General features: G+C 46.4%; 1 protein-coding gene across 1 annotated transcript; it reads left to right on the plus strand.

Moving 5' to 3' along the window:
• The first annotated feature begins 23,544 nt into the window (after positions 1-23,544).
• LOC141063319 (uncharacterized) lies at positions 23,545-55,054 on the plus strand. The gene is made up of 7 exons (XM_073557370.1): positions 23,545-24,213; positions 49,178-49,324; positions 49,454-49,633; positions 49,716-49,839; positions 49,923-50,020; positions 50,683-50,773; positions 53,497-55,054. The coding sequence occupies exons 1-7, from the start codon at positions 23,560-23,562 to the stop codon at positions 54,849-54,851; spliced, it is 2,649 nt and encodes an 882-aa protein (XP_073413471.1). The 5' UTR covers positions 23,545-23,559; the 3' UTR covers positions 54,852-55,054.
• The last annotated feature ends 17,035 nt before the right edge of the window (positions 55,055-72,089 follow it).

Here is a 72,089-nt window from a genome sequence, read left to right on the forward strand (position 1 = left end):
GGTCATTGATGTCCTCATGGAGCAGGTGATGAGGTGGAGGCCCCGTGATTGGGCTCAGGGGTCTTCCCCATCCCTCAGACACAGGGTCCTGACAGTGATCACTAGAGGTCTTCTTCACCACTGTGTAATCCTGGTTATGGAGAGACACATTAATAAATCTCACTACAGACATTTCCAGAGTCCTCACCTCTCCAGTTCTGTCCATCTGTTATTCCCATAGATAAGAATGATGTAATGTGACGTCATCAGAATCTCTCACCTCTCCAGTGAGACGGAAGAGGATCTCTAGGGTGAGGTGTAACATCCTCTCCGCCATCTTGTCTCTGTCCATATCCATCCTTGATGGGTAAATCAGGAAAATTCTCTTCTGTAGAAGATCTTCACTGAGAGGATCCGATATTGTAGAGACCTGAATGAGAAGATGATCCGATGTAACATCATAAGAATCCTGTGTAATAATACAATTACTGGAGATAATAAGGGAAACATATGAGGAGATTTATTATCTTACAGGGTTTAGTTTTCTTCCCTGACATCTACTAATAAAACCAATATATTTAGGCCACAGACAACAAGCAGTTTCCTCCTCGGAGTCGGCAGCTGAACACGTTCCTCATAGACTCATCTTCCATAACGCTAATTCTCGTCTCATTACCGACACTGGAATCGGCATTAGCAATACTGCAGGAGATATTCATTACACGCGACATGAGAAATAACTCCTTCATGATGAGGACGACATCTTCATCTTCTACTGCGGCTCTAGAGACAGATTTGGCCAGAGTCGGTCACTGCCTCCATCCCCACCGGCCGTCTATATGAAGGTTTCCCGTCTTCCCCGCACTGGAATCTTCTCTCACGTTAGATCTCAGCTCTGAGTCACACACAGAAGTTTGAGGCTTTTCTGGAAGAACAGGACAGGAGAGATCTGAGGCCGATGTCTCCATGTACAGGGTTTCCCCTCGGGATAAGAGGCTTTTCTATCCCTTTCCCCCAATTAGAGGGGACACCTGTGGATATCGGGGTCTTTACCGGCTGCAGTCCTGGGGGGATTTACTCGGTAACGTGGACGTTGGACAAACGTCACCATCAATTCCCATCAGAGTGAAGGAACATCGCTCCTCTATTCAGCTCTATGGATCCAGGATGAAATCCACTGCGGCCCCTGCAAGAAAAGAGCGAAGTCTGGTGAGACCCCCGAGGCCGGAGATTTCTACAGCTGCTCTGTGCACAGGACCTGTGATGAGGTCACAGGAGGGGAGGAGTCAGGGGTCACGTGATCAGGGGCCTCAGTGTGTGCAGGACTCTGCTGTGCTGGTTGTCATGGTGCTGGATGAGGGGAAGTTTCTGTGTGGGGTCAGGAGGGGTTTACAGGGTGGATGTAGCAGAGCCGTGTGTGTACAAGGTGTACGGAGCGGAGCCGTGTGTGTACGAGGTGTACGGAGCGGAGCTGTGTGTGTACGAGGTGTACGGAGCGGAGCCGTGTGTGTACGAGGTGTACAGAGCGGAGCCGCATGTGTACGAGGTGTACGGAGCGGAGCCGCGTGTGTAGGAGGTGTACGGAGCGGAGCCGCGTGTGTACGAGGTGTACGGAGCGGAGCCGTGTGTGTACGAGGTGTACGGAGCGGAGCCGCATGTGTATGAGAATCATAGAATCGTAGAGTTGGAAGGGACCTCCTGGGCCATCTGGTCCAACCCCCTGCTCAAAGCAGGATTCGCTAAATCATCCCAGTCAGATGTCTGTCCAGCCTCTGTTTGAAGACTTCCATTGAAGGAGAACTCACCACTTCTCGTGGCAGCCTGTTCCACTCATTGATCACTCTAACTGTCAAAAAGTTTTTTCTAATATCTAATCTGTGTCTCCTCCCATTCAGTTTCATCCCATTGCTTCTAGTCTTTCCTTGTGCAAATGAGAATAAAGTTGATCCTTCTACAATGTGACAGCCCTTTAGATATTTGTAGACAGCTATTAAGTCTCCTCTCAGTCTTCTCTTTTGCAAACTAAACATTCCCAAATCCTGCAACCTTTCCTCATAAGACAGGGTTTGCAGACCGGTCACCATTCTGGTCGCTCTTTTCTGAACTTGCTCCAGTTTGTTGATGTCTTTTTTAAAATGTGGTGCCCAAAACTGGACACAATATTCCAGATGAGGTCTGACCAAAGAGGAGTAGAGGGAAATAATGACTTCACGTGATCTAGACTGTATGCTTCTGTTAATACATCCTAGAATTGCATTTGCCTTTTTTGCTGCTGCATCACACTGTTGACTCATATTCAGTCTGTGATCTATTAGTATACCCAAGTCTTTTTCACATGTGCTGTCACTTAGCCCTATTCCTCCCATTCTATATATGCTTTTTCCATTTTTATTGCCCAGATGTAGTACTTTGCATTTCTCCCTGTTAAAAACCATTCTGTTAGTTGCTGCCCACTTCTCCAGTTTATTTAAATCTTTTTGAATCCTCTCTCTCTCTTCTCTAGTATTAGCTATCCCTCCTAGCTTTGTGTCATCAGCAAATTTAATCAGTTTACCCTCAATTCCTTCATCTAAATCGTTGATAAAGATGTTGAACAATACAGGGCCCAGGACAGAGCCCTGTGGTACCCCACTTGAGACATTCTTCCAACTGGATGTGCAGCCATTTACGACCACTCTTTGGGTCCGATCACTAAGCCAGTTATGAATCCACCTAACAGTTGCCTTGTCCATTCCATACTTAATCATTTTTTCAATAAGGATTGTATGAGAGACTTTGTCAAATGCTTTGCTGAAGTCAAGATATACTATATCTACAGCATTTCCTTGATCCACCCAATCAGTGATACCGTCATAGAAGGAAATTAAGTTAGTCTGACATGACTTATTAGTTACAAACCCATGCTGACTCTGTTTAATCACTTCATTCTTATCCAGGTATTGACATACATGTTGTTTAATAATTTGTTCAAAGATCTTTCCTGGTATAGAAGTCAGACTCACCGGCCTATAGTTACCTGGGTCCACCTTCTTCCCCTTTTTGAAGATAGGAACAACATTTGCTCTTCTCCAGTCTTCTGGCACTTCTCCTGTTCTCCAAGAATTTTCAAAGATTATAGAGAGGGGTTCAAAAATTTCTTCTGCTATCTCCTTCAGTACTCTGGGGTGTAATTCATCTGGACCTGGAGACTTGAATTCATTTAGGCTAGCTAAGTGTTTCCTCACTATCTTTCTGTTTATAGATATCCTGGATTCTTCTATTCCCTTAATAGGACAGTGAATAACAGTTGATGTTACATTTCCTTTCTGAGAGAAAACAGATGCAAAATAGGAATTTAAAAGTTCAGCCTTCTCAACATCCTGTCTTACCAATTCATCATTTTCATCCTGTAAAAATCCTATAGCATCTTTGACTTTTCTTTTACTTTTGACATATCCCCAAAATCCTTTATTATTGCTTTTGACATCTCTTGCAAGCCTCAATTCATTTTCAGCTTTAGTTAATCTGATTTGTGCCCTGCAGGTTCTGCAGACAGCATTATATTCTTCTTTAGATATGCCTCCCTCTTTCCATTTTATAAACATTTTTTTCTTCCTTTTTAGCATGTGCTTAAGTTCTGTGTTCATCCATCCTGGTTTCCTTAACTGCTTCCTATTCTTCCCTCTTTTCGGAATTGTTAACAACTGTGCTTTGAGAATTTCATTTTTCAAGATTTCCCATCCTTCCTGGACATTTTTGTCTTTAAGGATATCCAGCCATTGGATCCCTCCAATTCTCTTTCTGAATCCCTTAAAATCTGCCTTTCTGAAATCTAACCTTGACGTCTGAGTCTTCACAGGTCTTCCGCCTCTAGTTATCCAAAATTCTAAAATAGCATGGTCGCTACCTCCTAGGGTCCCAGCCACTTTTACCTCCTCAACCATTTCCTCCCTGTTTATAAGGATTAGATCCAAGGTAGCATTTCCCCTTGTTTTCTCCCTTACCTTTTGGAAGATAAAGTTGTCAGCAAGAGAGGATAAGAATTTCCTTGACCTGTTAGTTTTGCCTGAGAGAGATTCCCAACAAATGTCTGGATAGTTGAAATCTCCCATGACAACTATGTCATATTTTTTGGAGAACTTGGCCATTTGATGCATAAAGAGTTCATCCATAGCTTCAGCTTGCAGAGGCGGCCTGTAGTAAATGCCTACAATACGAGGTGTACGGAGCGGAGCCGTGTGTGTACGAGGTGTACGGAGCGGAGCCGTGTGTGTACGAGGTGTAAGGAGCGGAGCCGTGTGTACGAGGTGTACGGAGCGGAGCCGCGTGTGTACGAGGTGTACGGAGCGGAGCCGCATGTGTACGAGGTGTACGGAGCGGAGCCGCGTGTGTACGAGGTGTACGGAGGGGAGCCGCGTGTGTACGAAGTGTACGGAGCGAAGCCGCGTGTGTACGAGGTGTACGGAGCGGAGCCGTGTGTACGAGGTGTACGGAGCGGAGTCGTGTGTGTACGAGGTGTACGGAGCGGAGCCGTGTGTGTATGAGGTGTACGTAGCGGAGCCGTGTGTGTACGAGGTGTACGTAGCGGAGCCGTGTGTGTACGAGGTGTACGGAGCGGAGCCGTGTGTGTACGAGGTGTACGGAGCGGAGCCGTGTGTGTACGAGGTGTACGGAGCGAAGCCGCGTGTGTACGAGGTGTACGGAGCGGAGCCGCGTGTGTACGAGGTGTACGGAGCGGAGCCGCGTGTGTACGAGGTGTACGGAGCGGAGCCGCGTGTGTACGAGGTGTACGGAGCGGAGCCGTGTGTGTAAGAGGTGTACGGAGTGGAGCCGTGTGTGTAAGAGGTGTACGGAGCGGAGCTGTGTGTGTAAGAGGTGTACAGAGCGGAGCCGTGTTTGTGTGGACCCTCTGTGTACGCTGTATACCCCCAGCTTCGGTCTCAGACCCCACAGTGTACGCTGTATACACCCGTATACCCCCATCTTCGGGCACAGACCCCTGTGTACGCTGTATACACCCATATACCCCCAGCTTCGGTTGCAGATGCCTCTTTGTACGCTGTATACACCTGTATTCCCTCAGCTTCAGTTGCAGACCCCTGTGTATAATGTATACACCTGTATACCCCAAGCTTCACTCACAGACCCTGCGTCTCTCACACTATATACACCTGTATACCCCCAGCTTCAGTCGCAGACCCCTGTGTATGTTGTATACACCCGTATACCCCCAGCTTCGGTCACAGACGCCTGTGTACACTGTATACACCTGTTTATCCCCAGTTTTGGTCGCAGACCCCTGTGTACACTGTATACACCCATATACCCCCAGCTTCAGTTGTAGACCCCGTGTATACTTTATTCACCTGTATACCCCCAGCTTCAGTCACAGACCCTGCGTCTCTCACACTGTATACACCTGTATACCTCCAGCTTCAGTCTCAGAACCCTGTGTGTATGCTGTATACACCCGTATACCCCCAGCTTCGGTCACAGCCCCCTGTGTACACTGTATACACCCGTATACCCCCAGCTTCGGTCGCAGATCCCTGTGTACACTGTATACACCTGTATACCCCCAGCTTTGGTCGCAGACCCCTGTGTGTACTGTATACACACGTATACCCCCAGCTTCGGTCACAGACCCCTCTGTGTATGCTGTATACATCCGTATACCCCCAGCTTCGGTCACAGACCCCGCATCTCTCACACTGTAGAACTGTCGCCGGACACACACGGTAAAACTGCGGTCGTCGGTCTCTCATCTCTCGCACTTATACTGATAACATAAGATGGAGTCAGACGAACCCTCCTACAAAATGTGAGAACAAAGTCATTACTACAGGACTGTGTGAGAAAGGGATTTATTCTACAAGAAACGCTGGGGCCACAAATGAGAATAACATAATGTCATTCATCTTCTCTTTCACCATAGATATTGACAGTGAGGATGACTTTCACTTTGCCGCAATGTGGATTTTAGTGGCCATACATAAGTAGTTTACTAGCTTCTGAAAGCTTTCTGGAAGCCGGGAAGGCCTGGTTCCCAGTAAAAGAGTAGAAGGTTCCAGATCAACCGGTCCACCATACATCTGTGCTATCAGACGCTTCACCTTCTCCCAAAGCCCAGAAACTACCATACAAGACCACCAAATATGTTTCATGTCACCAGATATTCCACAGCCCCTAAAACAGTCTCCCGAGATTTTAGGAAAAATGCTGTGAATTTTTTCCAGTACATAATAGACTCTGTGTAATAGTTTTAAGGAGGTCTCCACAAGGGAAGTCTGGTGATTACCTCTTGATAGGGTGTCACAGCTACGATACCATTCATCAATTGACTGTTCAAACCCCAGATCCTCCTCCCACTGTAACATATACTTCAATTTTTTATCATCTTGTGGAGAATTTATAGCATAGTAGATCAATGAGATCGTTCCCCTGCCCAAAGGGTCATTTAGACATTTATTTTCAAAACTGGTTGCCCTGAGAGTAGTACCGCTCGGGAGGATCTGCTTTGCAAAGTGGAAGATCTGGTTCAAGCGCATTACCTCCCTAACTGGAGGGTCAAATTTTTGAACAAATTCCTGTCTGTCAAGTAAGATATTAAATGGGGAACACAAATGTTTAAGTATATGAGTACCTTTCAGCTTCCACCAAGAAAACATTTGAGGCTCAAGGCCTGGCGGGAACATGGGGTTTTGTAATATAGCTGTCAGGGGAGAAGGACTTGATTGTAAGTTATATTTAAACCGGACTTTCCTCCAAAGAAGCAACGAGTGGACTGTAAAAGGAGCCACATTCATTAACCCCTGTGGAAGTCGGTCTGTGGTGCACATTAGGCCTGATAAAGAGAATGGTTTGGAGAGAAATGATTCCAGAATAACCCATCTCGGACTATTGGGATATGAACACGCACTTATTAATGGAGCAATCTGTGCCGACTTGTAATAAAGTGTAAAATTAGGGAGGGATAAACCCCCTTCTTTTCTGTGACGGAACATAAGTTTTTGCACAATTCTGGGTTGTTTTCCGAGCCAAAGAAACTTAGACATCGTGGAGTGTAACTGAGTGATCGTTCTGGCTGGTACCATAATTGGGAGGGACCTAAATAGATATAAGAAGCGAGGCAGTGACACCATTTTTAATGCCTGTATTCTGCCGAGCCAGGATAACTTTGAGGAAGCCCATCTATCCAGACCCCAGACCTGAATATCATTGAACATCTGTGGGATGATTTGAAGCGGGCTGTCCATGCTCGGCGACCATCAAACTTAACTGAACTGGAATTGTTTTGTAAACAGGAATGATCACAAATACCTTCATCCAGGATCCAGGAACTAATTAATAGCTACAGGAAGCGACTAGAGGCTGTTATTTTTGCAAAAGGAGGATCTACGAAATATTAATGTCACTTTTATGTTGAGGTGCCCATACTTTTGCACCTGTCAAATTTTGTTTAAATGCAGATTGCACATTTTCTGTTAGTACAATAAACCTCATTTGAATCCAGAAATATAACTGAGTCCATCAGTTATTAGATATATGAAACTGAAATAGCTGTTGCAAAAACCAAAATTGTTATAAAGAAAAAAGGTTAACATTAATAGGGGTGCCCAAACTTTAACATATGACTGTACATACATACACACTTTGAGCTTTATATATTAGATATATATATATATATATATGTTTTATTATTCTTTTTGCCTAAAATAAAAAGGCCATGTGTCATCTTAGAGGTTCGGCCTTTTAGAGATCATTTCATCTTCATCTTACTACTGCTCACAATAACGGTCATTTTGACCCGGGGCGCCCACACTTTTACATGCCGCTGTCAATGCTTCATCCCACTGGTGCTCAATATTTAATAGGGTCTTACTATTAAACTTAATGAAAAGTTCGGTGAATTTCTTTGAGCTGTTATTACTAGAGATGAGCGAATATCGTCAGAGAAGTTGTTATTGGCTAATATCACTTACCGAATAGCTGCATCGGGACCCCGGATCCCTGGAGCGCTCCCGATAATCAGCTGCATGTGTCGCCCTCCATGCAGGTGCTGTGACTATCACACAGCGCGACACATGCAGCTGATTCTCGGGAGCGCTCCAGCACACTGAGTCCTGGACACACTGAGGCCCTGATCATGTGACCCCTGACTCCTCCCCTCCTGTGACCTCATCACAGGTCCTGTGCACACAGAGCGGTCATATATGTGGCGGACACTCCTGGATCTTCTGCTTTCTGGGCCGGTTCCTCCTGTGAGTCCTATTAACCCTTTCGCTCCCTGTATTCTCCTTTCTGACAGGACAATATCTGAATTCGGATAGTGTGACAGGAATTTAAGCAATGTGGAAGGAAAAAATGACAATTTTTCTTTTTTCCTCACAAAAATGTGACTTTAGCCCCAAAATTGGCAGCGTAACAAATCCTTATTTTCCCCACTGTAGTTTGTAGACTCCATATACAGATCCCTTAAGTGAGAAAAGAGCTGAATTCCCCACTTAAGTTATTGCATTTTGGAAATTGCCCCCACTGGGAATTTATCTCCAGGTAAAGGCACAATTGTGTCTCCATGGGGGTTGTGCTCTCAGCCCAACATCGTGTGGCCTCCAAAGAAATGCCACCCCGCACCATTACTGACCACTGCCAAACCGGTCATGCTGAAGGATGTTGCAGGCAGCAGATCGCTCTCCACGGCGTCTCCAGACTCTGTCACATCTGTCACATGTGCTCAGTGTGAACCTGCTTCCATCTGTGAAGAGCACAGGGCGCCAGGGGTGAATTTGCCAATCCTGGTGTTCTGTGGCAAATGCCAAGCGTCCTGTATAGTGTTGGGCTGTGAGCACAACCCCCATCTGTGGACCTCGGGCCCTCAGACCATCCTCATGGAGTCGGTTTCTAACTGTTTGTGTAGACACATGAACATTTGTGGCCTGCTGAAGATTATTTTGCAGGTCTCTGGCAGTGCTCCTCCTGTTCCTTCTTGCACAAAGGTGTAGGTAGCGGTCCTGCTGCTGGGTTGTTGCCCTCATACGGCTCCCTCCACATCTCCTGGTGTAGTGTCCTGTCTCCTGGTCATGCCTCCAGCCTCTGGACACTACGCTGATGGGTTGCCCTCCCAGGGCTGTGGGGTACTCGGTATCGGGCCGTTGTCATGGGGATGTGTCACAGCAGAGGTGACCCGGTCCGTGGCCCTGGGCGCCCAAGCAATGGGGAGATGTAGTTAATGGTGGAATAGTTCGTGACGCCACCCGTGGTGTTTGGTAAATATGGTGTTAGGCCAACGCTGCATACAGATCCGCTGGGACTGATGGTATGTGCAGCTTAGATGGTAAAGCTCCCCACAGGTGGAGCTGTAGTACCAGGGCAGTGTAGATGTAGCTGGCACGGGATGTAGCAGTGCCAAAAGCATAGGGAACAGACAAGACACAGCGGTTGCAGTTTCTGTACCTTTACTGAGTATATGCAGTCCAGAGTCCTGATTACAGATGGTATTTAGCAGGTTAGCCTGGAAGCAGATCATGATTCTCTCTCTGCAGAAGGGCTGTGCAGTCTCCTTCCTAGCGCTTTGTAGTGTGAAGCACTCCAGTACTTAGTTACTCTGAAATGCCTCTCTGCAGATGTTCCTAGAACTTTACTTGTATGACAGACAGCTGTAGCCTCTCTCGGGGACTACTCTCCTGAGTCCTGGCTCTCTATTCAGTTGCTGTTGTGTCCCTAGTCTTTGGTGAGAGCAGGGCATTTACAGCCTCCTACTCCTCTGGTATCTGTGGCAGGACTGTTAGTATCCGTACCACCGTGGAGACCAGGCTCCAGTTCTGTGCGCTCTCAAGCTGAGGGAGCTCGCCTTCTGCAGCTCAGCTTCGTTCCTCCCGTCTGCACACTTCACCCTCCGCAGGCTATCTGCCCCTTCTTCCTCCTGGCCCTCAGAGGACACTCCTCTACAGAATCCTGGTTCAGAGTTCCCCCTGCTGGCCCGGAGTGGAACTGTGTTGCATGCATTAGGTTAACTGCTGGAGAGACCCATCACTGCTTCCAAGCCTGGCATTACCCTCCCCTGGAGGAAGGCAAAGCCAGTGTGGCGACCATACTCTTGGGGGTGCCACACTGACAGACACAGCAAACCTTCTTGCCACAGCTCGCATTGATGTGCCATCCTGGATGAGCTGCACTACCTGAGCCACTTGTGTGGGTTGTAGAGTCCGTCTCATGCTACCACAAGTGTGAAAGCACAACCAGCATTCAAAAGTGACCAAAACATCAGCCAGAAAGCATTGGTACTGAGATGTGGTCTGTGGTCCCCACCTGCAGAACCTCTCCTTTATTGAGGGTGTGTTGATAATTGCCAATAATTTCCATCTGTTGTCTATTCCATTTGCACAACAGCATGTGAAATTGATTGTCAGTCAGTGTTGCTTCCTAAGTGGACAGTTTGATTTCACAGAAGTTTGATTTACTTGGAATTATATTCTGTTGTTTAAGTGTTCCCCTTATTTTTTTTGAACAGTGTATATAGATAGAGAGATTTTTTTTTCTTTACGTTGGAGGGTCCAATTCCAGCTATTGCTGTGTGATCTGTGATTTCTATCTAATCCACTGTGTACAGGATAATAGAGTATAATAAAGTAGTTATGGACGTGACGTAACTAACATTGTGCAGTGACTCTGCTTTCCATATAGTGATGGATATTTCTTGTTTCTGAAACTGTGATTTTTTTTCACTTTAAACCTTTTTTAAACCCCTCTGATCAGTGCGATCACACAACATACAAGCCTCTGATGGCTCCGGTGATGCCCTGTACTACTGTAGTGCCGTGTATCATCACTGCCTGTCAGTGTAATACTAACGGCCCCATACACATGAGATCAGAGTTGGCTGAGCGGTCATTTGGCAGACGGCGATCTCTCCCGACTCCCCCATACACACAAATATTCCAGCTTTCCTGTGGTCTGTATGAGAGAGTCGCCTCCAGACTCCTCTAGAGGAGGATTATCTACAGGAAGAACAGACGGATTATCCTCTGAAATTCAGGATGCCAGATCCTTCTCTGCCCTGACATCATCTGTCGGGAGGCCCCCAAATACATTATATGGTCGGCCAAACCCCCCGAAGTCAGTGCTTTCATGGAACTTTAGTGTAATGTGTATGGGGGCGTTATAAGGTAACTTATTGGACGCTGCCTCTGGCCCGGCCTAATAGACCTTCATACATTGCAGCCCATACCCCATTATTAGACATGTAAGGCCTGTTTCACACTTCAGTTTTTTTGTGTCAGTTAAAATCTGCCAAAATGGCGGAAAGCGGATCCGTTGCTAACTGATGTGAACGGATGCCACCGGACCGTTTTTTTGATGGATCCGATGATTGAAGAATTTTAAAGGAACTGCAGCCTGGGGGGGGGGGAGGAGGGGGGAGAGAAAGAAAGAGAGAGAGATTTTTTTTTTCCAGGCACCAGAACAGACTTTAGGGTTACATTTCAGGGTGAGTGAAGTTTTTCGGGCATGCGCAGTGTGAAGTGCGGATCCTTCCGCCCGAAAAAACGTTACATGCTCCGCTCGGGCATGTCGGCAGACGGCAAAATTTTGGCGGATCCGCAAAAAAACGGATTCAACGGTTGGCCGTCCGTCAAGATCCACTGGTAATGCAACTCAATGGGAAAAAAAACAGATCCGCCAAACAAAATAGCGGATCCGTTTTTTTTGCAAAACGGCGGATCTTGACTGATGGACAAAAACTGAAGTGTGAAACAGGCCTAAGTATCAGAGTATCTAGGCCGCCCCATAATATCGAGTACTTGGAGGCAGGGGGCATTCAGCCAAACTCTGTCACACCTTCTTAGATGTCATGTTTGCTTTTCAGGGTTTTTGTTGCAGCCTCATCTGTGCCGTCCCTGCGGTGTACATCTATGTTCTGGGGCCCAAAAAGATTAATTTCTTCTTAATAAATGTTTAACATGTTAAAAATTATAAAATGTGTCTTCTGCTTTTTACATATTTTTTTCTTCTTACAAGAATTGTTGGAGCCAATTTTCTTTAGAAACATTTTAATATCGGCTTTTTCTGGAGTTTTTCTTGTAATATAGGAAAGCCTAAGGCCAGAAATAATCCCCATAAATCACTGTACATGGAGACTTTGGGATCAGATCATTTCTGTCCGCTGTGTTTGTGGAAACAAAAAATCTTTTCTAAAAGCCTCAAACTTCTGTGCGTGACTCAGAGCTGAGATCTAACGTGATAGAAGATTCCAGTGCGGGGAAGACGGGAAACCTTCATATAGACGGCCGGTGGGGATGGAGGCAGTGACCGACTCTGGCCACATCTGTCTCTAGAGCCGCAGTAGAAGATGAAGATGTCGTCCTCATCATGAAGGAGTTATTTCTCATGTCGTGTGTAATGAATCTCTCCTGCAGTATTGCTAATGCCGATTCCAGTGTCGGTAATGAGAGGAGAATTAGCGTTATGGAAGATGAGTCTATGAGGAACGTGTTCAGCTGCCGACTCCGAGGAGGAAACTGCTTGTTGTCTGTGGCCTAAATATATAGGTTTTATTAGTAGATGTCAGGGAAGAAAACTAAACCCTGTAAGATAATAAATCTCCTCATATGTTTCCCTTATTATCTCCAGTAATTGTATTATTACACAGGATTCTTATGATGTTACATCGGCTCATCTTCTTCTCATTCAGGTCTCTACAATATCGGATCCTCTCAGTGAAGATCTACATAAGAGAGTTTTCCTGATTTACCCATCAAGGATGGATATTGACAGAGACAAGATGGCAGAGAGGATGTTACACCTCACCCTAGAGATCCTCTTCCTTCTCACTGGAGAGGTGAGAGATTCTGATGACGTCACATTACATCATTCTTATCTATGGGAATAACAGATGGACAGAACTGGAGAGGTGAGGACTCTGGAAATGTCTGGAGTGAGATTTATTAATGTGTCTCTCCATAACCAGGATTACACAGTGGTGAAGAAGACCTCTAGTGATCGCTGTCAGGACCCTGTGTCTGAGGGATGGGGAAGACCCCTGAGCCCAATCACGGAGCCTCCACCTCACCCCCTGATCCATGAGGACATCAATGACCAGAAGATCCTAGAACTCATCTACAAGATGATTGAGCTGCTGACTAGAGAGGTGACACTGCTGGGAATGCTGGGACATTATACAGTAACACTATGAAGGGATCAGGGGATGACGGTATCATTGTATGTGTCAGGTTCCTATAAAGTGTCAGGATGTCGCTGTCTATTTCTCCATGGAGGAGTGGGAGTATTTAGAAGGACACAGAGATCTGTACAAGAACGTCATAATGGAGGTTCCCCAGCCCCTCACATCTCCAGGTAATAGACAGGACTAAATACACACGGCCTATAATTATCTGTATGTAGAGAATGAATTCAGTCCCTGTATGTGTTTCCTCCAGATCTATCCAGTAAGAGGACAACACCAGAGAGATGTCCCCATCCTCTTCTTCCACAGGACTGTAACCAAGTAGATCCCAGTGCTCCTCAGGATCATCAGGTAGATGGAGAGAAGGTGTCAGGAGATCTCCCCTATGATGTGTAGATGGCCGTGAAGGTCTTGTGCTCAGTCTTGTTTTATCCACCAGTATTATATGTTTTATACTTGTGTAATGAGAACGGTGGAGATGGCAGGATTAGAGCTGATCATAGATGGGACTTCTCCATCTGTCTGTGACTTTTACAATATTTGTTTCAGGGTGAAGATCTGACCCATATTAATACTACAGAGACATATGTGAGGGGTGATGAGCGGTGTAAAGAGGAGATTCCCACATATGACTACCCAGGTGAGTAGGAACCACTGAATGCAGAGAAGTCACAGATTCCTCTCAGTCACCGGCTGTGGCTGCTTTATCGGTGGTGTAGTCCGGCCGTATTACCATGATCACCATTTTGCCTCTAGACCACAGCATTCTCCTCCACCCAAAACTGTTCAACGACTTTGGGCATTGAAAGCCCTTTTCTATAGAACTTACAACCCGGAGTATCCACCTACCCCCTGGTATTAGTGTGAAGGTGAACCTTTAAAGCGAGATCTATATAATTGCTTGTACCTGACCTAATATAGGCCGAGTGCGTGCTTAAGGAGTCACACGGAACACAGAGTTAGATGTCTACTCCTTTCTCAGTAAAGGCTTGCACAGAACTGAAGTTTATTCTCAAGACAAAGAGACAGGAAATGGGTGTCACACAATCTCCTGAGTAGCCAGTGTCAGTCTATGATAGGTCCATTTCAGCTTCACTTCCATATATGGTATCCAGTATCTCAGCTTCTGCATTCCAAGGATTCCTTACAGGGTGTTGTCTGAAGACACAGACGCCATCTTGGTACACCATATGTGAACTGACTTGTATAAGGGTTAATAATTGATTTCATCAGCCATTCTCTGCTTCACATTAGAAGACACTGACCGTTACCTAACCAGATCTGTAACTATAAAGCCAAATGACAGCGTACGTATAATGTGCTGACAAGATAGAAAATCACTTGGAGAAAAATCTTATGCTGGGCCTGTAAGAGAAAGCGGAGGGTAATGATGCTGTTGGCTTCCTAGATCCCTGAGATCTTATCGGATGAATCTTCTCTCCCTTCTGTGCTGCTCAATGTCTCATGGTCCCTACAAGACCAGGTCCAGTCTTTCTGGCCAAACTTCCCTTTTATGATCCACAACAGTAAATGTGCAGTGAGGCCAAGTGTGAATTTCTGTCCAATAACAGCAGAGTTTCCCTTTATCCTGACTTTTCAATTTGTATTAAAACCAACTAACTTCAGGGAGGATTGTGATAATCTACAGGACAAACATTCCACCTGTGCCATGATAGATCTCTAAGCTGTGCGCGGCTGATGGCTGTAATATACATTTATTCCCGCCTGCAGGAGATGTGTTGGCTCCAGCCCTGGTGTCATGGATTCACTCCACGTCATAAATTACATTGTTTTTGATCCTAAGGAATTCAGATTACTGCACAATCTCTCCTGAAATGGGGAGCAATATTATTTCCTCTAATCTTCTGCTCAGGATCCATAGTAGCTCCAATGGTCCACCATAAATGAGGGCAACTCTGGTTTACTGTTGTGTAATCTGTATTTGTAGTTTTCAGTTAATGAGATTCTCGTGCTCTGGGGCGGGGCTGTGGGTGGGGCTGTGGGCGGGGCTTTATGTGGTGCTCTGATTACATGTTCATCTGTATTGGCTTATGACAGGTCGCTGATTCCTCACTGACCTGCCCCCATTAATGCATATAATAGCATTGATATTATTGGTGATAATTCCTATAATATTGTGGCTATTGTGAGGCTTAGAAAAAAATTACATCCAGCAAAATGACACCAGCGGCGCCTGCGCAGTATCATCTATCTCTTACTTATAGATGCTACTGCGCAGGAGCCGCCATGACCGGTGACATTTTGCTGAATGTCATTTTTTTTCTAAGCCTCACAATAACATATTGTGCCCAGCTTGTGTCTCTGGAGACCTCCCCACCTACCCCCGGAAATTGTTAAGTCAGCTCTACTCAAATGTGTCTGTCACTAAATAAACCAAATGCTTGAATGTGAAAACAGTTCAAAAACGTGGTTCTGTGTGGAAGATTGTAAAGCAGTCATGGAGGCATAAGGCTGGCAGTGATGGGCATTGTGGGTAATAATAGCGGGGATCATGCCTCATTCCTCTCTAGGAACATACACGACATCTTCTCTGGGGTTCTTTCTTGTTTCAGTTACTGGGATGAGTGCAATAAAATGTCGCTCAGTGAGTCTTCTGACATCTTCACATTCTAAAGGATTGGTGGGGACAAAATTTTCAAAAACAAGATTTTCAGTGACCTTTTCCTGATAATCAAGGAAAGTATCTGCATTTCCGGCTTTTTTGTATAACACAAAAGAATTATATGTGGCCACCTGAAACCAATACATGACTAACTTTTTATACCAGATATATGATTTTCTTGATGCCTGGTATGGCTGTAGAACCTGATCTGCAAGGTCCACAACTAGAGTTGAGCGATACCGTCCGATACTTCAAAGTATCGGATCGGAATGGATCGGCCGATCTTAAAAAAAAGTATCGGTATCGCCGATTCCGATACCGGAAGTCCCATTCAAGTCTATGGGACTTCCGGTATCGGAATAAGAAAAATCCTGTTTTTCCCTTGTACAGCCTCTCTGGGGTCTGTATGGGCCTTTCGGGGGGCTGTGCCGGCCTGCCGGTGGTCTGTGCAGGCTCCGGTGGGCTGTGCCGGCCTGCCGGGGGGCTGTGCCGGCCTGCCAGGGGGGCTGTGCAGGCTCCGGTGGGCTGTGCCGGCCTGCCGGGGGCTGTGCCGGCCTGCCGGGGGGCTGTGCAGGCTCCGGGGGGCTGTGCCGGCCTGCCCGGGGGCTGTGCAGGCTTCGGGGGTCTGTGCAGGCATCGTCCGATGGGACTACAAGTCCCATCGGGCGATGCCTGCTACCATGACAGTGATTGACACATTAGCCAATGATGGGACAGTAGTAGTCCCATCATCCGGCTAATGTGTTGAATGTAAAAAAAAAAAAAAAAATTACATGCTACATACATACAACATGCATACTACATACATGCTACATTCATATTACATACTACATACATGCTACATTCATACTACATATATACTACATGCAACATACATACTACATACATACTACATGCAACATACATACTACATATATACTACATGCATGCAACATGCATACTACATATATACTACATGCAACATACATACTACATATATACTACATGCTACATACATACTACATATATGCTACATACATACTACATATATACTACATGCATGCTACATACATACTACATGCTACATACATACTACATATATACTACATACATACCACATACATACTACATACATACTACATACATACTACATGCTACATACATACTACATATATACTACATGCATGCTACATACATACTACATGCTACATACATACTACATATATACTACATGCATGCTACATACATACTGCATGCTACATGCATGCTACATACATACTACATACATACTACATGCTACATACATACCACATATATACTACATACATACTACATACAATACATTCATACAATACATACATAGACATACAGTACATATAACATAGAGTAACATACTTACCAATACTTGTCACATTGTTTCCCGAAGCCATTGTCTTTTCCGGAATAAATATTAACATAACAAACCACAAAAATACTCACCCACGATCCGAAGCAGTCCACGAGTGTGTCCCACGACGATCTTGGGTAGAGAACTGCAGCATCAGCTGTTGCTGCCGTTCTCTACGGGCTGCAGGAATCCAATGACGGAAGGTAGGTATCCTTCCGCACTGTATTCCTCCGCCACTTAAAAAAAAAAAAAGTCCCTAGTCTCACTTTATGCCATTGCTGTGTGGGAAATTCCAGCTATGGATGCGGGAGCAGAACTCACGGTGTCCCGGTCAGCGTCCATTGCTGGGGTCCCGTCATCGGGGTCCCTCGGGGGGCCCAGTCATCATCATTTGACACCTCCTGCGGGGAGTCCCAGAGGTCGACAGCAAGCTGGCGAAGGTACATCCGAGGACCCAGGTTTTCCGGCTGGAGGGCACACAGCCCCCTCGCAGCCCGGTGAATATGGCTCTCTGTCCCCTGTTTGTCATCCAGTTGCAACATCATCCTGGTTGGGTGGGGGGCCGTTGGCGGAATCCCTCGGGGTCAGCGGGGGGTTGGGATCTGGTGGCGTAGCCGCGGCCGGGGGGGTTAGCGATGTGCTTGCGGATATGCGGAATTTGGTGTCACGTCTGGAGCGGGGTCTCAATTCACCGTCACCAGTAGCAGCTTGGCCACAAGCTGGGAGTCCTGCGGGGCGGAGTGGGTCGGATTTGGCCGGGCGCGCAAGTGAACCGGTGTCGGTGTCGGTGCAGACTGAGAAAGAGAAAGAATGTCGCATACACTTGGACGATAGAGCGCATGGGGAGGTATGTTTGTTTTGAGGGTCAGTTGGGGGCTCATTTAAAGAAAGAAGTAAAGGAGTGCATTTGGAAGGACGAGTATGTGGAAATATTTTCCCTCTTGCCATTAGAGAAATTTAATTTGGATAAGGGCCTGAAGGAGGATAGCAAAAAGGAGGATGAAGAGAAGCGTAGATGGCGTCTGATCCCGCAAACGTTCGTTAATTGGCAACAGGCGTTCGCTATTTTGGCGAGCGTCATTGGAGAAAAGTCCCCTGATAATTGCTCGGCGTTATTTTGACGCCATAGGGGAGGCCTATAGGGTGTATGGGGGTCAGGCTTGTTTGCGCTATGATGAGCAATTTCGGCAGAGGAAGGCCGTCAGTCCGGCTATCCGTTGGGACCAGAAGGACATTGGGCTGTGGATGCGGGTCATAGCTCAAAATAAATTTGGTAGCTCCTTTCAAGGGGGGGCTGGGAGTACCAGCCAGAGTAGCGGCAGTTCTGGCATCTCAGGAGGGGGCGGGCAGGTTCAAACGGGAAATCATAAGTTGGGGGTGTGCTGGCAGTTCAACGACGGCCCATGTAAATTCGGGGCGAACTGCAAATTTAAACATCTTTGCTCCAACTGCAATAGCGCGTCCCATGGAGCCGCCAAGTGTTTCAAGAAAGGGAAGCCCCGAACCGGCGGTGGTAATTCCCAAGGGGGAGACTCCAGTGAGGCTGGAAAGGATGGTCCCTTATCTAAATAGATATGGAGACAGGGAGAAGTCGGCTTTGCTGTACGCGGGTTTCAAGGACGGTTTTGTTATCCCTCACCCCCCTTTTGCTATTCCGCGGGTTTTAAAAAATTTGCGTTCGGCCTTGTTACATGGTTCAGTGGTTTCAGAAAAGCTGGAAAAGGAGGTTTCGTTGGGCCGTATGGCTGGCCCCTTTGTTTCCCCCCTTTTTCGGATTTGGTTGTTTCTCCTCTAGGAGTGGTTCCGAAGAAAGAGCCGAATAAGTTTCGGCTTATCCAACATTTGTTGTACCCTCGCGGGGGTTCTGTTAACGATGGTATCGATCCGGAAAGCTGTTCGGTGGTTTACTCCTCCTTTGATGAAGCAGCGGGGTGGGTGCGAAAATGTGGTCGGGGTGCCCTTATGGCTAAAACGGACATGGAATCCGCTTTTCGTTTGCTCCCGGTTCATCCGGACAGCATGAAGTTGTTAGGTTGCTATTGGGAAGGCATGTTTTTTGTGGACAGGTGTCTACCCATGGGATGTTCGTTGTCTTGTGCGTATTTTGAAGCCTTCAGTTCTTTTTTGGAGTGGGTCATGCGCGATGTTTCCGGTTTTGATTCGGTCATTCATGACTTGGATGATTTTTTGTGCGTGGGCTCCGGGGATTCCGATTGTTGCGAGAGACTGTTACAGGCCATCGAGTGGGTGGCGGAGCGTTTTGGTGTTCCTCTCGCGCCTGAAAAAACCGAAGGCCCCTGTACGTGTTTGCGTTTTTTGGGAATTGTCATTGATACGGTGAATTGGGAGTTCAGGCTGCCTGAGGATAAGTTGGCTGATTTGCGGGCGGAGGTGGTCTGAGCGCGCAGGGTCGAGAAGTTCTCGCTGCGTGATCTCCAGTCGTTGCTGGGAAAGCTCAATTTTGCATGTCGAGTCATGCCAATGGGGCATGTTTTTTCACGTCGTCTGGCCAGTGCGACCGCGGGTGTTCGAGCCCCTCATCATTTCATCAGGTTGTCAGCGGAACTCAGGGCCGATTTGGCGATTTGGGAGTCATTCTTGGAGGGGTACAACGGCCGTTCGTTGGTGATGGAAGAGGTGGTCAGCAGTGACGCGTTGGAGTTGTTCACAGATGCGGCTGGCGGTGTTGGTTTTGGGGCTTACTTTCGGGGGCAGTGGTGTGCGTCCCGGTGGTCTAAGGGATGGATTGCGGATGGCTCGGTGCGCAATATCGCTTTGCTGGAGATCTTTCCGATTCTGGTAGCCGTCCATTTGTGGGGACGTGAGTTTCGGGATCGGCGGGTGCGTTTTAATTGCGATAACATGGGCGCTGTGTGCACGATTAATGGCCTTACTGCATCGTCTCCCCCAGTCGTTCGGGTGTTACAGCGGTTGGTTCTCCTCTGTTTGGACCTGAATGCACAAGTGACCGCGACGCATGTGCCAGGTGTTAAGAACGATATCACTGACTCTCTCTCTCGTTTACAGTGGGATCGGTTTCGCTCTTTGGCGCCAGAGGTGGAGGTCATGGGTTTAGCTTGTCCGGAGGAGCTGTGGATAGTGGCCTATGGGCCGCGGCATCGCTGATTGAGTCGTCTTTGGCTCCAAAGACCTGGGAGGCTTACTGGGCTGTATGGTGCAAGTGGGAGGAACAGTTAGCGGCCGACGTAGCAGTCGGGCCCGGCTTGGATCAGGAGGGAGTTTTGTTGTCTTGGTTGGGGTGGGGGGCCTCCGAGAGTTGGTCGGGTGCAAAAGCCATGCGTGTTTTAGCGGGTTTGTCCTTTGGATTTCGCTTGCGCGGCTGCCGCGATTGGACGAAAACATTTTTGGTGAAACAAGCGGCGAAAGGGTTTCGCCGGTTAAAAAGCAGGGGTGACTTGAGGCGTCCGATATCTTTTGAGGTGCTTGAACGGTTGGGCGGCATTTTGGAGAAGGTGTGTTCTTCACGCTATGAGGTTTTGTTATTTCGCCTAGCCTTTTCGTTGGCATTTTTTGGCACATTAAGGGTAGGGGAACTAGTGTCGGGGAACAAGCAGTCAGCCGGGGGTATATTGGCCAGGGATGTTGTGCTTACTGCGCGGGGCATTGAGTTTTGGTTGCGACGGTCTTAGACGGATCAGGCGGGTAAAGGTCGCCGAGTGGTGTTGGGCCATGTGCCCGGGTCTTTGATGTGTCCCGTTCAGTGTTTGCGGGGGTTTTGGGAGCTGGGTCCTAGTTTGAGCGGCCCCCTTTTGTGTCACGTGGATGGCTCTAGTTTGTCGAGATACCAATTTGGTGCTGTTCTCAAGAGGTCCATCCGATCGTTGGGTTTGGATGAATCCCGTTTCGCTTCTCATTCGTTCAGGATTGGGGTGGCATCAGAAGCAGCAGTTCGGGGTTTGGATGTGGCTTCGATTCGGCGCATTGGTGGTTGGGCGTCCAATCGTTACCGAAGTTATGTTAGGTCGGTGGGTGGTGATGGGTGAGGCGGAGGGCGGCATTCACGCTAATGGTGTTTGTGTTTGATATTGGCATCGCCTTTTTTATTCCAGGTGTCGAGCCGTTGCTGGTGTGGATTTTTGGTCATTCCTTCGTTTACTGGGGAGCGTTGCGGGTGGATGTCCGGAACGAAGGCAGACAGCTCGGTTTTTCCAGGAACACGGCCTTGGTGCGTTGGTGTGGTTTTAGGGGGATGGAGTGGAGACATGTCTTGCCGGAGATACACGAGTGCGTTCGGTTGGACTGCGCTCCGGACATCCTGGTGTTGCATGTTGGGGGGTAGTGACTTGGCGGTTCGACCTTTTCGGGAGTTGATACGGGACATCAAACAGGACTGTCTGCGCTTGTGGTTATTGTACCGAGGGGTCACTATCGTTTGGTCCGACATTGTTCCTCAGAGGTGATGGCGTTCCATGAGGTCTCTCGCTAAGGTTAATAAGGCCCGGATAAAAGTGAACAGGGCTGTGTCTTCTTTTGTTATCAGGAATGGAGGGGTGGCGGTGCGACACTTTGATTTGGAAAAAGGTGAGGGTGATTTCTGGCTGGCCGATGAGGTTCATTTGAATTCGGTTGGTTCTGACATTTGGGCTCTCGGATTCCAGGAGGGTATTGAGCGGCCCATGGCATGGCGGGTTCGGGGGGGTCTCGGGCCATTGAGGTGTTCAATGGGCCCTTGTTGTGGCGGTTTCAAGAGGGGGGGAGTCCTTGAAGTCGGTAAAAATTGGGTGTGGAAACTCAGTGTCTAGGGTCTCCTTGGTTAAACAGGTATCTTGGGGATGATCTGGTGAAAGGTGGGGGGGAGTTTCCGGCCGAAGTGGCGGATCCCCGAGTAGCTTAGTGGACAAGATATATCGGTGTTGGTGCTCCCGAGCCAGTGGGGTATCGGCTGGGAGCAATCATGAGGGGTTTTTGTCCACAGCAATTTTTGGGGTTATTCACCAAGATCTTGGGGCTTCAAGGACTCCTTCTCAGGTTCATGTTTTTGTTAAAGTGATTTATGATTCACTGTTTGTGTTTTTGGTGTTTATAATAAAGGCTGCTGTGGCCATAACATTCCAAAAGAAATTCCGAGTCTCCGTGTTCTGTGGTGGGGATTATTGGAGGTGATGCGGGGGGAGGTTTGGTGACAGGGTGAGATTTGTTCCCACGCCTGTCTGGTGGCAACTCGACACTACCAACGTCATGCTCGTTTCTTTAACAAGCCCCATAGCGAATGTAAGTCCTAAAAATGTTTTCATTTCTAGGACATTAGTTGGTGTCCATAAATTTGACCTAGCATAACCGGATCGTGGATTCTGGCTGATGAATTGGGGCACATATAAATTTGTAGGACAATATGCTCTAGCAAGCTATCTGTCATAAAAAAATAATTGGTCCAAAATTTTCCACCTCCACATATATACCAGGAATGGCATTAAAATTAGGGATGAATGGAGTAGCCGAATCCGAAGCCTCCCATCTGGGAAATGCTACATCAAGAGGCAAAGCCCCTTGGACATTGGTGTGCACCAATTCACGAGCACTAGGGACAGCACTAGTACTGGGCATTGTTCCCTGAGTTGGAGACATTTCTCCAGAAGCGCTATTTGTCCTTCTTGTTGTACTGGTCCTTGTGTGTGAGGATGGACCAGAATCACTGCTCATTTCTGAGCTATCACTCTCACTGCTACTAAAACCCTCGAAATCCACATCACCATCTGACACTGCGCTTTTTTCACTGTCAGAACGTAAAAAGTGCATAAGCCTCCTCTGCACTATAATACTGACGGGCCATTTTATTTGTTTTTATTTCTTTTTCCGGAAATAGAAATCTCTGACATGACTGACGTGACCAAATTATTGGGGAGACAATTGAGAAAAGCCTAATTCTTTAGCCTAACAGTAACTAACTTTAGCATAACACTAACCCTAACTTTAACCTAAAAGTAACCCTAACTTTACCCCAACACTAACCCTAACTATAGCGCTAACTGTAACCTGCCTTATCTGTTTTTCTATTGACAGATGATGGACCTGAGTGGGGACTTGTTTTTTGTGAGATGAGAATTGGTATTATTTTTGCCTACATAACATTGATTGGTTCCTTTTTATTCGATATTTGGGAGGCAGAATGAACAAACAGTTGGACACCGCACACTACTGGCTCATCCAACAAGGTTTCCTATTAGACTGTGAACAGTTATTGTCTTGGTAAATAATTAAAGTTTTTTACATAGCTTGCCATTTTTATGGACAGTTTAAGTAGAAATGTTTAAAAATATAAAACTCAAGGATATGTTATTAAAAAAATTGTTTTTTATCTTAGCAGATGACTGTACCAGGAGATCAGAAGGACAGCTGACATCTTCAATTTTTAAATCTGATGATCTTGAGATCCTACAAGATACAACTGAAGTGAATGCCATTACTCCAGATATGCCATCATCCATTCACAGCAAAGATCTGTCATCTGATCCTATGAAACAGGTCCCATCTTCTGATTCATTACTGACTACTAAGGAAAATCAAAGTCACAAAAGAGGCAGTAAAAAACAAACTGCTCCTAAAGCAAAGAAGTCATTTTCATGTTCAGAATGTGGGAAATGTTTTACATGGAAATCACATTTTGTTAGGCACCAAAGAACTCACACAGGGGAGAAGCCTTTTTCCTGTTCAGAATGTGGGAAATGTTTTAACAGTAAATCAGATTGTGTTAAGCACCAGAGAATTCACACAGGGGAGAAGCCTTTTTCCTGTTCAGAATGTGGGAAATGTTTTGTCAACAAATCAGAATTGGTTTGGCACCAAAGAACTCACAGAGCGGAGAAACCTTTTTCATGTTCAGAATGTAAGAAATGTTTTATCCGGAAATCACAATTGGTTAATCACCAGAGAATTCACACAGGGGAGAAACCTTTTTCATGTTCAGAATGTAGGAAATGTTTTAACCGGAAATCAAATTTGGCTAATCACCATAGAACTCACACGGGGAAGAAGCCTTTTTCCTGTTCAGATTGTGGGAAATATTTTAACCAGAAAGTGCTTCTTGATCGCCATCAGAGCAGTCACACAGAGGAGAAGCCTTTTTCATTTTCTTAATGTGGGAAATATTATACTTGGAAATCAAGTGTTAATAAACATCAGAGATGTCACATAGGGGAGAAGCCTTTTTATGTTCATAGTCTTGGAATAGTTTTAATCAAAATTGAATTTTCTTAATTGGGTTGTCTCTTGTCATTCCTCATGTTTGCTGGCAAAAGGATAAAACTAAACTTTATTAATTCCAAATCTAAAACTATACCCATAATTTGCCCCTGAAGGTTAGTCAATAGATGACTAATAGAAAAAACATATACGGTATACTACGAAATTGGTTTTGCATGTGAAGTAGTCCCTAATGGGGTAAGATTTGCCTGTACGTGAGTGAATGACTTCATTAACTTTAATGATGTTGGAACAACTCATGCAACTGAGGCAAGGGAAAGTACCCGTCCTTTTTTGACCTGACAGTGTTCGTGTGGAAGTCTGATTGCAATGTCCTAGGTCGGCCCTGACCAACTTGTCTTTGATGTTTTGAGGTCTTCTTAAACACATCAATGGTGGGTTCTTGAAAATGTCAATTTTGGGGCAGGCTTTGGTAAGTAGAAACCAATGTTTATGGATGAGATTATGGACTCTCTGCAGGATGGTGGCCATGAACAAAAGGGAGTCTAGGTGGTTTTGCTGCGATGGTGATACAACAGTCAGGGTTTTTTCTTCCCTTCAGACCCACTGAACAGGTGCCCCTATGAGTCTATATTGACACCTTCCCTGGCGGTAAGATAAATAATAATATATTTGTTTTCATTTTTTTTTTCATTTTTTTTTTTCCTTTTTCTTAAAAAAAAATTTCCCCCTTTTTATTTTAATTTTTTTCCCTTTTTTTCAACATTTTTTCATTTGGTTTATTCATCCATTTTTTTCATTCATCCATTCTTTTGTATAAATTTCATCCCAAAAATGATTTTGTTCCGTTATTTTCACATTCATTTATTCCCATTTCATTTGCTTTATTTACATTATTTTCCCATTATCCACTTACTTTCTCCAATATGGCGCTCCTTCCATTCCAAGCTCTCCCATGCGCCCAAACAGTGGTTCCCCCCACATATTAGGTATCAACCTGCTCAGGACAAATTGCACAACAACTTTTGTGGTCCAATTTCTCTTGTTACGCTTAGGAAAATAAAAAATAGCGGGCTGAAAAAAATCATTTTTGAGGAAAAAAAAGTGATTTTTATTTTCACTGCTGTTGGTGTCACTTGTGGGGTTTTTTCACTGTTTGGGCACATCAGGGGCTCTGCAAAAGCAACATGGCATCCTATCTGAATTCCAGCCAATTCTGCATTGAAATAGTCAAACGGTACTCCTTCCCTTCTGAGCTCTGCCGTGCGCCCAAACAGTGGTTTACCCCCACATATGGGGTATCAGCGTACTCAGGACAAATCGCACAACAACTGTGGGGGTATGATTTCTGCTGTTACCCTTGTAAAAATAAAAATTTGGGGGCGAAAATATCATTTTTGTGGAAAAAAATGATTTTTTATTTTCACGGCTCTACGTTATAAACTTCTGTGAAGCACTTGAAGGTTCAAAGTCCTCACCACATATCTAGATAAGCTCCTTAAGGGGTCTAGTTTCCAAAATAGGGTCACTTGTTGGGGGTTTCCACTGTTTAGGAACATCAGGGACTCTCCGAACGCAACATGGCATCCGGTCTCAATTCTAGCCAATTCTGCGTTGAAAAAGTCAAACGACGCTCCTTCCCTTGCGAGCTCTGCCGTGCACTGAAAAAGTGGTTTACCCCCACATATGGGGTATCGGCGTATTCAGGAGAAATTGCACAACAAATTTTGTGGTTCATTTTCTTTTTTAACACTTGTGAAAATAAAAAAAAATTGGTTCTGAAGTAAATTTTTTGCAAAAAAGTTAAATGTTAATTTTTTCCTTCCACGTTGCTTTAGGTCCTGTGAAGCACGTAAAGGGTTAATAAACTTCTTGAATGTGGTTTCGAGTAGGTTGAGGGGTGCAGTTTTTAGAATGGTGTCACTTTGGGATGTTTTATGCCATATAGACCCCTCAAAGTGACTTCAAATGTGAGGTGGTCCCTAAAAAAAATGGTTTTGTAAATTTTGTTGTAAAAATGAGAAATCGCTGGTCAACTTTTAACCCTTATAACGTCCTAACAAAATAAAATTTTGTTTCCAAAATTGTGCTGATGTAAAGAAAACATGTGGGAAATGTTATTTATTAAGAAATTTGTGTGATACATCTCTCTGATTTAAGGGCATAAACAATTTAAAGTTTTTTTCATAAATAAAAACAAGACATATCGAAGAAATTTTACCACTAACATGAAGTACAATATGTCACGAGAAAACAATGTCAGAATCACCGGGATCCATGGAAGCGTTCCAGAGTTATTACCTCATAAAGGGAAAGTGGTCAGAATTGTAAAAATTGGCCCGGTCATTAAGCTGCAAAATGGCTCTGTCACTAAGGGGTTAAACAAGATTTATTTTAGCCACACAATTCAATACTGTTTTCCTTTCTATCCTCACCGTGCTCTTACTTAAGAAAGTGAGAATATGTTCTTTTCTCTACACATAGTTGTAGAATGCACATAACTGTAATGACCTGCAGAACACAGCGATCAGACTATTTACAGGAATCGGTAAGTTACGGGAGAAACAAAATGGCGTAATTGATATTTTTCTCTATAAAACCCATAAAATCATAGAATCATAGAATCGTAGAGTTGGAAGGGACCTCCTGGGCCATCTGGTCCAACCCCCTGCTCAAAGATTCGCTAAATCATCCCAGTGAGATGTCTGTCCAGCCTCTGTTTGAAGACTTCCATTGAAGGAGAACTCGCCACTTCTCGTGGCAGCCTGTTCCGCTCATTGATCACTCTAACTGTCAAAAAGTTTTTTCTAATATCTAATCTGTGTCTCTTCCCATTCAGTTTCATCCCATTGCTTCTAGTCTTTCCTTGTGCAAATGAGAATAAAGATGATCCTTCTACAATGTGACAGCCCTTGAGATATTTGTAGACAGCTATTAAGTCTCCTCTCAGTCTTCTCTTCTGCAAGCTAAACATTCTCAAATCCTGCAACCTTTCCTCATAAGACAGGGTTTGCAGACCGGTCACCATTCTGGTCGCTCTTTTCTGAACGTGCACCAGTTTGTTGATGTCTTTTTTAAAATGTGGTGCCCAAAACTGGACACAATATTCCAGATGAGGTCTGACCAAAGAGGAGTAGAGGGAAATAATGACTTCACGTGATCTAGACTGTATGCTTCTGTTAATACATCCTAGAATTGCATTTGCCTTTTTTGCTGCTGCATCACACTGTTGACTCATATTCAGTCTGTGATCTATTAGTATACCCAAGTCTTTTTTACATGTGCTGTTGCTTAGCCCTATTCCTCCCATTCTGTATATGCTTTTTTCATTTTTATTGCCCAGATGTAGTACTTTGCATTTTTCCCTGTTAAAAACCATTCTGTTAGTTGCTGCCCACTGCTTCAGCTTATTTATATCTTTTTGAATCCTCTCTCTCTTCTCTAGTATTAGCTATCCCTCCTAGCTTTGTGTCATCAGCAAATTTAATCAGTTTACCCTCAATTCCTTAAACTAAATCGTTGATAAAGATGTTGAACAATACAGGGCCCAGGACAGAGCCCTGTGGTACCCCACTTGAGACATTCTTCCAACTGGATGTGCAGCCATTTACGACCACTCTTTGGGTCCGATCACTAAGCCAGTTATGAATCCACCTAACAGTTGCCTTGTCCATTCCATACTTAGTCATTTTTGCAATAAGGATTGTATGAGATACTTTGTCAAATGCTTTGCTGAAGTCAAGATATACTATATCTACAGCATTTCCTTGATCCACCCAATCAGTGATTCCGTCATAGAAGGAAATTAAGTTAGTCTGACATGACTTATTAGTTACAAACCCATGCTGACTCTGTTTAATCACTTCATTCTTATCCAGGTACTGACATACATGTTGTTTAATAATTTGTTCAAAGATCTTTCCTGGTATAGAAGTCAGACTCACCGGCCTATAGTTGCCTGGGTCCACCTTCTTCCCCTTTTTGAAGATAGGAACAACATTTGCTCTTCTCCAGTCTTCTGGGACTTCTCCTGTTCTCCAAGAATTTTCAAAGATTATGGAGAGGGGTTCAAAAATTTCTTCTGCTATCTCCTTCAGTACTCGGGTGTAATTCATCTGGACATGGAGACTTGAATTCATTTAGATTAGCTAAGTGTTTCCTCACTATCTTTCCGTTTATAGATATCCTGGATTCTTCTATTCCCTTAATAGTACAGTGAAGAACAGCTGAGGTTACATTTCCTTTCTGAGAGAAAACAGATGCAAAATAGGAATTTAAAAGTTCGGCCTTCTCAACATCCTGTCTTACCATTTCATCATTTTCATCCTGTAAAAATCCTATAGCATCTTTGACTTTTCTTTTACTTTTGACATATCCCCAAAATCCTTTATTATTGCTTTTGACATCTCTTGCAAGCCTCAATTCATTGTCAGCTTTAGTTAATCTGATTTGTGCCCTGCAGACAGCATTATATTCTTCTTTAGATATGCCTCCCTCTTTCCATTTTATAAACATTTCTTTCTTCCTTTTTAGCATGTGCTTAAGTTCTGTGTTCATCCATCCTGGTTTCCTTAAATGCTTCCTATTCTTCCCTCTTTTCGGAATTGTTAACGATTGTGCTTTGAGAATTTCATTTTTCAAGATTTCCCATCCTTCCTGGACATTTTTGTCTTTAAGGATTATCCAGCCATTGGATCCCTCCAATTCTCTTTCTGAATCCGTTAAAATCTGCCTTTCTGAAAACTAACCTTGACGTCTGAGTCTTCACAGGTCTTCCTCCTCTAGTTATCCAAAATTCTAAAATAGCATGGTCGCTACCTCCTAGGGTCCCAGCCACTTTTACCTCCTCAACCATTTCCTTCCTGTTTATAAGGATTAGATCCAAGGTAGCAGTTCCCCTTGTTTTCTCCCCTACCTTTTGGAAGATAAAGTTGTCAGCAAGAGAGGATAAGAATTTCCTTGACCTGTTAGTTTTGCCTGAGAGAGAATCCCAACAAATGTCTGGATAGTTGAAATCTCCCATGACAACTATGTCATATTTTTTGGAGAACTTGGCCATTTGATGCATAGAGAGTTCATCCATATCTTCAGCTTGCACAGGCGGCCTGTAGTAAATGCCTACAATGGTGTCCTTTCCATTGTTTTGTCCTTGTATTCTTACCCAAACAGTTTCCACAGAACTCCCAGTCTCTGAAGCTTCAATCTCTGTGCATATACGCATTTCTAACATACAATGCGACACCTCCTCCTCGTTTATCAAGTCTGTTTCTTGCAAATAAGTTGTATCCTTCTAGTCTTGTATTCCAATCATGTGTATTGTCCCACCAAGTTTCAGTGATTCCAATGACATCATATTTCTTTTCCTGTGTTAGTAGTTCCAATTCTCCTTGTTTGTTGCCCATGCTTTGTGCATTAGTATAGAAACATTTTAGTTTGTGATTGGTTTCTCTTTCTCCAATATTTTTATTAATTAGATTCTTTTGTCTTTGTTCTTCCTTTCCACTTCTAATAGCAGAGTTCTCAATAGCATTTGTCAGGTGTATGGCTTTTTCTGGTCTTTTGCTTCCCTTCCCATGTTGTTCTAGTTTAGCCCCTGATGAAGCCACCTTTTGTTGTGCGACACGCGTAGGGCACTCCACAAGCTCCCCCTTGTAAGTGGCATTATATAGGGACTATGCAGGCAGGATTTAATCTTGGTCATTTTAGCCTCTTGGCTACACCATGATTGCTATACTTTTCATCTATGCTTAGTACCCTATGGTGTTTATTTTCATGGCTCAGTTGCTTACATTTGTTATCACTTGCATTCATTATTGTACTATAGTCTATTTGGATGGATTATTCAATGGATCATTATGTTTAGTATTACATCTCTGAACATTTCTTCATTGCAGGTATGCTATTGTATGTGATATATTCTAGAGCCTTTTTTATATATGTCCATTTACTGGAGGGAGCTCTTTGGGCTTTATTATAAGCCTTTGTGATAGTTTCATGTCATTGTATGACTTTTTAAATGTTTTTACATGGATGTTGTCTTTTTGTTACCAATAAAATTTGTAATTTTGCAGTGATCCCTGCATTTTGGTCAGTAGCTTTTTCTCCATTTTCTCAGTTTGTGTTTATACTGACTGCTGGTTGATCCGCATATCTTACTCAGTAGTGCCCTCCTGAGTTTTTACATATATATTTGTCAGGTGTATGGCTTTTTCTGGTCTTTTGCTTCCCTTCCCATTTTGTTCTAGTTTAAAGCTCTCCTTACAAGTGTAGCAAGGCGACTTCCAAATACATGTTTTCCAGTCTTCGTAAGGTGCACCCCATCTCTAGCAAGTAGTCCATCGTATAAGTAATTCACTCCGTGATCCAGAAATCCAAATCATTGCTGACGGCACCATCGACGTAGCCAGTTGTTCACCTGCAGAATCTTATTCCACCTCCTTGTTCCATGGCCATCCACTGGGAGGATGGAAGAGAAGACCACCTGCTGTTGTGAGTTCATTTTCCCCTTCATCACTGAGGCCCGAGGAACTCCCTCTTCTGGTAAGGAGAGGTAGTGAATCTGATTATCAGACACCTGAGATTAATGATGATGACTGGCTGAGTGGAGTCACAGACTGGATATAAGGCTGCATACGCCCATTCTCCCTGCGGGTGATTTCTCTGTGGTATCCTTGGAGTCCAGTCTGAATTCCTGCTCTGCTAAAGCTAAGTTTTCTTCCTTGCTTTTTGCATTTGTGCTTTGCTTTGTTTTTTCTGGATTTCAGCCATTCCCTGCTGGGGTGAGCTGAACTCCTTAGCGCTGTCTCCTGAAAATACCAGAGTGCTGTTTTAGTTTTGAAGCTTAGTTGCTTCAGGGTCTTTTTCCATTTCAGCTTGCTGGCCTATGTTTTTGATAGGGTTTTTTGCCGATTGCAGACAGCAGCTTTCCTTTCCTTTCCTGTTTAGATTAGATTGGGCCCCAACGTTTGCTCAGCCTATCTTTCTATCTGTGTCAGTGTTTTTTCATCTTGCTTCACCGTCATTATATGTGGGGGGCTGCCTTTTACTTTGGGGTCTGCTCTGGGGCAGTTTAGATTTCTCTTTCTATCTTTAGGCTATATAGTCTTCCGGCTGTGTTCGAGAGGTCTAGGGCACCGTAGGAACCCCCCACGGCTACTGCTAGTTGTGTTGATAGGTTCAGGGGTCTGCAATCGGATAGTTGCCAGATCCTCTGGTTTTCTGGACGTAGCTTCTATTTTTGTGTCTGCCTCCTACGGTCACTCAATCATAACAGAATCACCCGCCTGACCGCAGATCCTAGGGTACTCAATAGCAGGAAAGAATTGCAAAAAAAAAAAAAAAAAAAAGTGTGTATATTTTTTACTCTATATCTCTGAGGCCGTAGGGGGAATTTTTTTTTTCTCTCAATGGAGATAAAGCAATTGTCTGATCGTGTGGAGCAGCTCGCTGCGGAAGTGTGGGGAATTTCCGCCTACCTTGCTCATTCACATGCTGCTGAACCAAAGATTCCTACACCTGATGTATTTTGTGGTGATCGGTCTAAATTTTTGAATTTCAAAAATAATTGTAAATTATTTTTTGCCTTGAAGCCTAACTCGTCAGGGAGCTCCGCGCAGCAGGTTAAAATTGTCATCTCTTTGCTGCGTGGCGATCCCCAGGATTGGGCGTTTTCTTTGAAACCAGATGATCCTATTCTGACTAATGTGAACGCATTCTTTCAAGCCTTGGGCTTGTTGTATGATGAACCTAATGCCATTGATCAGGCTGAAAAGACCCTGCTGGCATTGAATCAGGGTCGAGATGCTGCAGAATTGTACTGTCAAAAATTCCGAAAGTGGGCGGTACATACTACTTGGAATGATAATGCCTTGGCTGCTCTCTTTCGGAAGGGTTTGTCAGAAGCCGTAAAAGATACTATGGTGGGATTTCCTGTTCCCTCTGGTCTTGACGATTCTATGTCATTAGCCATTCAGGTTGATCGGCGTTTGCGCGAACGCAAGACTGCACGAGAAGTGTTGCCACCTGTTGAATAAATGACTGAACCTATGCAATGTGATAGAGTTTTCTCCAGAGAGCAGCGTCAGGAGTTCAGAAGGCGTAATAAGTTGTGCTTTTTCTGTGGAGATACCTCGCATATTATTTCTATCTGTCCTAAACGAGAGAAACGCTTTGCACACACGTTTTCTGTTGGTGGTGTTCAACCTAAGTTTCTTCTGGCTATTACTCTGATCTGCTCCCTGTCCACATTTTCCGCCAAGGCATTTGTGGATTCGGGAGCCGCTCTAAACCTAATGGACTTGGATTTTGCTAAACGTTGTGGATTTCCTATGACACCTCTGCGGACGCCTATCCCTTTGAGGGGGATTGATGCTACACCTTTGGCAAAAGATAAACCTCAGTTTTGGACCCAGGTGGTAATGCGGGTCGCCCCAGACCATCAGGAAAATTGCAGATTTTTGGTGTTGCATAATCTGCATGATACCATTGTTCTGGGGTTTCCCTGGTTACAAATCCATAATCCAGTTCTGGATTGGAAATCTTTGTCTGTGGTGAGTTGGGGTTGTCGGTGTGCCCTTAGTGATGCTCCTGTTTTCTCCACCTCTCCCCAGTCATATGATGTTCCTGACTATTTGGCTGACTTTTATGATGTATTTAGTGAGAATGAGTCTGCGTCTTTGCCTCCTCATAGGAGTTATGACTGTGCTATTGAGCTGAACCCGGGGTGTAAATTCCCCAAGGGTCGGCTTTTCAATTTATCTGTACCCGAGCACGAGGTTATGCGATCCTATATTAAGGAGGCGTTGGAGAAGGGTCATATTAGACCATCCTCTTCACCCTTAGGTGCTGGGCTTTTTTTTGTAGCCAAAAAGGATGGATCATTAAAACCTTGTATTGATTATCGTGCCCTCAACAAGATTACTGTTAAATATCAGTATCCGTTACCCCTGATTTCGGATCTATTCTCCAGAGTTAAAGGTGCTTGCTGGTTTACCAAGCTTGACCTCAGGGGGGCGTATAATCTTATTCGCATTAAGCATGGGGATGAATGGAAGACGGCGTATAATACTCCGGAGGGACATTTTGAGTACCTGGTGATGCCTTTTGGGCTCACTAATGCCCCTTCTGTCTTCCAGTGCTTCATGAACGATATTTTCCGAGATTTTGTGGATACATTTTTGATTATCTATCTGGATGATATTTTGATCTTCTCCAAGGATTGGGATTCTCATGTGGAACATGTTCGGACTGTGTTCCGGATCTTGAGGGAGAATTCCATGTATGTCAAGGGATCTAAATGCCTTTTTGGGGTACAGAGGATTTCATTTTTGGGATTTGTCTCCGTCAACTATTGAAATGGATCCAGCCAAGGTACAGGCCATTTATGATTGGGTTCAGCCCACTTCTTTGAAGGCCCTCCAGAAGTTTTTGGGTTTTGCTAATTTTTATCGGAAATTTATAGCAAAATTTTCTAGTATTGCCAAGCCATTGACTGATTTGACTAAGAAGGGTGCTGATGTGTTAAATTGGTCTCCGGAGGCTGTTTCTTCCTTTCAGGAGTTGAAGCGAAGATTCACCTCCGCCCCGGTTTTGCGGCAACCTGATGTCTCACTTCCGTTCCAGGTAGAGGTGGATGCTTCTGAGATTGGTGCAGGAGCTGTTTTGTCCCAAAAGGATCCTGTAACATCTAAAATGAATCCCTGCTCTTTCTTTTCCCGAAAGTTCTCTCCATCTGAACATAACTATGACGTGGGGAATCGGGAACTGTTGGCCATGAAATGGGCATTTGAGGAGTGGAGACATTGGTTGGAGGGAGCCAAGCATCAAGTCATGGTCCTCACCGACCACAAGAATTTGATTTACCTAGAGTCTGCTAAGCGCTTGAACCCTAGACAGGCTAGGTGGGCCTTGTTTTTTACACGTTTTGATTTTGTGGTTTTTTTTCTTCCTGGAACTAAGAATGTCAAGGCAGACGCACTCTCTAGGAGTTTCTTTGCTGATTCTCCTGTGGTGACCAAGCCTGCTACCATCTTAGGCGAAGGGGTAGTTCTTTCTGCCATCTCGCCCGATTTGAGACGTGCTCTGGAAGAATTCCAGAGAGACAAGCCTGAGAGTTGTCCCAGTGGAAAGTTGTATGTTCCTGACCAGTGGAGGAAGAGAGTGATGTCTGAAGTTCCTTGCTCTGCTTTGGCTGGTCATCCAGGTATTTTTGGTACTAGAGATCTTGTGAGTCGGTCTTATTGGTGGCCCTCCTTGTCTCGTGATGTCAGGAATTTTGTGCAGTCCTGTGGGACTTGCTCCCGGTCTAAATCATGCTCCCGCTCTAGTGGGTTGTTGATGCCTTTGCCTGTCCCCAAGAGGCCATGGACCCATATTTCAATGGATTTCATCTCCGATATGTCTGTCTCTCAAAGGATGACTGTTATTTGGGTGATTTGTGATAGGTTCTCTAAGATGGTTCATCTTGTGCCACTCCCTAAGTTGCCGTCTTCCTCTGAGTTGGTGCCCCTGTTTTTGCAACAGGTGGTTCGCTTGCACGGGATTCCTGAGAACATTGTGTCTGACAGAGGAGTTCAGTTTGTGTCTAGATTTTCTTTCTGTTCCAAGCTGGGAATTCAGTTGTCCTTCTCCTCTGCCTTTCACCCTCAGACCAATGGGCAGACAGAGAGAACAAACCAGACCTTGGAGTCATATTTGAGATGTTTTATTTCCGCTGATCAGGATGATTGGGTTTCATTTTTACCCTTGGCCGAATTTGCTTTAAATAACAGAGCTAGGTCTGCCACTTTGATGTCACTTTTTTTTGTAACTTTGGGTTTCATCCTCGATTTTCTTCAGGGCAGGTGGAGCCGTCTGCCTGCCCAGGGGTTGACACTGTGGTGGAGAGAATGCACCAGATCTGGGACCAAGTGGTGGATAAGTTATCTCTCTCCCAGGAAAAGGCCCAGCGGTTTTCCAACCGACATAGGACCATTGGTCCCCAGTTTAAGGTTGGTGATTTGGTGTGGTTATCATCAAAAAATATTGCTATGAAGGTGGCTTCTCCTAAGTTTAAGCCTAGATTTATTGGACCTTACAAGATTTTGGAGATTATTAATCCGGTCTCTTTTCATTTGGCTCTTCCTGTCACATTTAAAATCCATAATGTGTTTCATAAGTCCTTGTTGAAGAGATTTGTTGAACCTGTTGTTCCGGGAGTGGCACCTCCAGACCCTGTATTGGTTGAAGGTAACATTGAATATGAGGTAGAGAAAGTACTGGATTTTCGTCTGGCTAGACGGAGACTCCAGTATTTGGTTAAGTGGAAGGGTTATGGTCAGGAGGATAATTCCTGGGTCTCTGCCTCTGATGTTCATGCTAAAAGACTGGTGCGTGCCTTACATCAGGCACACCCTGATCGCCCTGGTGGCGTGGTTGAGGGTTCGGTGACCCCTCCTCAAGGGGGATGTACTGTTGTGAGTTCATTTTCCTCTTCATCACTGAGGCCCGAGGAACTCCCTCTTCTGGTAAGGAGAGGTAGTGAGTCTGATTATCAGACACCTGAGATTAATGATGATGACTGGCTGAGTGGAGTCACAGACTGGATATAAGGCTGCATACGCCCATTCTCCCTGCGGGTGATTTCTCTGTGGTATCCTTGGAGTCCAGTCTGAATTCCTGCTCTGCTAAAGCTAAGTTTTCTTCCTTGCTTTTTGCTTTGCTTTGTTTTTTCTGGATTTCAGCCATCCCCTGCTGGGGTGAGCTGAACTCCTTAGCGCTGTCTCCTGAAAATACCAGAGTGCTGTTTTAGTTTTGAAGCTTAGTTGCTTCAGGGTCTTTTTCCATTTCAGCTTGCTGGCCTATGTTTTTGATAGGGTTTTTTGCCGATTGCAGACAGCAGCTTTCCTTTCCTTTCCTGTTTAGATTAGATAGGGCCCCAACGTTTGCTCAGCCTCTCTTTCTATCTGTGTCAGTGTTTTTTCATCTTGCTTCACCGTCATTATATGTTGGGGGCTGCCTTTTACTCTGGGGTCTGCTCTGGGGCAGTTTAGATTTCCCTTTCTATCTTTAGGCTATATAGTCTTCCGGCTGTGTTCGAGGGGTCTAGGGCACCGTAGGTACCCCCCACGGCTACTGCTAGTTGTGTTGTTAGGTTCAGGGGTCTGCAATCGGATAGTTGCCAGCTCCTCTGGTTTTCTGGACGTAGCTTCTATTTTTGTGTCTGCCTCCTACGGTCACTCAATCATAACAACCTGCGCTCCCAGTTCTTTCACTTTCTTGCCTACGTCTTCAAAGTCTCTGCAGATGGTTTCCAGGTCGTTTCTTGCGGTGTCATTTGTCCCCACATGTAGTAGCAGGAATGGGTAGTCATCTGTAGGTCTGAAGAGTCCTGATATCCTGTCAGAGACATCTTTAATTTTTGCACCTGGAAGACAGCACATTTCTCTTATGTTATATCCGGTCTGCAGATAGCGGCCTCTGTTCCTCTCAACAGGGAATCCCCCATGACCACCACTCTCCGTTTCTTCTTCACAACATTTTTCTTTCTCCATCCAGGAGGACTCTGAAGGCGTACAAGGTTGCTGTTTGTGGGCAAAGTCTTATCCTGATGTATTTCTTCATCGTTTTCCTGCGTGAGAGCCTGGTACTGGTTTCTGAGAAGTATGGGTGCTGACTGCCTCCTGATCCTCCTGCTTCTCTGGGTCACATGTCTCCATTCCTCTGTTTCTTCAGGTGCACTTCGAATTTCTTCTCTTTCTGTAACATGAAGAGATAATTCTGCTCTGTCCAAGAACTCTTCACCTTCCTTAATGATCTTCAACGTAGCTAACCTCTCTTCGAGATTTTGTAACTTTTCCTCCAACAGGGACACAAGCTTGCATTTGTGGCATGTGAAGTTTGGCTTTTCCACTGGTAAGTCTGTGAACATGTAGCAAGAAATGCAACTCACCAAATGGCTCCTGGCCTCTTCCATATTGAGATTTCTTAAAAAGGATGAAAGATGAGCCAAAATTCTGATTTCCTCTTTTCAGCTGCAACGGCCAAAACCCAGTGATCGTTGAGCTCGCGGAGACTCTTCACTTATCCCAGAAGGCACTGGGAATATGCAAATGATCTCCTCAGGACTCTTCCCCTGGTTTTGTGATAAAGCTGTGATGCGGAGGACGTGTTCACACGTAGCGTAAATGCTGCGTTCTTTCTTCTGTAAATGTCTGACCCAGATGACGTAGTGACAATCTTCCCTGATTATTGTGCGTTTGCTGCGTTTCTTCTTTTTTGCATTTTTCTCCATATTTGATGTTTTTGGCAGATATGAAGCCGCATTTAACACTTGTTTATTAGTACAGAGAAGCTTTGATTCTGCGCTTATAAATGTGAAGGCGGTTTTCTCTTCATACATTTTTTCTCTTAATACATTTTTTTCAGAAGAAGCCTATAAAGGGAAACGCATCAAAGCCCCAGAGGTCCGCAGGGTCTTCAGACCACAGAGAGCGCAGATTTCATGGAATCACGCCCACTTTGCTATGAAGTTTAGACCGTGTTCACATGTAGAGTAAATGCTGTGGATTTTCTGCTGCGTTTAATTGTCCAAGCAAAGTGGATGAGATTTCATGAGAACTGCGGCGCTATTAGGCTATGTGCACACGGTGCGGATTCTGCTGTGGAATTTTTCGCGCAGATTTTGTTAAATCTGCAGGTAAAATGACCTGTGTTTTACCTGCAGTTTTAGTGCAGATTTAGTGCAGTTTTTGTGTGGATTTCCCCTGCGGTTTTCCACCTGCAGACTTCTATATTGGAGCAGGTGGAAAACTGCAGAAAAACCGCACAAAAGAAGCGACATGCTGCTTCTTTAGGCTGTGTGCACACGGTGCGGATTCTTCTGCAGTTCAGCAGCAGATTTGGCCCAGCAGAACTGCAAGTGATGTACAGTACCATTTAAGGCTATGTAAAACAAAAACTGCTGTGCACATGCAGATTTTTCTGTGCAGATTTGGTGCGGAGTTCTGCAGCATGTCACTTCTTTTGTGCAGTTCTGCTGCAGTTTTAGGCCATGTGCACACAGTGCAGATTTCCTGCGGATCCGCAGCGGATTTTTCCGCGCAGAAACGCTGCAGATCCGCACTGTGATTTACAGTACAATGTAAATAAATTTAAAAAAAAAAACCCTGTGCAGACGGTGCGGAAAAATCAGAGTAGATTTGCTGCAGTTTTAAAAGAAGTGCATGTGACTTCTTTTGTGCGGTTTTCCACCTGCCAAATTCTCCAAATCCACAGGGTGAAAACCGCAGTGGAAAACCGCACAAAAACCACAGGATAAATGCAGGTCATTTGACCTGCGGATTTCTTAAAATCCACGCGGAAAAATCCGTGGGTGGAGCCACACCGTGTGCACTTAGGCCATGTGCACACGATGCAGATTTCCTGCGGATCCGCAGCGGATTTTTCCGCGCAGAAACACTGCAGATCCGCAGTGTGATGTACAGTAGCATGTTAATCAATAGAAAAAAAAACGCTGTGCAGACACTGCGGATTTTTCCGCGCGGTTTTCTTGTGGTTCAAAATATGCAGCATGTCACTTCTTTTGTGCAGTTTTCCACCTGCTCCATTCTCCAAATCCGCAGTGGAAAACGGCAAAAAAGCCGCAAGAAAACCGCAAAAAAAAGAGAAGAAATCCGCAGGAAAAATGCAGGTAATTTGACCTGCGGATTTCTTCAATTCTGCGCGGAAAAATCCGCAGGGCAAAAAAGTACGTGTGCACTTAGCCTTACATCTGCTTCATTATAGAAATCTGCAGGTGGAAAACTGCAGGGGAAATCCAAACAAAAACTGCACTAAATCTGCACGGAAAATTCCACAGCAGAATCTGCAATGTGTGCACACGAGGCAGATTTCCAGCGGATCCGCAGCGGATTTTACCGCGCAGAAACGTTGCATATCTGCATTGTGATGTACAGTAGCTTTAAAATGAATGAAAAAAAAAAAACCGCTGCGGATTTTTCCACGCGGTTTTCCTGCGGTACAAAATCCGCAGCATGTTACTTCTTTTGTGCGGTTTTCTATCTCCCCTGTCACCAAATCCGCAGGGGGAAAACCGCAATGGAAAACCGGACAAAAACCGCAAGAAAACCGCGTGAAAAATGGAAGAAATCCGCAGGAAAAATGCAGGTCATTTGACCTGCGGTTTTCTTCCATTCTGCACGGAAAAATCCACAGGGCTCAAAACTCCGTCTGCACTCAGCCTTATTCTGCACCAAATCTGCGCAGAAAAATCTGCAGCATGTGCACAGCCTTTTTTGTTTTACATAGCCTTAAATGGTACTGTACATCACGTGCAGTTCTGCTGCTTTTCTGCTGCAGTTCTGCAGGGCCAAATCTGCTGCAGAACTGCACAGAATCTGCACCGTGTGCACAGGGCCTTAAACTCCAACAATCAGTATCTTCCATGATGTTAGGCTATGTGCACACACTGCGGATTCACCTGCGGGTTTTTTCCTGCGGAACCGCAGGTAAAGCCGCAGGTAAAGTGACCTGCGTTTTTGCTGCGGTTTGGCCTGCGGTTTCACACCTCTACTATGTTAAAGGTGTGAAACCGCAGCAGAATCCGCAGAAACAATTGACATGCTGCGGAAAAAAACCTGCAGCTTTTCCGCAGGTAAAAAACCGCAGCGTGAGCACTGCGGTTTTGAAAACCCATAGGCTAACATGGTAAAGTACCATGTCTGCGAAACTGCTGCAGTTCTGCAGGGCCAAAACCGCAGCAAAAACTGCAGCGTGTGCACATGGCCTAAGGCTGAGTGCAGTCGTACTTTTTTGCCCTGCGGATTTTTCCGTGCAGAATGGAAGAAAACCGCAGGTCAAATGACCTGCATTTTTCCTGCGGATTTCTTCCATTTTTCACGTGGTTTTCTTGCGGTTTTTGTGCGGTTTTCCATTGCGGTTTTCCCCCTGTGGATTTGGTGACAGGGGAGATGGAAAACCGCACAAAAGAAGTGACATGCTGCATTTTTTGTACCGCACAAAAACCGTGTGGAAAAAAACGCAGCGTCTGCACAGCGGGTTTTTTTTCCATTGATTTACATGCTACTGTAAATCACTTTGCGGATCTGCAGCGTTTCTGCGCGGTAAAATCCGCTGCGGATCCACTGCAAATCTGCATCGTGTGCACACAGCCTAAGGCCATGTGCACACGATGCATTTTTCCTGTGGATCCGCAGCGGATTTTACCGCGCAGAAACGCTGCAGATCCGCAAAGTGATTTACAGTAGCATGTAAATCAATGGAAAAAAAACCCGCTGTGCAGACGCTGCGTTTTTTTCCACACGGTTTTTGTGCGGTACAAAAAATGCAGCATGTCACTTCTTTTGTGCGGTTTTCCACCTGCTCCATTCTCCAAATCCATAGGGGGAAATCTGCAGGGGAAAACCACACAAAAACCGCAATAAAAAAGGAAGAAATCTGCAGGAAAAATGCCGGTCATTTGACCTACGGATTTCTTCAAATCTGTACGGAAAAATCCGCAGGAGGAAAATCACCGTGTGCAGTTAGCCTAAGGCTAAGTGCACACGTAGCAGAAATTTTCTGCTGAAAAACAAGACTACCTTCCCAGAAACCGTGCATTTTTTTCTGCGTGTTTTCCGCGCGTTTCATGGAAAAAGCAGGAAATGCGTAAAAAAACGCGAAATTTATGAGCATGCTGCGTTTTTTACCGCAATGTTTTTTTTGCAGTAAAAAACGCATCAATGTGCACAAAAAGTGCAAAATGCATAGAAATGAATGGGAAGCTTCTTCTTCGCGTTTTTCCCGCAGATTTTTTGGCAAATCCACGGGAAAAACCGCGAAAAAACCGCTGTGTGTGAACACAGCCTAACAGTCAGTATTCCTCTAGATTCTCGTCTCTCCGCCTGGTTACAGCTGTTCTTCCTTTCTCCCCTTTTCTTTCCTCGCCTTTCCCATTCCTTCTCTTCCCCTCCCGCCTCTTAAATGTTTTATATATAAGGTATTACATGTGTCCCGTAACCCCTTTCCCGGCCTATCCGGTGCAGACCAATCTTTTCCATTTTCTTTCTATCCCTTTCATTTTTCCCTTTTCCCCATTTTCCTTAACCCCTTCACGACTGTACTAGTACAGTGCAGGTAGCTTCTCTCCCTTTGATGTCGGCTCCGGCGGTGAGCCCGCATCTTTCCCAGCACACGTCAGTACAAGTGAGGTATTCTGCTACATACAGGAGATCTGATCATCGCCTGTATGTAGCAGAGCCGACCGAGTTATGGCAGCTTCTAGTCTGCCATGGAAACTATTGAAGCAGGCCAAAAGGGAAAAAAAGTTTTTAAAAATATTTAAAAAATATAAAAGTTCAAATCCCCCCCCCCCGCAACCTGTTGCAATTTGGTGCGCTCGGCGCAGCGTCAAAAGGACGCGTGCGGCGCCAAACGCATACCTGCGCACGACGTGCGTCCTCAGTGCTAAAGATAGGGGACGCATGCAGCGTCATGCTCCTGTAGGCGGAGCTACTAGCGGAGGCCGTGCGCAGGCCGACGCTGCGGCCTTAAACGCAAATGTGAAACCACCCTTACTGGGTATTTATAATCTGTCTCTCCCCTTTTTCTTTACCCCATTTATGTAAATAAATCCTTAATAAAAACTACTTTACCATAAAAGGCGCCCGCTGGGCGCCCAAGGCACGCGGCTGATCTGTGCCGATTTGGGGATTTTTTCTCTCTAATAAAATCGCAGGTAAAAAACTGCAGAAACTTTATTAAGTGCAGAATCAAAGCTTTTCTGTCCTCTAAAAAGCGCAATAAAAACGCGACTTCACCTCTGCACCAAGAACGCATCAAATAAGGGGGAGAAGATCGTTATTGGAGATGGTGCGGATCCTGCAGAAAACAAAAAACACCGTATTTCTGCAATGTGTGAACACGGCCTTACAGGCACAAATAAGCCGGATGTCGTATAGTGACGCTACATAAAGAGGAGAACGTTCTGGAGGCTCCGACTGTGAATGAAGGCACAAAAAATAATCCCCAGGTCCCACGCACGCTGGACCAGACAGCCATGAATCCACCTGCTCATCTCTAGTCCCAACTGTCCTGGATACAGCGGACAGTCCCGGATTTGGGTCTACGCCCTGCAGTCTCAGGCGTCTGCTGAATTTCCCTCACTACCAGCGTCCCTCTGACAACTCCTCCTGCCGGGGGAGAAAGCAGAGGTAAATGGCCGTGGATTAGGGTGAGGCCAAAATTTGCTGCTATGTGCGCCACATGCTCTGTGCCTCTATCTGTGCTTCAAAAGTTGTGAGGTGTGCACAGTTACTTGGTGTAACACTGGTGGATGTGGACCCACTGCACCATCGGCCAGGCTTACTCTAGAGAGGTGTAACTAGGTGTCCACCAGGACTTCCTTATGGCTACTGGTGGAGAGGATAAGCTGGACAGCTGGTAGACACCAGGAACTACTCCAGGGTAGTCCCCAAGACAACCTCAGCTGATTGGTGGGTCAGAGACATGTGTGAGGTACAACAGGCAAAGTGAACTGCCTAAGGCCTGTTTCACACTTCCGTTTTTTCAAATCCGTCAAAATCCGTTGTTTTCCGTAAAAAAACGGATCCGCCATTTTTTGCAGGATCCGTTTTTTTTGTCCCATAGACTTCCATTACGGTTACCGCGGATCCATCAAAAAAACGGATCCGTTTTTAAAAAAACGGATCCGTTTGCATCAGTTTCCGTCAAAAAAACGGAAACGGATCCGTTTGGCGGACACAAAAACGGAAGTGTGAAACAGGCCTAAGAACCAACATCCAGCAGAGAGCAGCTGGTGGAGCTGCCTAATATAGAACCTGCCGGCACGGGATAGGCTGGGGAACCTAATCTGTGAAGGACACAGCAGGGTTAAATTCCTGTAGAGACTGGCCAATCCCCCAAGGCTAAATGGAGGCAACATGCTGAGAAGCTGCAGTCACCATAGTGAGTAGGGAGGCGCTGAGAGGCCATGTGAGGGACCACCATAACACCTGGTTAGGAGCCCACTCAGATGTCCCTGAGCTGAACCCTGCGCTGCACCTCGGAACAAATGTAATATTATCTTCACAGCCAAGTGGTAAAGAAATCAGTGACACCTGTAAGATAAAAATGCCCATTACTCCCTTAGATGACTTCCCTGAGGGGTACAGTGTCTGAAATGGGGTCACTTTAGGGGGTCGTATGTTGTCCACAAACATCGGGGGCTTTACATTTGGCCCCACAAGAGAGAACTGCCAAATTAGTGCTCCAAAAGCAAAACAGTGACTCTCCCCATTGGAGCCCGGCCGTGTGCAGTCATTCCTGGCCTCAGGTTTATGGAGAAATTTCTGTGTAACCTGTGGCTCCATTTTGACTCTAGGAGGGAGAGAAAAAAGCACCACTGCATGATAGCGCACACTGACGCAGAGATCCTCTTTATCTCAACCATTACAACGCTTGGATTTGGGACATTTTTCATGTGGACTTCCTCTATTGAGAGTTCCCTGCCTCTTAGTGAAGGATACATTATCCCAGTATTTACCTTATATAATAGAGAACTGTAAGGCCGATGTTAGGATCTTTTGGTCTTTGAGTATTTTGTTCTGGCTCTTTTTTTATCCTTATACCAAGATGGACTCCGGTTTACCCGAGATTTTCCTGCCGGTGTTAGACAGGGGGACCTCTTTATGCCAATGATTAGAACCTTGGGTTTGGGTTACTTCCTATTGGGACTTATTCTATTCAAGAGTTCCCTCCATTCACATGGAATAACATATTGTCCTACTATCTAGCTTACACAATTGAGGATGAGAGTGGTGGATAGTTCCTACTGGCTCACGAGGACTCTGCTTCTGGTTATTCTTGGAACTGTTAGGTGTGCAGATAGGGGGAATCCCTCTTCTAGTTTTCCTAACCTTATCTTGGGTCTATTAGGAGGGATATATCACGATAGTACACACTTTTCAGTATGCAACAGTTTATATATGTTTTTTGTGGGCGATACGTGTGTCTTTCCTCTATTCGGATTTGATGGGGTATTCCCGGCTCACTTTTGGCCACACTGTCCCTCAAATATGGGGTATATGTATATACTCTTTCAATAATAAAACTGTAGCTATGACTGTATTGCTCAGTTATTATCCCCCCCTTATTGTTTCCATTGATGGCCTGGCTGTTCCTTGCATGGCAGCCCTTTCCCAGGGAGTGCTGTGCTATTCCTTGTTATTGGATTGTTGATATTGGATATATATAGGCCTTTTTTGATGCACTTTTTCATAGGATTTTACCTTGAGACATTCTAATGCGTATCTTTGCCATAAATCATTGATTTCGGATATATATAGGCCTCTTGATGCACTTTTTCACAGGATTGCACCTTGAAATACTCTAGTGCGTATGTTGGCCATAAATTATTGTTATAGACATCATTTCATTTTTCCATCAATTAGATCCTGGGTGTATTAGAGAGTTTTCTGTCCTGGATCATTCATTATTAAATGGTCATCATTATTATAATGGTATATATATATATATATATATATATGTTTTTGTATTTATGTGCTGTTGTCCTCCTTGTCTGTGTGTCTATGTATGTCCAGTCCGTTTATGTGTCTTTGTCTCCCGGGAGCTGTGCGCACTTTTTCATACATCAATATGAGCTCACTACAGGTTGGCTTAGCGCATGCGCGATTCTAATGCGGCTCAGGCATCTAGGCCTGCGTTCCACTAGACGCAAGCGCTGTATGAATGTCAGCGTGAGCCTCCTATAGGCCGGCATGGCGCATGCACGGTTGTAATGCGGCCTAAATGTTTGGGCCCTGCGCTCATGACCGGGACGCCGGTTTTTTTCACTCCCGGTTCATTCTAATGAGAGGATGTCCCCAGCACACCGGAACATCTTTATGGACACCTGCAAGGTATTTAAGCCCTATGGATCATCATCTCCATACTTCCCCTGACGAAGCCGTACAGGTTACGGCGATACGCGTGGGGTCATGGTCTAGGGCTTGGCATCCATGGATCTGCATTCTATTTGTGGCATATGATCTCTTCTGGTAATATTATTACTTTTTAGCTCCCCCTCCATGGCTCTTTTACTGGGCTACTTGCATATTCAAGGTCGGACTCTTGCCTCTTGGTGGCCTGGACTCATTGTAGTCCTGGCTAGATTGTATCAGGGGGCCCTATTGAGTTTAATGGTCTTTGAGGCAGTTTTGGTCATGATTCTATATTGGTTGACCACACTATGCTTAGGGTCTTGTAAGTCCTCCTGAGCCATAGTAGCAGGGAGAGTGTATTATATCACCTTAAATTGGACCTATTTATATATTGTGTATGTCTTTATGCTAACATGTTTTCTGTATTGTAGACATCATGGAAGCCATAGTCTTGTGATTTTACTTATGTTTTAATTTTACATAATTCCGTGTATCAATATAGATTATTTCATTATATTAGAATCTATCTCTGGGTCAGTGTGCGCTATCATGCAGTGGTGCTTCTCTCTCTCCCTCCTCTACTTGTTATTTCTACTGCTGCTGCACCTGGCCATATGAATGATTTTGTGATGGTATCAAATAGTTTACTGTGCCCAGAAATCTCCTTGTTTTCCATTTTCACTCTGTGAAATTTAAAAATTTGAGTCTAAAACATTACACCTCGTACACACAGGGCTCGGCTCCGTACACCTCGTACACACAGGGCTCCGCTCCGTACACCTCGTACACACACGGCTCCGCTCCGTACACCTCGTACACACGGGGCTCCGCTCCGTACACCTCGTACACACGCGGCTCCGCTCCGTACACCTCGTACACACAGGGCTCGGCTCCGTACACCTCGTACACACAGGGCTCCGCTCCGTACACCTCGTACACACAGGGCTCCGCTCCGTACACCTCGTACACACAGGGCTCCGCTCCGTACACCTCGTACACACAGGGCTCCGCTCCGTACACCTCGTACACACAGGGCTCCGCTCCGTACACCCCGTACACACAGGGCTCGGCTCCGTACACCCCGTACACACGCGGCTCGGCTCCGTACACCCCGTACACACGCGGCTCGGCTCCGTACACCCCGTACACACGCGGCTCGGCTCCGTACACCTCGTACACACGCGGCTCGGCTCCGTACACCTCGTACACACGCGGCTCGGCTCCGTACACCTCGTACACACGCGGCTCGGCTCCGTACACCTCGTACACACGCGGCTCGGCTCCGTACACCTCGTACACACGCGGCTCGGCTCCGTACACCTCGTACACACGCGGCTCGGCGCCGTACACCTCGTACACACGCGGCTCGGCTCCGTACACACGCGGCTCGGCTCCGTACACACGCGGCTCGGCTCCGTACACACGCGGCTCGGCTCCGTACACACGCGGCTCGGCTCCGTACACACGCGGCTCGGCTCCGTACACACGCGGCTCGGCTCCGTACACACGCGGCTCGGCTCCGTACACCTCGTACACACGCGGCTCGGCTCCGTACACCTCGTACACACGCGGCTCGGCTCCGTACACCTCGTACACACGCGGCTCGGCTCCGTACACCTCGTACACACGCGGCTCGGCTCCGTACACCTCGTACACACGCGGCTCGGCTCCGTACACCTCGTACACACGCGGCTCGGCTCCGTACACCTCGTACACACGCGGCTCGGCTCCGTACACCTCGTACACACGCGGCTCGGCTCCGTACACCTCGTACACACGCGGCTCGGCTCCGTACACCTCGTACACACGCGGCTCGGCTCCGTACACCCCGTACACACGCGGATCGGCTCCGTACACCTCGTACACACGCGGCTCGGCTCCGTACACCCCGTACACACACGCGGCTCGGCTCCGTACACCCCGTACACACACGCGGCTCGGCTCCGTACACCCCGTACACACGCGGCTCGGCTCCGTACACCTCGCACACACGCGGCTCGGCTCCGTACACCTCGCACACACGCGGCTCGGCTCCGTACACCTCGCACACACGCGGCTCCGCTCCGTACACCTCGCACACACGCGGCTCCGCTCCGTACACCTCGCACACACGCGGCTCCGCTCCGTACACCTCGCACACACGCGGCTCCGCTCCGTACACCTCGTACACACGCGGCTCCGCTCCGTACACCTCGTACACATGCGGCTCTGCTACATCCACCCTGTAAACCCCTCCTGACCCCACACAGAAACTTCCCCTCATCCAGCACCATGACAACCAGCACAGCAGAGTCCTGCACACACTGAGGCCCCTGATCGTGTGACCCCTGACTCCTCCCCTCCTGTGACCTCATCACAGGTCCTGTGCACAGAGCGGTCATATATGTGGCAGAGGCTCCTGGACCTTCTGCTTTCTGGGCCGGTTCCTCCTGTGAGTCCTATTAACCCTTTCGCTCCCTGTATTCTCCTTTCTGACAGGACAATATCTGAATTCGGACAATGTGACAGGAATTTCAGCAATGTGGAAGGAAGAAATGACAATTTTACTGTTTTCCTCACAGAAATGTGACTTTACCCCCAATGTATCATTGTCCTAAAGGTGACAGGAGCGCTGAGGCCGCACAGTGCACCGTGTCTCCTGAGGGCCGATACCCCACAGGCTCAGGAGGGAAGGGGCGCCATTGGGGCTGGGATAGACGGCGGACGCCGTGTGACGTGTGAAGAGCGCTGACACCAGATAAGCAGAGACCCCACAAGTGGCCCCATGTTACCCCCTCCACCTCTGGGGGGCTCATCTAGGGGGAAGGGAGGATTATTAACCCTCAGGGGTCACAGAATTGTGTAACATTGAGCGGAGGAATGAAATGTTCCCACTAAAATGTCGCTCCGTCCCCAAGTCTGTAATTATCACACGGGAGAAGAGGAGAAAACAGAAACCACTTGTTCCACAATTTCCCCTGAGTGCCGATACCCCATAAGGGGCCGGACACTCCTCAGGAGGGAAGGAGCGCCGTCTGACAGGGCCGAGTCTGCTCTTATGGTGTTAGGGGGTCACATTATCAGAGCCCCCAATAAGAGGCGCCATGTTACACCCGCCACCTCTCAATTACTCATCTTTCTCCCAGAATTTTATACCATTGGGCGATGAGAAAAAAATAATTACATTTTACCACAAAAAAACAGTTTTCTCCCCAGAGCAGCCATAGAAGCTGTCAGTGCTGAGAGAGACTGGATTGTTACAGCTGCCTGAAGAAGGAGCCGCTGTGCTCTGCAAGCTGCAAACATACTATTATCTGGTTATAAAGGCGTCACTCCGAGAATAGTTATAGCATCATTGGGCAGAAAAGTCTTCACATCCATCTTGTAATATAGGAAAGTCTAAGGCCAGAAATAATCCCCATAAATCACTGTACATGGAGACTTTGGGGTCAGATCATTTCTGTCCATTGTGATTGTGGAAACAAAAAATCTTTTCTAAAAGCCTCAAACTTCTGTGTGTGACTCAGAGCTGAGATCTAACGTGAGAGAAGATTCCAGTGCGGGGAAGACGGGAAACCTTCATATAGACGGCCGGTGGGGATGGAGGCAGTGACCGACTCTGGCCACATCTGTCTCTAGAGCCGCAGTAGAAGATGAAGATGTCGTCCTCATCATGAAGGAGTTATTTCTCATGTCGCGTGTAATGAATCTCTCCTGCAGTATTGCTAATGCCGATTCCAGTGTCGGTAATGAGACGAGAATTAGCGTTATGGAAGATGAGTCTATGAGGAACGTGTTCAGCTGCCGACTCCGAGGAGGAAACTGCTTGTTGTCTGTGGCCTAAATATATAGGTTTTATTAGTAGATGTCAGGGGAGAAAACTAAACCCTGTAAGATAATAAATCTCCTCATATGTTTCCCTTATTATCTCCAGTAATTGTATTATTACACAGGATTCTTATGATGTTACATCGGATCATCTTCTCATTCAGGTCTCTACAATATCGGATCCTCTCAGTGAAGATCTTCTACAGAAGAGAATTTTCCTGATTTCCCCATCAAGGATGGATATGGACAGAGACAAGATGGCGGAGAGGATGTTACACCTCACCCTAGAGATCCTCTTCCGTCTCACTGGAGAGGTGAGAGATTCTGATGACGTCACATTACATCATTCTTATCTATGGGAATAACAGATGGACAGAACTGGAGAGGTGAGGACTCTGGAAATGTCTGTAGTGAGATTTATTAATGTGTCTCTCCATAACCAGGATTACACAGTGGTGAGGAAGACCTCTAGTGATCGCTGTCAGGACCCTGTGTCTGAGGGATGTGGAAGACCCCTGAGCCCAATCACGGGGCCTCCACCTCACCCCCTGATCCATGAGGACATCAATGACCAGAAGATCCTAGACCTCATCTACAAGATGATTGAGCTGCTGACTGGAGAGGTGACACTGCTGGGAATGCTGGGACATTATACAGTAACACTATGAAGGGATCGGGGGATGACGGTATCATTGTATGTGTCAGATTCCTATAAGGTGTCAGGATGTCGCTGTCTATTTCTCCATGGAGGAGTGGGAGTATTTAGAAGGACACAGAGATCTGTACAAGGACATCATAATGGAGGTTCCCCAGCCCCTCACATCTCCAGGTAATAGACAGGACTAAATACACACGGCCTATAATTATCTGTATGTAGAGAATGAATTCAGTCCCTGTATGTGTTTCCTCCAGATCTATCCAGTAAGAGGACAACACCAGAGAGATGTCGCCGTCCTCTTCTTCCACAGGACTGTAACCAAGAAGATCCCAGTGTTCCTCAGGATCATCAGGTAGATGGAGAGAAGGTGTCAGGAGATCTCCCCTATGATGTGTAGAGTGCTGTGACGGTCTTGTGCTCAGTCTTGTTTTATGTCACCATCCTGTTAGCTCTTCTCTAATCTTGCTCTCGCTTGTCAATGTTTTTTTTTAAATGTTGTGCCCAGAACTGGACACAGTGTTCCAGAAGAGATCTGACCAAGAAGGAGTAGAGGAGAATAATTATTTGACGTGATGTAGACTCTATACTTCTCTTAATACATCACAGACCTTGTGTTGGCAGCGGATTACTCACAATTCTCCCCAAGCGTGTGACAACAGAACTTGTTTTTTTAGGAACAATATATGATAAGCTTAATAGATCAGGAATAAATCATTTGAGTGTCTCTCTCTGTGCAGCATCTACAGCAGGCTGCTTCTCTCTTACACAGACACAGCAGGAAAACAGGAAATACAGTCACATGCTCTCCCTGTGTGAGCCTCTGGGAGTTTTTTTTTTGAACTTTATAAACAGCATACAAATTTAGCAACTAAACACTCATTGACAGGAATGGAGTTGTTGCACTAAACCTATTCCAACAACTTGTATAATGAGAACGATGGATATGGCAGGATTAGAGCTGATCATTGATGGGACTTCTCCATCAGTCTGTGACTTTTACAATATTTGTTTCAGGGTGAAGATCTGACCCATATTATTACTACAGAGACATATATGAGAGATGATGAGCGGTGTAAAGAGGAGATTCCCACATATGACTACCCAGGTGAGTAGTAACCACTGAATGCAGAGAAGTCACAGATTCCTCTCAGTCACCGGCTGTGGCTGCTTTATCGGTGGTGTAGTCCGGCCGTATTACCATGATCACCATTTTGCCTCTAGACCACAACATTCTCCTCCACCCAAAACTGTTCAAATGACTTTGGGCATTGAAAGCCCTTTTCTATAGAACTTACGACCTGGAGGATCCACCTACCCCCCTGGGATTAGAAGATGTTGACGGTTCCCTGCCCACATCTGTAAACTATAAAGCCAAATGACAGCGTACGTAGAATGTGCTGACAAGTTATAAAATCACTTAAAGAAAAATATTATGCTGGGCCTGTAAGAGAAAGTGGAGGGTAATGATGCTGTTGGCTTCCTAGATCCCTGAGATCTAATTTCAGGGCTGAAATATCATCTCCCGATATCTTGATACCGAGATCTCCATCTGCGCTTGTGCCGCCCCCCCAGCAGCCATGTTCACAGAGTCCACCACACAGGAGGAAACCATGGACATGCGGGGGGTTCTGGCCTTTCACGAAATGTCGGCAGAGTCCCCCCGCAGCAGCGGACTCCCCGGGCAGCAGCACCAGGCACCCCAGCAGCACCAAACAATCGCAGCGGTGCACTGCACATCGGACCCACCCTCATCCCACCCTGCCGCTTGCAGCATCACCCCACCTTTGCCTCCTCCAGCAGCGACTCTGGGACCCCGCTTCACCACAGCAATAAGACGCATGGATTATAAGAAACACCACCATTTTATTAAAAAAAAAAATTCCTATTTTTCTCCTCAAAATTTGGGGAGCGTCTTATAATCCAAAAAATACGGTAACATGTTTTTTTATTGTAGTTCTTTTTGTACAGGTTCATTTTGTATGGTAGTCTGATGATGGTGGGATCGGCCTGCCTCACTTATCTGTCTGCAACTACCTGGTAGCCTTTAAAATAAGGTCTCCATTACCTCTGCCAAATGCCTGAGATCTAAATATAAGACACCTCAGCTCTGCACTATTATAAAAAGTTCTCTATGAATATTTAATATTTCTTCTTGAAACTCATCTGACAGAAAATATTGGCCCTTACGATAGTTTAGATTGCCAAGAGCCACCGAGCCCCATACTCTAATTACCCAGAGAGTTTTCACCAGGATAATAGGAAACAAATGGACCTTACAAATTATTCTCCAATGTCTCCTGAATCCAACAATCCCCTATATATGGTTGTACACTACTTTCTGGGCTCATGGTAGGGGTAAGAAAGGAAGGAGCGCCATTTAGCTTTTCGCACACAGATCTTGATGGAATAGTTTACACACACGATGTATTGGGAGCACTGTTAGTGATCACCTGGCAGATCCAAAGATGGCCACTGTGAGAAGGCTTGGCTCTATCTACTCTATTTTCCAGATCCCAGTGATTGCCTTGCTCATCATCCCTTAACCCCTCTTCATGGATCTGGAATTACACAGAGACCCCTAGGCTGGGGCCACGGTGTTACCTGCTATTCTGTGGAGTGAGATGGCAAGAAGAATAGTCAGGTAGTTGGTCATAACCAGGAGGGCAGAGAAAGTACAAAATCAGAAGACACAAGTGTAGTCAGTAAGCGGGCTGGGATTACACCAGGAAACAAATACACCAGCTGAGCACAGAGGACTGAACCAGAGGAGAACAAGGCTGTATCTGGCAGATTCCGGGAATAGGCTTCAAGCTTTAGTAGGGTTTGGTGCTTTCTAATTGGCTTAAGCAGGTAGTAGATTGCTACCAGATTGCTGGACAGCACACAAACCTATACTGCCAGGCTGGATGAAACTACTGGTCTCAGGCACCCTAATCATAGCGGCTGGACAGAGCCAGCACCACCCAGAACTTCTGGTTTCGACGTCTCTTCTATTACCAGCAACTCCTGCACAATAAATAAGGCTCTGCTTGGTGATGGAACCAAACATCACAGGAGCAGATTCCAGTGGAGAGGGGACACACCATCTGCAGATGCCCTAATATAACACAATTACAGGAAACTAAAGCAGTAGAAATCCCCATAAAGTGGCTCCATTATGGAAATTATAACCCTCAGTGAATTATTCTATGGGAGTAGTGACACTTTACGGAAATTAGCTCGCACTGGATGTTGCAACATGAAAATTGCACATTTGCCATTTTATTACCCAACACATAATGCCCAGATTGTGCTCCAGGAAACACACACCGTAAATTAAGTGGGTTCTTCTCACTATAGTAATGCCAAATATATGGATGCTAAATATGGTTTGGGCGCACTACAAGGCTCAGAAGAGAGTGGATATTTGACTTTGGGAGAGCGGATATTGCTGGATTGGTTTATGGAAGCCATGTTGCTTTTCAAGAGCTTTTGAGCCACAAATATTGTGGAAACCTTTTGGTTTTCCTCTGACAGATGATGGACCTTAGTGGTGTCTTGTGTTTCCGTGAGATGAGTAGAAGTTTTATTGGTATAATTTTCACCTATATAACATTGTTGGCTTTTTATTCCATGTTTGGGAAGCAGAATGAACAAACCATTGAACACCATGATGCACTGGTTCATGCTATGAGGTTTTCGATTAGACTGTGAACTGTCGTTGTCTTGGAGAATAATTCAATATTTTTAAAAATCTTGTATTTTTTATGGACAGCTTAAGTAGAAATGTCCAAAAGTATAAAATTTGAAGATATTTTATTCAAAATTATTAATTGGTTTTATTTTTAGCAGATGACTGCACCAGGAGATCAGAGGGAACGCTGACATCTTCAATTTTTAAATCTAATGATCTTGAGATCTCACAGAATCCAATTGAAGTGAATGACATTACTCCAGCTATACCATCATCCCTTCACAGCAAAGATCTGTCATCTGATCCTATGAAACAGGTCCCATCTTTTGGCTCATTACCAACTACTAAGGAAAATCAAAGTCACAATATAAGCAGTAAAAAACTAATTGATTCTAAAGGAAAGGAGCCATTTTCATATTCAGAATATGGAAATAGTTTTCTTGAAAAGACTTTTCTTAAACATGAAAAAATTCACATAACAGAGAATAGATTTTCCTGTTCAGATTGTGGGAAATGTTTTACTCAGAATTCAGATCTTGTTACACATGGGAGAATTCACACAGGGGAGAAGCCATATTCATGTTCAGAATGTGGGAAATGTTTTAGCCAGAAATCAGATTTGGTTAGGCACCACAGAACTCACACAGGGGAGAAGCCTTTTTCCTGTTCAAAATGTGGGAAATGTTTTACGCAGAATTCAGATCTTGTTACACATGAGAGAATTCATACAGGAATGAAGCCATATTCATGTTCAGAATGTGGGAAATGTTTTAGGCAGAAATCAGATTTGGTTAGGCACCACAGAACTCACACAGGGGAGAAGCCTTTTTCCTGTTCAGAATGTGGGAAATGTTTTAGCAATAAATCAGATTGTGTTAATCACCAGAGAACTCACACAGGGGAGAAGCCATTTTCCTGTTCAGAATGTGGGAAATGTTTTAGCAATAAATCAGATTGTGTTAATCACCAGAGAACTCACACGGGGGAGAAGCCTTTCTCCTGTTCAGAATGTGGGAAATGTTTTCGCAATAAATCAGATTGTGTTAAGCACCAAAGAACTCACACAGGGGAGAAACGTTTTTCATGTTCAGAATGTGGGAAATGTTTTAACCAGAATTGTCATCTTGTTAATCACCAGAGAACTCACACAGGGGAGAAGCCTTTTCCCTGTTCAGAATGTGGGAAATGTTTTAACCAGAAATCAGATTTGGTTAATCACCATAGAACTCATACAGAGGAGAAGCCTTTTTGCTGTTCAGAATGTGGGAAATGTTTTAACTGGAAATCAGGTTTGGTTTATCACCATAGAACTCACACAGGGGAGAAGCCTTTTTCCTGCTCAGAATGTGGGAAATGTTTTAACTGTAAATCATATTTGTTTAAGCACCAAAGAACTCACACAGGGGAGAAGCCTTTTTCCTGTTCAGAATGTGGGAAATGTTTTGTGAAGAAATCATCTCTTAGTCACCAAAAAACTCACACAGGGGAGAATCCTGTATCATATTCTTAATGTGGGAAATGTTTTCTACCGAAATCAACTCTTAATAAATATCAGGGAAGTCATACGGGGAGAAGCTTTTTTCATGTTAAAAATGTTGGAAATATTTTAACTCAAAATTGTATCTTCTTAAAGGTGTTGACCACTACTAGGACAACCCCTTGTCATTCCTCATGTTTGGCCATGTTACAATAAAAACACTCATTGTACGAGAATGATCAGTACTAAATATATTGGACAGCCATGTCAGACTGAGCTGCCATCTTGGAAAAACTTTCGCTAACTAACTTTGCAGCTAATGAGATGACCTTATGGGAGCTCTAGCCAGAATGGAGACATAAAATGACATCAGAGCCATTAGCAGGTATGGTTGGCATACACAAGGGTTAATAGGGGTAGCTGCAGGGCATTGTGAGAGTAAATAATGGTGTCATATGGTAGTAAGTAGTGTCTGTGATGAGGACAATACAGTAGTCAATATGTGAAGAGTTATGTGAGTAATGACATTAGATAAAAGGGACATGGGGATTTATGGACTGTAATGGAGTTAGGTGAAATACTCCTAAATATTGTCATTTTGTATTATCACTTTCTTTAGTATTCTAGAATACATGTCTTCCCTGCATTATGAGGTTATCATGTATACACCTTTTACCACTATATGTAGCTCGTTTGTCTAAACATATATATATAAAAAGCCCAAACGAGGTCCGCCATATATTCAGAAGTAGAAATCAACAACATGGCCTACAAACGTTACTCCCATAAACAACATTTCAGTATGAAATATATCTGTATTACAGCAAAACACATAAAAAAATGTAAAAAGAAGAGATTATGCAGAGAAAAATCATCAGGTATGTATATAAAACGTATCTAAATCTGTCCCAAAATATAGTTTAGAAAAATCCTTTACATATATATAATTGTAAATGGAAAGCCCATATGGAAGAAGTATAACAATTACAGTGCCTCGCGAAAGTATTCGGCCCCCTGGAACTTTTCAACCTTTTCCCACATATCATGCATCAAACATAAAGATACCCAATGTAAATTTTTGGTGAAGAATCAACAACAAGTGGGACATAGTTGTGAAGTTGACCGAAATTTATTTGGCCCATTTACTTTCAGTGCAGCAAACTCACTTCAGAAGTTCATTGTGCATCTCAGAATGATCCAAAATTGTCCTAAATGACTAATGATGATAAATATAATCCACCTGTGTGTAATCAATTCTCTGCATAAATGCACCAGCTCTGTGATAGTCTCAGGGTTCTGTTTGAAGCACAGAGAGCATCATGAAGACCATGGAACACAACAGGCAGGTCCGTGATACAGTTGTGGAGAAGATTAAAGCTGGATTTGGATACAAAATGATTTCCAAAACTGTAAACATCCCAAGGAGCACTGTGTAAGCGATCATATTGAAATGGAAGGTGTATCATACCACTGCAAATCTACCAAGACCCGGCGGTCCCTCTAAACTTTCATCTCAAACAAAGAGAAGACTGATCTCAGATGCAGCCAAGAGGCCCTTGATCACTCTGGATGAACTGCAGAGATCTACAGCTGAGGTGGGGACAGTCTGTTCATAGGACAACAATCAGTCGTACACTGCACAAATCTGGCCTTTATGGAAGAGTGGCAAGAAGAAATCCATTTCTCAAAGATATCCATAAAAAGTGTCATTTAAAGTTTGCAACAAGCCACCTGGGAGACACACCAAACATGTGGAAGAAGGTGCTCTGGTCAGATGAAACCAAAATCGAACTTTTTGGCAACAATGCCAAATGATATGTTTGGCATAAAGGCAACACAGCTCATCACCCTGAACACACCATCCCCACTGTCAAACATGGTGGTGGCAGCATCATGGTTTTGGCCTGCTTTTCTTCAGCAGGGACAGGGAAGCTGGTTAAAATTGATGGGAACATGGATGGAGCCAAATGCAGGACCATTCTTGAAGAAAACCTGTTGGAGTCTCCAAAAGATCTGAGGCTGGGATGGAGATTTGTCTTCCAACAAGACAATGATCCCAAACATAAAGCAAAATCTACAATGGAATGGTTCACAAATAAACATATCCAGGTGTTAGAATGGCCAAGTCACAGTCCAGACCTGAATCTAACCGAAAATCTGTGGAAAAAGGTGAAAACTGCTGTTCACAAACGATCTCTGTTGTGAGTTCATTTTTCCCTTCACCATTGAGGTCTGATGAACTCCCTCCTCTGGTGAAGGAAGGTAGTGAGGCTGATTATCAAACACCTGGGCAGCTAGATTATGACTGGGTGGCTGGAATTGAGGACTGGATATAAGGCTGCCGATGCCCTTCTTCCTGGCTGGTGATTTTCCTGCTGGATTCTTGGAGACCAGTCTGATTCCTGCTTCTCAAAGCTAAGTTTTTCTGCTCTGCTTTGTACTCTTCAGTTTTGTTTTTGTTTTGCCTTGTTTTTTGGGAGTTCTGCCATCCCCGGCCGGGGGTGAGCTGAATTCCATTTTTGTCTCTGATCTGTTGATCTTTTGCTCTGTCTTCAGAATATACCTGAGTGCTGATATAGTCTTTTGAAGCCTAGCGACTTCAGGGCCTGTTTTTCCTATCAGTCGGTTGGCTCATTTTGATAGGGTTTTTGCGGATGGCAGACAGCAGCTTTCCTATCCTGTCCTATGTAGTTAGCTTGGGCCCCATCATTTGCTCAATCTATCTTTCTATCTGTGTTAGTGTTTTCATCTTGCTTCACCGTCATATGTTGGGGGCTGCCTATTGCTTTGGGGTCTGCTCTGGGGCAGTTTAGTTTTTCCCCTTTCTGTCTTTAGGCTATCTAGTTCTCCGGCTGTGAACGAGGGGTCTAGGGCACCGTAGGAACCCCCCACGGCTACTGCTAGTTGTTGTGAATAGGTCCAGGGGTCTGCAATCCGATAGCTGCCAACCTCTCTGGTTTTTCTGGACTTAGCTGGTATTTTGTTTTTTCCTCCTTCGGTGATTCATCATAACAGATCTCCATCCAACCTCACTGAGCTCGAGCTGTTTGCCAAGGAAGAATGGACAAGAATTTCAGTCTCTCAATGTACAAAACTGATAGAGACATACCGTATATACTCGAGTATAAGCCCCATAGATTGTTCCCCCATATACTGCCACCATAAGAAGCTCCATAGATTATTCCCCCATATACTGCCCCCATAAGAAAATCCTTAGATTATTCCCCCATATGCTGACCCCATAAGAAGATCCTTAGATTATTCCCCCATATGCTAACCCCATAAGAAGCTCCTTAGATTATTCCCCCATAGCAGCTATGGACGCAGGACAGGTGAGTATCGCTATACTTACCTGTCCTGATGCTGTCTCTTGAGCCCCCAGCTTCTCCGCGCTCTCTCTTCCTGCGTTCAGCTGTCATGTGATACCGCTCATTAAAACTCATGAATATGCATGTATTCATGAGTTTTAATGAGCGGTACCACGTGACCGCTGAAGGCAGGAAGAGAGAGTGCGGAGAAGCTGGGGGCTCAAGAGACAGCGTCAGGACGGGTAAGTATGACCTGACACCCCCGCCCCCCCTCCCCCTCCGACCCCCCGGTGTATATGACTCGAATATAAGCCGAGAGGGGGACTTTCAGCCCAAAAAAATGGGCTGAAAATCTCGGCTTATATTCGAGTATATATGGTACTCCAAGCGACTTGCGGCTGTAATCGCAGCAAAAGGTGGCGCAACAAAGTATTAAGTTAAAGGGGCCGAATACTATTGCACGCCCCACTTTTCAGTTTTTGTATTTCCACAAAAATTTAAAATAAATAAATTTAATTCACAACAAAATGGGGTTTCTGGGGAAGCATTACAAGCGAAACGTGCATAAAAGAGCGCCTCTAGGTAATGGAATCCTCTCTATAGATCGGTCTTGTCTGTGTCTGCCTCTTTGGTATGTGGACATTGTGGGGTTTGCCACGTTCCCCTGCTTCTGGATTTATGCACTAGCAATGAAGACTCTATGTGAAGCAGTGACCGGGTCACAATACTATTTTGTCCTCACACTCACTCCCTGTGATTGTGTGGATGTGTCTGGCCTAAGAGAGACAATCAGCAAGTGGGTTATAAATTAGGTATAAATATAATATATATGATCAAATATATTGTAGTTCCCCTTCTTTCTCTCCCATAAGAAGATTCTTGCCGGTAGAATCAGCGCGGATGAGCACCTACTGTGCTCTCTCCCCGGCCACAATTCCCCATCTTAATTCCATCCTCCCCCTTTCCCCCTAGTCATCTTTTCCCATCTAGATATATATATCTACCATCCGACTATAGTGATAAACTATCTGCAGATTCAGGGGCGGACACAGACTGTTGTGGGCCCCTGTGCAAAAAATTTTTCGGGCCCCCCCAACCCTTCATAGGGCAACAAAGTTATTTGTTATTTGTTGTTATCTAATATTGAGGCTATGCAGGGCTGGATATAATATCTGTATAGAATATATTGTAACCCCCCCATAGAATATAATGCAGTCCCCCATATAGTATAATGCAGCCCCTCCATAGAATATATGGCAACCCCCTCATAAGATATTATGCAGCCCCTTATATAGTATAATGTAGCCCCTCCATAGAATACAATGTAGCCCACCTCATATAGTATAATGCAGCCTCCATAGAATGTAATAAATATGATACAGCCCCCCTATAGAATATAATGTAGCCCCATATAGAATATAATACAGCCCACCTCCCCTTAGAACATAATGTAGCCCCCCATATTATATAACACAGCTTCCCCTTATAGAATATAATGTAAAATGTCCCCCATGGTATATAACAGCCGCATGGTATATAGCCCAGCACCACATGGTATATAGCCCAGCCCACCATGGTATATAGCCCACCATGGTATAATACAGCCCAGCATGGTATATAGCCCCCTCAGAATGGTATAATACAGCCCAGCATGGTATAATACAGCCTAGCATGGTATAATACAGCCCATCATGGTATATAGCCCCCCAGCATGGTATAATAAAGCCCAGCATGGTATATAGCCCCCCAGCATGGTATAATACAGCCCAGAATGGTATATAGCCCCCCCAGCATGGTATATAGCCCCCCCAGCATGGTATATAGCCCCCCCAGCATGGTATAATACAGCCCAGCATGGTATATAGCCCCCCAGCATGGTATAATACAGCCCAGCATGGTATATAGCCCCCCCAGCATGGTATAATACAGCCCAGCATGGTATATAGCCCCCCCAGCATGGTATAATACAGCCCAGCATGGTTTATAGCCCCCCCAGCATGGTATATAGCCCCCCCAGCATGGTATATAGCCCCGCCAGTATGGTACAATACAGCCCAGCATGGTATATAGCCCCCCAGCATGGTATAATACAGCCCAGCATGGCATATAGCCCCCCCAGCATGGCATATAGCCCCCCCAGCATGGTATAATACAGCCCAGCATGGTATATAGCCCCCCAGCATGGTATAATACAGCCCAGCATGGTTTATAGCCCCCCCAGCATGGTATATAGCCCCCCCAGCATGGTATATAGCCCCGCCAGTATGGTACAATACAGCCCAGCATGGTATATAGCCCCCCAGCATGGTATAATACAGCCCAGCATGGCATATAGCACCCCCAGCATGGCATATAGCCCCCCCAGCATGGTATAATACAGCCCAGCATGGTATATAGCCCCCCAGCATGGTATATAGCCCCCCCAGCATGGTATAATACAGCCCAGCATGGTATATAGCCCCCCAGCATGGTATAATACAGCCCAGCATGAAATATAGCCCCCCAGCAAGGTATAATACAGCCCAGCATGGTATATAGCCCCCAGCATGGTATGATACAGACCAGCGTGGTGTATATAGCACCCAGCATGGTATATAGCCCCCCCAGCATGGTATGATACAGCCCAGCATGGTATATATCCCCCCAGCATGGTATAATACGGTCCAGCATGGTATATAGCCCCCCAGCATGGTATAATACAGCCCAGCATGGTATATAGCCCCCCCAGCATGGTATATAGCCCCCCAGCATGGTATATAGCCCCCCCAGCATGGTATAATACAGCCCAGCATGAAATATAGCCCCCCCGAATGGTATAATACAGCCCAGCATGGTATATGGCCCCCAGCATGGTATGATACAGCCCAGCGTGGTATATAGCCCCCAGCATGGTATATAGCCCCCCCAGCATGGTATATAGCCCCCCCCAGCATGGTATGATACAGCCCAGCATCGTATATAGCCCCCCAGCATGGTATAATACGGTCCAGCATGGTATATAGCCCCCCAGCATGGTATAATACAGCCCAGCATGGTATATAGCCCCCCAGCATGGTATGATACAGCCCAGCATGGTATATAGCCCCCCAGCATGGTATATAGCCCCCCCAGCATGGTATAATACAGCCCAGCATGAAATATAGCCCCCCAGCAAGGTATAATACAGCCCAGCATGGTATGATACAGACCAGCGTGGTGTATATAGCCCCCAGCATGGTATATAGCCCCCCCAGCATGGTATGATACAGCCCAGCATGGTATATATCCCCCCAGCATGGTATAATACGGTCCAGCATGGTATATAGCCCCCCAGCATGGTATAATACAGCCCAGCATGGTATATAGCCCCCCCCAGCATGGTATGATACAGCCCAACATGGTATATTGCCCCCCAGCATGGTATATAGCCCCCCCAGCATGGTATAATACAGCCCAGCATGAAATATAGCCCCCCCCGAATGGTATAATACAGCCCAGCATGGTATATGGCCCCCAGCATGGTATGATACAGCCCAGCATGGTATATAGCCCCCAGCATGGTATATAGCCCCCCCAGCATGGTATATAGCCCCCCCCAGCATGGTATGATACAGCCCAGCATCGTATATAGCCCCCCAGCATGATATAATACGGTCCAGCATGGTATATAGCCCCCCCAGCAAGGTATAAAACAGCCCAGCATGGTATGTAGCCCCCCCAGCATGGTATAATACAGCCCAGCATGGTATATAGCCCCCCCCAGAATAGTATACAGCCCAGCATGGTATATAGCCCCCCCAGCATGGTATAATACAGCCCAGCATGGTATATAGCCCCCCAGCATGGTATGATACAGCCCAGCATGGTATATAGCCCACCCAGCATGGTATAGTACAGCCCAGCATGGTATATAGCCCCCCAGCATGTTATATAGCCCCCCAGCATGGTATGATACAGCCCAGCATGGTATATAGCCCCACCCAGCATGGTATAATACAGCCCAGAATGGTATATAGCCCCCCAGCATGGTATGATACAGCCCAGCATGGTATATAGCCCCCCAGCATGGTATAATACAGCCCAGCATGGTATATAGCCCCCACAGCACGGTATAATACAGCCCAGAATGGTATATAGCCCCCCAAGCATGGTATAATACAGCCCAGCATGGTATATAGCCCCCCCAGCATGGTATAATACAGCCCAGCATGGTATATAGCCCCCCCAGCATGGTATAATACAGCCCAACATGGTATATAGCCCCCCAGCATGGTATAATACAGCCCAGCATGGTATATAGCCCCCCAGCATGGTATGATACAGCCCAGCATGGTATATAGCCCCCCAGCATGGTATATAGCCCCCCCCAGCATGGTATAATACAGCCCAGCATGAAATATAGCCCCCCAGCAAGGTATAATACAGCCCAGCATGGTATATAGCCCCCAGCATGGTATGATACAGCCCAGCGTGGTGTATATAGCCCCCAGCATGGTATATAGCCCCCCCAGCATGGTATAATATGGTCCAGCATGGTATATAGCCCCCCAGCATGGTATAATACAGCCCAGCATGGTATATAGCCCCCCCAGCATGGTATGATACAGCCCAGCATGGTATATAGCCCCCCAGCATGGTATATAGCCCCCCCAGCATGGTATAATACAGCCCAGCATGAAATATAGCCCCCCCAGAATGGTATAATACAGCCCAGCATGGTATATGGCCCCCAGCATGGTATGATACAGCCCAGCGTGGTATATAGCCCCCAGCATGGTATATAGCCCCCCAGCATGGTATATAGCCCCCCCAGCATGGTATGATACAGCCCAGCATCGTATATAGCCCCCCAGCATGGTATAATACAGGCCAGCATGGTATATAGCCCCCCCAGAATAGTATACAGCCCAGCATGGTATATAGCCCCCCCAGCATGGTATAATACAGCCCAGCAGGGTATGATACAGCCCAGCATGGTATAATACGGTCCAGCATGGTATATAGCCCCCCAGCATGGTATAATACAGCCCAGCATGGTATATAGCCCCCCCAGCATGGTATATAGCCCCCCAGCATGGTATATAGCCCCCCCAGCATGGTATAATACAGCCCAGCATGAAATATAGCCCCCCCGAATGGTATAATACAGCCCAGCATGGTATATGGCCCCCAGCATGGTATGATACAGCCCAGCGTGGTATATAGCCCCCAGCATGGTATATAGCCCCCCCAGCATGGTATATAGCCCCCCCCAGCATGGTATGATACAGCCCAGCATCGTATATAGCCCCCCAGCATGGTATAATACGGTCCAGCATGGTATATAGCCCCCCAGCATGGTATAATACAGCCCAGCATGGTATATAGCCCCCCAGCATGGTATGATACAGCCCAGCATGGTATATAGCCCCCCAGCATGGTATATAGCCCCCCCAGCATGGTATAATACAGCCCAGCATGAAATATAGCCCCCCAGCAAGGTATAATACAGCCCAGCATGGTATGATACAGACCAGCGTGGTGTATATAGCCCCCAGCATGGTATATAGCCCCCCCAGCATGGTATGATACAGCCCAGCATGGTATATATCCCCCCAGCATGGTATAATACGGTCCAGCATGGTATATAGCCCCCCAGCATGGTATAATACAGCCCAGCATGGTATATAGCCCCCCCCAGCATGGTATGATACAGCCCAACATGGTATATTGCCCCCCAGCATGGTATATAGCCCCCCCAGCATGGTATAATACAGCCCAGCATGAAATATAGCCCCCCCGAATGGTATAATACAGCCCAGCATGGTATATGGCCCCCAGCATGGTATGATACAGCCCAGCATGGTATATAGCCCCCAGCATGGTATATAGCCCCCCCAGCATGGTATATAGCCCCCCCCAGCATGGTATGATACAGCCCAGCATCGTATATAGCCCCCCAGCATGATATAATACGGTCCAGCATGGTATATAGCCCCCCCAGCAAGGTATAAAACAGCCCAGCATGGTATGTAGCCCCCCCAGCATGGTATAATACAGCCCAGCATGGTATATAGCCCCCCCCAGAATAGTATACAGCCCAGCATGGTATATAGCCCCCCCAGCATGGTATAATACAGCCCAGCATGGTATATAGCCCCCCAGCATGGTATGATACAGCCCAGCATGGTATATAGCCCACCCAGCATGGTATAGTACAGCCCAGCATGGTATATAGCCCCCCAGCATGTTATATAGCCCCCCAGCATGGTATGATACAGCCCAGCATGGTATATAGCCCCACCCAGCATGGTATAATACAGCCCAGAATGGTATATAGCCCCCCAGCATGGTATGATACAGCCCAGCATGGTATATAGCCCCCCCAGCATGGTATAATACAGCCCAGCATGGTATATAGCCCCCACAGCACGGTATAATACAGCCCAGAATGGTATATAGCCCCCCAAGCATGGTATAATACAGCCCAGCATGGTATATAGCCCCCCCAGCATGGTATAATACAGCCCAGCATGGTATATAGCCCCCCCAGCATGGTATAATACAGCCCAACATGGTATATAGCCCCCCAGCATGGTATAATACAGCCCAGCATGGTATATAGCCCCCCAGCATGGTATGATACAGCCCAGCATGGTATATAGCCCCCCAGCATGGTATATAGCCCCCCCCAGCATGGTATAATACAGCCCAGCATGAAATATAGCCCCCCAGCAAGGTATAATACAGCCCAGCATGGTATATAGCCCCCAGCATGGTATGATACAGCCCAGCGTGGTGTATATAGCCCCCAGCATGGTATATAGCCCCCCCAGCATGGTATAATACGGTCCAGCATGGTATATAGCCCCCCAGCATGGTATAATACAGCCCAGCATGGTATATAGCCCCCCCAGCATGGTATGATACAGCCCAGCATGGTATATAGCCCCCCAGCATGGTATATAGCCCCCCCAGCATGGTATAATACAGCCCAGCATGAAATATAGCCCCCCCAGAATGGTATAATACAGCCCAGCATGGTATATGGCCCCCAGCATGGTATGATACAGCCCAGCGTGGTATATAGCCCCCAGCATGGTATATAGCCCCCCAGCATGGTATATAGCCCCCCCAGCATGGTATGATACAGCCCAGCATCGTATATAGCCCCCCAGCATGGTATAATACAGGCCAGCATGGTATATAGCCCCCCCAGAATAGTATACAGCACAGCATGGTATATAGCCCCCCCAGCATGGTATAATACAGCCCAGCAGGGTATGATACAGCCCAGCATGGTATATAGCCCACCCAGCATGGTATAATACAGCCCAGCATGGTATATAGCCCCCCAGCATGGTATATAGCCCCCCAGCATGGTATGATACAGCCCAGCATGGTATATAGCCCCCCCAGCATGGTAAATAGCCCCCCCAGCATGGTATGATACAGCCCAGCATGGTATATGGCCCCCAGCATGGTATGATACAGCCCAGCGTGGTATATAGCCCCCAGCATGGTATATAGCCCCCCCAGCATGGTATATAGCCCCCCCAGCATGGTATGATACAGCCCAGCATCGTATATAGCCCCCCAGCATGGTATAATACGGTCCAGCATGGTATATAGCCCCCCAGCATGGTATAATACAGCCCAGCATGGTATGTAGCCCCCCCAGCATGGTATAATACAGCCCAGTATGGTATATAGCCCCCCCAGAATAGTATACAGCCCAACATGGTATATAGCCCCCCCAGCATGGTATAATACAGCCCAGCAGGGTATATAGCCCCCCCAGCATGGTATGATACAGCCCAGCATGGTATATAGCCCACCCAGCATGGTATAATACAGCCCAGCATGGTATATAGCCCCCCAGCATGGTATATAGCCCCCCAGCATGGTATGATACAGCCCAGCATGGTATATAGCCCCCCAGCATGGTATATAGCCCCCCAGCATGGTATGATACAGCCCAGCATGGTATATAGCCCCACACAGCATGGTATAATACAGCCCAGAATGGTATATAGCCCCCCCAGCATGGTATGATACAGTCCAGCATGGTATATAGCCCCCCCAGCATGGTATGATACAGCCCAGCATGGTATAATACAGCCTAGCATGGTATAATACAGCCCAGCATGGTATATAGCCCCCCAGCATGGTATATAGCCCCCCCAGCATGGTATGATACAGCCCAGCATGGTATATAGCCCCCCCAGCATGGTATAATACAGCCCAGAATGGTATATAGCCCCCCCAGCATGGTATGATACAGCCCAGCATGGTATATAGCCCCCCAGCATGGTATAATACAGCCCAGCATGGTATATAGCCCCCCAGCATGGTATAATACAGCCCAGCATGGTATACAGACCCCCCAGCATGGTATAATACAGCCCAGCATGGTATATAGCCCCCCAGTATGGTATATAGCCCCCCCAGCATGGTATGACACAGCCCAGCATGGTATATAGCCCCCCCAGCATAGTATGATACAGCCCAGCATGGTATATAGCCCCCCCAGCATGGTATATAGTCCCCCCAGCATGGTATATAGCCCCCCCAGCATGGTCTATAGTCCCCCCAGCATGGTATATAGCCCCCCAGCATGGTATATAGCCCCCAGCATGGTATATAGCCCCCAAGCATGGTATATAGCCCCCAGCATGGCCTCACAGTCCAGTATTCACACTGATTTAAAGAAGAAAAAAAAAAACCCACGCCTCACCTTCTCCTCGTGCCTGCGTTGCTCCCGGCTCCTGTCTCCTCTCCTGCTCTGCCTGGTACACAGTGAGAGCGCGATGACATCATGTGTCAGAGACAGAGCGGGGAATGATGGGAGAGGGAGCGTCAGCTGGTGCTCTCTCCTCCAGGCTCCATCATTGCCTTCTTCAATTTTGGGGGGGGGGTGAAGTCGGTGCTGGGGGCAGGTGGGCCCCCCTGCCTCATGGGGGCCCCTTTGCCTCCCGCAGCGCTGCTCTCCTCATTGCACTACACATGGCTAATTTGAATTTTGACATAATTAGCCATGCGGTGCTGGAGGCTGGAGGGGCCCCCTCTCCCCCGGGGCCCCGTGCAATGCTCGGTCTGCACGGGTGGTAGGTCCGCCCCTGTGCAGATTAATGATATACTATATTGGTCTGTGTTCCTGGAGGATAGCTTCTGCTCCTCTAGATACCATTGATAAGATACATGGTGCTTCACGTCCAGCATTTATTGTGAATAGCATATATAATTATGGGCAGTTGTTCTGTGTGTCACAGCAGCGGTGACCTGGTCCGTGGCCCTGGGCACCCAATATCAATGGGGGTGATGTTAATGGTGTAATAGTTTATTTGGATAGTTCGTGACGCCACCCGTGGTGTTTGGCAAGTGAGACGTTGAGCCAACGCTGCATGCAGATCCACTGGGACTGATGGTGTGATGCAGCAAAGATCGTGTAGCTCCTCACAGGTGGAGCTGTAGTCCCAGGGCAGTGTAGGTGCAATGGATGAGGAGAGGCGCAGAATGGTATAGATGCTGGTACCCAGGTGTAGCGGTGCTGGAATAACTGGAGGACACCAGAGTATGTGGTTCCAAAGCTTTACTCACTGTTTGCAGTTCACACAAATGCCTGCCTCCGCACTGTGTTCTTCAGGTCAGGGCCCCAGCCAACCTCCAGGCAGGATAGGATTCTCCCCTCCACACTCCACCAATATGTACCTTACTGAACGACTCCTCCAATGCGCCTTTAGGTGCGAAGCACTCCAGTACTTAGTTACCCTGGAATGCCTCTCTCTAGGTGTTCCTAGTCTCTACTTGTATGACAGACAGCTGTAGCCTGCTTCAGGGACTCCTCTCTGCGTCCCGGCTCACTATCCAGTTGCTGTTGTGTCCCAAGTCTATGATGGGAGTAAGGAGTTAGTGGCTCACTACTCCTCCGGTGTCTGTTGCCGGACATAAAGATCCAATCAACCTCGGGGACCGGGCCCCGGCCTTTGCGCTCTGGACTGGAAGGGTTCTCTTTCTTTCTCAACCTGCTTCCCACCGTCCTTCTATTCTCCTTCGTTCCGATCTGTTCTATCTCTCTTATGGAATCTGTAGTCTCCAGTCTACGTCTCCTTCCTTCTGTTCCTTTCCCGTGCCAGCTGGCACAGGTCACTGAGGCAGCTGCAGCACTCCTTCCTCCATCCCTCTTCCAGGGATCCTCACTCCTGTCTGAGTGACTTCCTTTCTCCCTCACCCTCTGTCAGACTGCCCTGAAATCCTACACCTTCCCTTTCTTTTATATCTAACTCCACCTGCCTCCCCAGCACCTCCCGTGTTACGAAGCCAGGGACCACAAAAGGCATAAAGCATGGATGGGTCCCTGCTGAACTATCCTGTGTGTGGGGTGCAGGTGTTGGAATGTGAAAGGGAGTTCCCACCCTACCTGGATGGTGGAGCACCACACCTTAGGAGAAGGTGCAGTACCTCTGTGGCGACTGAAGCCATAGGGGCGCCACATACCCCCCGTTAAACACAGCGTGTCCGCGGGCTGCAAGACAACAAAAGTACAATACAGAAACACAAAAATTTTAAATGCTGTTTAACAATACTTATCTAATCTTCCTAATGTAGGAGGCACATTTCTTAAACGTTACAAACAGGCTAACTTCCTATCTTAGTATCAAAAATTTCTTTAAGTGCAATTCCTAGTTCAAAGTGCAATTATTCTTTCTCTCTCTTTCTACTGGATGCAAGACACTGACCATCTGTGCTTGGCCTGTCACCTGTCACGTTCAATTCTTCATTCTTTATTCAATTCTCACATTCTATCTCAAAACTTTTCTAATTTTCTGTGTCAAACATGCTATAAAAGACATTTACTTTTCATAAGACACAGCATCGTAAAACATTCAAAGATTCTTGCAAAGTGCTGAACACTGCTCCCAGCCGGGATTTCTTGCAGTGTCCCTTGAGGTAGACATCATTCTTCGAAAAGTGTCCATTCAAAAACATCATCTTTGCAAAGTGTCTTTGTGTAACCATTATCTTCACAAAAGGGTCCTATATGTAAAACCAAGAAAGGGCACCTAAAGAGGTGCAACTATTTACAATAAAAGTTTTTGGATCACTCCAAGTTCATGATCGCTAGTTCAAATTGTGAAAATGCTGCCATTGCAAAAACTAGGCAACAAAAGTGCTACCAGCAAAACAAAGCATGATAGCAAAAAAAACAGAAAAAGGCACAACTGATGCAAACAAACCCTCCTGGGTAACGAAATTTAAATATTTAGCGGCTACCAGATTCAAGGTAGTCATTGGCAATCCGTAAGTACTCCTCTTCCCACGGTGTCAGACCAGAGATCTTCTTAGGCTGCTGGGTTTGAGTCGACTTTGGCGTAGCTGAAATCCTGGTAGCAGGTACCTGGGTATCTTGGGTGTTGACCGTAGGTGGAGGAGCGTTGACTAGTTTCGATGGCAGGTACCTCTCAATGAACTCTGTAGGGATACGTCGTACATTCAGGGCGTACCATCCCCGTAGTCCTTCATGCCGGGTGAAGGTCACATACTCCCCATGCTGCAGGTCTCTATCAGGATGCCCCCTCCTCAGATGGGACTCCACGTCCCGCCGGTTGAAGAACAGGTCGCTGATTCTTTTGGGGTCTGCAATAAATCCGAACCCCTCTCTTGGTTTACATTCAGCACCTGCCCCCATCCAGCTGCATCCTGGGGACCATGATGCCCAGCACGGGCCCTCTCCTTCCGGGCCAGATCCGGGCCCAGCACAGCCTGCTTTCTCTGCTCCCTCTCCCGATATTCCGCTGCCAGCTGTCGAATGGTGTCCCGACATCCTGCCCAACTCTCTTCTTTCTCCCGCTCTTCCCAGGACCTGCTCTCACCCATGGCACCAGCATCCCGGTCCCAGACCAGATCCAGGACGACCGGGCCAGCCGCTGCAACTGCGGTACACCCCAGGGCCTTCCCAGGTGGAGAAACATCCGACATACCTGGGGCCTCCTGGCGGTGCGGCCTCTGCTCCGGTGCAGGCGGTGATGGAGCAGATGGTGGCTCCGGATACGCAGGGGTCTCTGCGGGGACCTGCGCAGCCGCGACAGGGCCGGGCGGGAGCTCCGCTTCCACTCCCGGGTCCTCCGGTAACTCCTTCGGGCAGGCGGCACCTAGCCTTAAAGTCAGGGTGGAAGTATAGATCAGCGCTGCCCGGGGACAGTCCGGTGTGGTAGCGGCAGGTACCGTTGGAGGGGGTACCGCAGGTGTAGGCCCCGCCGGGGCGCGCTGCCTTCTCAGCTTCTCCAAAGCTTCCTTCCTCAGCTGCAGACTGGCTGTCAATTCAGCTATTTCAGCTTCTAATTGCTGGCGGTTCATTCCGGAGTTCGGGTTGGAGCCGTCAGCCATGGCGCCAGGGAGATTCGTTTCCCCTCGCTCCTCAGGCCTCCTTCCCTCATTCTCCAAAATGGCGTTCTCGCGTTCTCCTTCTTGCTCCGCCCTTCTGCTCGCCACTGGCTTCCTCTGCCCCTCCTTCCGGGGCGGAGTCTTCTTCCAGCGCCTCCATACCAAGCCAGTATACGAACCCCTCGGGGGTTGGTCCATGCATCTGTCACATAGTAATTCAGGCAGGGAAGGCCCAATACTTTTCGCGGTCTTTTCTTAGGACCTCCCATCTCTTCACGCCCTTCTTCTCCGCGCCAGTGGCCATTTTTTAGATTCATGTCACAGTCTATTAAATTTGGTCTTTTGCACATTTTCAAAAGTTGTAAATCCAAGGCACACAGAACCCGATGGCATCGGGTCTAGTCATCCTGTTCGTGATGCCAATATTGGGTTGCCCCTCACACCCAGGGCAGTGGGGTACTCGGTACCGGGCCGGTGTCAGGGGGAATATGTGTCACAGCAGCAGTGACCTGGTCCGTGGCCATGGGCGCCCAATATCAATGGCGGTGATGTTAATGGTGTAATAGTTTATTTGGATAGTTCGTGATGCCACCCGTGGTGTTTGGCAAGTGAGATGTTTAGCCAACGCTGCATGCAGATCCACTGGCACTGATGGTGTGGTGCAGCAAAGATGGTGTAGCTCCCCACAGGTGGAGCTGTAGTCCCAGGGCAGTGTAGGTGCAATGGATGAGGAGAGGCGCAGAATGGTATAGATGCTGGTACCAAGGTGTAGCGGTGCTGGAATAACTGGAGGACACCAGAGTATGCGGTTCCAAAGCTTTACTCACTGTTTGCAGCTCACACAAATGCCTGCCTCCGCACTGTGTTCTTCAGGTCAGGGCCCCAGCCAACCTCCAGGCAGGATAGGATTCTCCCCTCCACACTCCGCCAATATGTACCTTACTGAACGACTCCTCCAATGCGCCTTTAGGTGCGAAGCACTCCAGTACTTAGTTACCCTGGAATGCCTCTCTCTAGGTGTTCCTAGTCTCTACTTGTATGACAGACAGCTGTAGCCTGCTTCAGGGACTCCTCTCTGCGTCCCGGCTCACTATCCAGTTGCTGTTGTGTCCCAAGTCTATGATGGGAGTAAGGCGTTAGTGGCTCACTACTCCTCCGGTGTCTGTTGCTGGACATAAAGATCCAATCAACCTCGGGGACCGGGCCCTGGCCTTTGTGCTCTGGACTGGAAGGGTTCTCTCTCTCTCTTTCTCAACCTGCTTCCCACCGTCCTTCTATTCTCCTTCGTTCCGATCCGTTCTGTCTCTCTTATGGAATCTGTAGTCTCCAGTCTACGTCTCCTTCCTTCTGTTCCTTTCCCATGCCAGCTGGCTCAGGTCACTGAGGCAGCTGCAGCACTCCTTCCTCCATCCCTCTTCCAGGGATCCCCACTCCTGTCTGAGTGACTTCCTTTCTCCCTCACCCTCTGTCAGACTGCCCTGAAATCCTACACCTTCCCTCTCTTTTATATCTAACTCCACCCGCCTCCCCAGCACCTCCCGTGTTACGAAGCCAGGGACCACAAAAGGCATCCCATGACCTTTCCAGCATAAAACATGGATGGGTCCCTGCTGAACTATCC

The sequence above is a fragment of the Dendrobates tinctorius genome, unplaced genomic scaffold (genome assembly GCF_039654945.1).
Source record: "Dendrobates tinctorius isolate UK_male_01 unplaced genomic scaffold, ASM3965494v1 ptg000249l, whole genome shotgun sequence".
NCBI lineage: Eukaryota > Metazoa > Chordata > Amphibia > Anura > Dendrobatidae > Dendrobates > Dendrobates tinctorius.

Coding starts and splice junctions, on each gene's coding strand:
- LOC141063319 (XM_073557370.1), top strand. CDS start 23,560: ATGCCATCATCCATTCACAGCAAAGATCTGTCATCTGATCCTATGAAA. Junction 49,325..49,453: donor TCTTCCGTCTCACTGGAGAG/GTGAGAGATTCT, acceptor CTCCATAACCAG/GATTACACAGTGGTGAGGAA. Junction 49,634..49,715: donor TTGAGCTGCTGACTGGAGAG/GTGACACTGCTG, acceptor TGTATGTGTCAG/ATTCCTATAAGGTGTCAGGA.